The 71,750-nt window shown below is 39.5% G+C and overlaps 4 protein-coding genes and 1 long non-coding RNA gene across 6 annotated transcripts; 4 read left to right on the top strand and 1 right to left on the bottom strand.

Annotated features, from left to right (window-relative positions):
* The first annotated feature begins 3,451 nt into the window (after positions 1-3,451).
* LOC104418478 (WD40 repeat-containing protein HOS15) lies at positions 3,452-13,758 on the top strand. Its single transcript, XM_010029848.3, has 14 exons — positions 3,452-3,630; positions 5,793-5,938; positions 6,041-6,566; positions 6,938-7,032; positions 7,167-7,213; positions 8,370-8,520; positions 8,774-8,837; positions 9,759-9,917; positions 9,995-10,116; positions 11,633-11,707; positions 11,926-11,979; positions 12,058-12,131; positions 12,856-12,930; positions 13,213-13,758. Exons 1-14 carry the CDS (start codon positions 3,570-3,572, stop codon positions 13,430-13,432), a joined length of 1,869 nt encoding a protein of 622 aa, XP_010028150.2. The 5' UTR covers positions 3,452-3,569; the 3' UTR covers positions 13,433-13,758.
* Positions 10,123-11,605, top strand: LOC120288140. The gene is made up of 2 exons (XR_005546430.1): positions 10,123-10,389; positions 10,685-11,605. It is a non-coding gene; the product is annotated as an uncharacterized LOC120288140 (long non-coding RNA).
* Positions 13,759-14,557: 799 nt separating the features above from the next.
* On the bottom strand, positions 14,558-16,768 carry LOC104418477 (pentatricopeptide repeat-containing protein ELI1, chloroplastic). Of its 2 annotated transcripts, XM_039301583.1 has the most exons (2): positions 14,821-16,768; positions 14,558-14,734 (listed from the first exon to the last, which is right to left on the bottom strand). In XM_039301583.1, the coding sequence occupies exons 1-2, from the start codon at positions 16,689-16,691 to the stop codon at positions 14,731-14,733; spliced, it is 1,875 nt and encodes a 624-aa protein (XP_039157517.1). In that variant the 5' UTR covers positions 16,692-16,768; the 3' UTR covers positions 14,558-14,730. The 2 variants fall into 2 exon arrangements, with proteins under 2 accessions (XP_039157517.1, XP_039157516.1); XM_039301582.1 differs by having other exon boundaries at positions 14,558-16,768.
* A 5,409-nt stretch (positions 16,769-22,177) lies between these two features.
* On the top strand, positions 22,178-25,412 carry LOC104418476 (probable indole-3-acetic acid-amido synthetase GH3.1). The gene is made up of 3 exons (XM_010029846.2): positions 22,178-22,503; positions 23,317-23,418; positions 24,035-25,412. The coding sequence occupies exons 1-3, from the start codon at positions 22,178-22,180 to the stop codon at positions 25,410-25,412; spliced, it is 1,806 nt and encodes a 601-aa protein (XP_010028148.1).
* A 29,269-nt stretch (positions 25,413-54,681) lies between these two features.
* Positions 54,682-57,152, top strand: LOC104418475 (E3 ubiquitin-protein ligase APD2). Its single transcript, XM_010029843.3, has 5 exons — positions 54,682-55,025; positions 55,294-55,381; positions 55,580-55,652; positions 55,823-56,114; positions 56,764-57,152. Exons 2-5 carry the CDS (start codon positions 55,370-55,372, stop codon positions 56,840-56,842), a joined length of 456 nt encoding a protein of 151 aa, XP_010028145.1. The 5' UTR covers positions 54,682-55,025; positions 55,294-55,369; the 3' UTR covers positions 56,843-57,152.
* Positions 57,153-71,750: the final 14,598 nt, after the last annotated feature.

The following is a 71,750-nucleotide window of genomic DNA, read 5'->3' as shown; positions in this document are numbered from 1 at the left end:
GTTGTTTACCAAACGTGTTTATGTTCTTTTTCTATTCTAGGAACAGAAATTGACAGCAGATTACCAAACGTGTTTCGTTCTTTTTTATTTCAAGAACGGTTTTTTTTTACACTTACCAAACGCATTCTTTTGTTCAAAAACTATTCCCCAGAACAGAAACACTTTTTTTTATTTCTGTTCCCTGGAATAATTTTTTAACAGAAACGTTACCAAACGCGCCCTTAAAGATAATCAAGTTTCGAGGAAACATATTTTCTAAAGATAGAGAGATCTAAGGACAAAGGTGCATCTATCATAATAGGTTGTTGATCGGTCATGATGATGAGAAATTCTTCCCATTAGTTATGGTACTTCATCAAAAAATAATGATGTTAACACGGTATCAATATGTCATCCAATTTAGTAATTTGAAAATAAAAATTAATAGAAAGTAACAGCTAGTGAAATTATCACAAGTATATTAATTTAGAGTTTTGATGGTCAAAAGTTAGTTTTAAGTAAACTTTTCACATACGTACAAGTTTGGAGGTTTTTAGTAATATTAACCCTTTAATGAATAACTTATTTGGGTAATTAAGTTTTACATATTATAATAAAGCAACCAATTATGTGAAAAATATTATGAGTTTTAGCTTAGAAAAGGGAGGTGGGGAGCTCGATTTCCCAAGTTCTCAAGAGAATAGGGGTGGGGACGTTTAGGACGCCGTTTGATAACGATTCTATTCCCATGAACAATTTTTTATCAGAAATTATTCTTATTTATTTTATTCCCAAAAATAATTTCTAAGCATTTTAAGCCGTTTGGTAACTATCAGAAATTTCTGATTTTATAATAGAATTATGTTTGGTACCGTACTCAAAATTTCTACTCCAAATCATTTTATTTTAATTTTTAAATAATTTTTTACTTTTTACTTTTTTTCTTTTCTTTTTTCCTTTCTCTCTCCTATTCTTCTTCTTCAAGTAGTCGGTTGCCGGTCCGACGACCTCATCAAAGTGTTGCTAGCCTCGGCGAGGACAGCCCTCGTCGGTCGAGCCCTATGTAGCACCGACACGGACACGTGACACACGACACGACACGACACGTCGACACGTCATTTCTTAAAAATAGAGAATTTCGACACGTTTCAACACGTTATATATTAGATATATTTTTATATATAATACATAAATAAATAATAATAATAATAATAATAGCCTCGAATTAATTTACACAAAAAATATTAAATAATATCATTCATTATTTTAATTTGTTACAATAATACACAAAACTTAGAGGAAAAAAACATTGTTTAAAGAAAAATGCTGAAATGATATTTTTAAATTTATTTATTTATCATATATAGCATTTTTATTACTTCTTTCAGAGTAAAAGACTTTTTAAAAAAATAAAACTGAAAAAAAAATAAAACTGAAAAAAACAAATTGACCCCGTGTGTGTATATTTATAGCAATTTTATTACTTCTTTTATTACTTCTTTTGTGTATATTTATATTTTGACCCCTCAAGTATTATAAATTTTTAAAATTGACCTCGTGCGTGTCGGAATCACGTGTCGGAATTCTGGACTCGCGTGTCAGAGTGTGTCGGAAAGAGTTGACCACGTGTCGGATTTTTCGACACTCGTTGACCGCGTGTCGGAGCGTGTCGGGACGTGTCGGACACGTGTCGAAATGTCGGACACGACACGAAGGTTTCCGGAGAGTGTCCGTGCTACATAGGTCGAGCCTCATCGGCAGCTAGGCGAGGCTTGCCCAATTGCGCCGATGGCCGGGCAGGCCTCGCGGGGCTGGGCAAGGCCCACTTGGCCACTGGCGAGGCTGTGTGAGACCCGCCTGGCCACCGGCAAGGCTCAACCTTGCCAGATCGCAAGGCTCACCTAGCCCCAGCGAGGTGGGACTTGTCTCCAACGAGCTCGTCGAACCAATTGCTGGTGACCAATAGTGGTGGGCAACAAACGGCAACCGCGGCGGTATCAATAGATGAAGAAGAAGAAAAGGGAAAAAGAAGAGAAAATATGAGCTTGATTCTTAGATTTATTCTCAAGAACAAAAATCAACTTTTTTTTTTATTATTGATTTTGTTTCAAATCTACTTTCAGGAACTAAAAAGTAAAAATTTGTTTCGAGGAACAAAATTTTACTAAACACGATTCTATTCCAAAACTACTCTGGAAACAAAAAAAATAAAATCTAACACTGTTTGAATAGTTACCAAATAGGCTCTTAGTTTCAAGTGTGGAGTTTGATTTCCCAGACTTTGCAAAAAAATATGACAAAAATCTAAGAGCGAATTTAGGGCTAATTTAAGATAGACCCAAAAAAAAAAAAATTCTACTCAATATACTTTTCAATAATAATTTTGTACTTACAAACATTTTTAATTATAATAAAGAATGGCCATATTTTATTTATTATTAGAAAGAAAATATTACTGATATTTTAAAATTTATCTTGAATTTTCAATATAAGAATTTAATGATGATGATGTCATCCTAACTTATATTTCCATGCCATTCTATTAAAACAAATAAGAAATTACTTATAATGCGGCTAGTCAATTCTGTACACTAACCGACCAAAAAAAAAATATTCTTTAAACTAAACTGAAAAAAAACTAACCCGCTTCCATTCCTTCCCTAACAATTCTCATGAAATATTCATTCTAGTCTTATTCCATTCCAATCAAAACTAAGTCCCTAAAAATCTCCAATTTTCCAATCCAATCACAATCTTGCCTTGAATTTTTTTGTCTAGAAAAACTCCAATTTTAGGTCAAACCCCAAATTTTTCTAAACTTTTTTTGTGTAAAAAAATCACCAATTTTAGTTTTAATCTCATATCTATCGCCTTCATCCGTCCAAAAATCGCCATTAATTGTCCTTACTTTCCATAATTTCCATATTAAAGAGCAAGCTTTCTTTTCTTTTTTTTTAAAGATAATTTTTCACATTAGCTTGCTAATGTGGACTTGTTACCGGCGTGAAAATGCTATGTCAAACAACTAATCGCAATTATTGGATGGAGGATTACCGGGGTATATTTAATCTTAAATTGAAAGTTGCTAATTTATTTTAGATGAAAAAAATTCGAGGCAGATTTAAAATTGGATTTAAAATCGAAGGTTTTTTTAGTCAAAAATAAGTTCGGATCGAAATTGGGATTAGATCTAAAGTTGAGGTTCTTTTCGAATAAGAGAAAATTCCGGACAAAATTGAGACTCGACCTAAGTTTGGATTTTTTTTTTCTTTTTTTTAATGAAATTAGGTAAATAAAAGCTGACGGCAGTCAAAAGAACAGCTGAGGGTCTAGCGGTCCGGTTTGCGTTAGGCAAAGCGTCCGGTTTGATCCCGTTGGCCTCTCTCATCAACGGGCGGTTCGCTGAGAGTGAGATCTCCTCTTTTTTCCCGTTCGAAACAAGAACGCAGTCGCACCACCTCTTTCTGGTGGAAAACGCACTGTGATGATGATTCTCTCTCTTCCCCTCTCTCTCTGAAACTCATGCAGACGCATCTGTAGCAGCAGCAGCTCGCCGCGGCCATTGAATCCCCCCCTGCGCTCGCGCGAGCATGGCCTCCATCACCTCCGTCCAGTTGAATTACCTCGTCTTCCGCTACCTTCAAGAATCGGGTACCTCATTTCCTCTCCTTCTCCTCCTCCTCCTGGTTCGTTTCTGCAAGACGAGGGACCGGCGGCGGCCGATTTGGTGTCGCTTTAGGGTTGTCGTTGGCTCTAGGGTTTCTGGCGGTCCCGGCTCGTGCGGGCGTTACGGCGCCTCGAGGCTGGGGGTTTGTTCCTGCTTGTTCGTTTGCTAAAATTGCTGTGACGGCTGAATTGATTTTCCGCTTAGGCCGAAAGGCGTCTGAATGGGTGTTCGTCAGAGGCCATGGCGAGAGATCTCTTGGTTTGAGCTGGAATCCCGGTTGTTTTACTCATCGAAATGTTAGATTTTGGCTTGGAGAGCTGTTCTAGGGTTTTGCGAGAATTGCGTATCTGGCTGCGAAGAGGCTGGGGGACTTATGCGGAGGAGCCCAATCATAGATTTTGTTGTTTGGCTGAAGGGGGGAAGGGTTTCTTGTGCATAAATTTGGGGTTTCCTTTGGCTACCATCTGAGCGATGCAAGAAGCTTTTTACTTATGAGGGTAGCTCGTGCTTAGTTTCGTAGGTGTGACCTTTGCAGGAATGCAAAGCGAAATCCCTAACTGCTCTGGCCTCTCGTTTGCAAAGTAGGGCACCTGTTCTCCATTGTCTTGTGGACTTTCTAGGGTCTGCAGAAGTTCTTTCCTACTCATTTTCCAATTAGAAAGACGGCTCTGTGTGCCTCCATATTCTAAAACAATCTTTCCCAGGGAAAGAGGCTTATAGTCAGCTCTCCCCTAAGTCTGGATTTGCTAGAAAAATTGCCTTCTCTTCTGGATATTTATTATGTACAATTCATTTTGCAGCAACCATTATTGTGATATTGTTAACCTTGTTATTCAGTTATTGCGAATTTCCAGTTCCCAGTCTTCTCAATCCTGCAAAATAATACATCAAGAAATTATGATCTTGCTTTTGGCATTTCCAGTGACAAGAGTGTCCTTTCTCCTCATTGACTGAAAACAGTCTGGTGACCCTTATCTTGTTGATCACACCAGATTTGTTTTGCAAAGGTCATGAATATCCAGTGCAACCTGATGCTTATAACTTTAATGTCTTTCCATCCTGTCTCCATGGGCTAATGCTGAGGCTGTCACTTTATTGTCTGTTAACCACCCATGTCGAATAGTGCCATGTTTATTTCAGCCCTTGTCCTCTCTGTGTTTTCATGAATGTTCACACTCAAAAGGCTGCATATCATGTTTTAACTCACTCGATCATATGTAAAAGCTTCTCCCAGCTGTGGCACGGGGGGTCACGTCTTGAATATTCTGTAATATCTTTGCTGTATGCAATCCTGGCTGGGTTAATAGAGACATCAAATGATGCAGCTTCAAGAGACAATCCTGGTTCCCTCATTCTGATGAAACTCTTGGATCCCATATCTTGCAGTGATGTAACTTCCTAGAGTTTTTCATCCTCCAAGTTGCATTAGGAAAGAAGTTCAAAGAATGCCCTAGTACAAATTGGAGACCAAAAGGTGTCGAATAACGAACTTCATAATGTTCTGGGTATATTTTGTAGGTGAATAGGTTACTTGAAGGAAAATAACATCGAGGATTAGTCCAGTGGATGATGTGGAGAAACACCTTTGCTACTTGTGCGAGCAGAAAATATTAATTTAATTTTAGAGCGTAATCTAAGGAGAACAATGATGGAATATTGCATGGGAAGCTGGGCATGGAAAACACTGTTGCAATTTCACTTGAATAAAATGGGAGAAACATGTGTAAAAATGTTTGGACTTGTGGAAATGCAAACTTTAGAAGAATGAGAAGGTGTGACATCATGGTGGAAATGCAAGGCAGAAGGGGCTACGGAAGTTGGGGGCAGAGATGAGTGGGAACTTCAGAAAAGATCTCGAGTACTTCAATATTACCAAGGACATGGTAGAAGTGAGAGTGCAATTGCTTGATCCATGTAGTAGACCCGCTTTGTCATCATAGGAGTACTAAGTAATTGTATTACCTAGGATGTGGTAGAAGTGAGAGTGCGATTGCTTGCTCCATGTATTAGTATATTATCTCTTTATTATTTTCTTTCGCAAAGTTTTAATCTTGGTATGAGAACTTTTCGCAAAACTGCAAGTTTTTAGTATTGAATATGATCTGGGACTGATGTTTCTGATACATGCTTGAAAATATGTATGCAGGTTTTACACATTCCGCATTTGCCTTGGGATATGAGGCAGGCATTAACAAATGCACAATTGATGGGAATATGGTTCCCCCTAGTGCTCTTATTATGTTGGTGCAGAAAGGACTTCAGTATCTGGAGATGGAAGCAAACTTGAATAGCGTGAGCATGCCCAACCTATTATGAACTTGCATTCGTCATCTTTTAATTTAATTACTCTATTCTGGAAATTATGTTGATCGGTGTTCATTGTAAGCTTGTCAGAGTGACACAGATGTGGATGAGGACTTCTCCTTCTTGGAACCATTGGATCTTATTACAAAGGATGTCTATGAACTCAGGAAAATTATAAGAGAGAAAAAGAAAAATTTGCAAAAAGATAGAGATAAAGATAGAGAATTAGATAAGGACCATGAAGCTGAGCGTGGGCGGGCAAGGGAGAAAGATAGACATGAAAAGGAGAAGGAACTTGAAAAGGATAGGGAACGGAAAGAGAAAGAGAAAGAGAAAGAGAAAGAGAAAGAGAAAGAGAAAGAGAAAGAGAAAGAGAAAGAGAAGGAGAAAGAAAAAGAGAAAGAGAAGGAGAAAGAAAAAGAGAAAGAGAAGGAGAAAGAGAAGGAGAAAGAGAAGGAGAAAGAGAAAGAGAAAGAGAAAGAGAAAGAGAAAGAGAAGGAGAAGGAGAAGGAGAAGGAGCAACCAAAACATCGGGAAGATCACTCTGAAAAGGAAATAATTGTGAATCAAGAGGTGGACAGGAACCATACAAAGCATGAAGAAAATGGACCTTCTGGTGAATGTGCTTTCTTGCAAATTTCTTTTGTCACTTCAAACATGAACTTGTCTATCACTGCAGTATCAATTTAGAGTTTCTAGTGTCACTATTGCTCTTCGGTAAACACAAGAAAGAAACAAAAAATGACCTGAAGACGTTGTGATCTTTCACGTGGCTGTTTTCAACTGAATTGAATTATACGTGTTTTTTCCTGTATGACTTGTTATGAAGGACATGGAAATGAGTATGAGGCAATAGGAAATCAATTTGACATCCATTAGGGTGTGATTGACTTTGGCTTATGACTCTCCTTCTATTTGAAGATTCTATCTCTCTCTACATATCTTTTTCAAATAAAGGTTGTAACTTTTTTTTGTGTATTCTTTTAGGACCTGAACCAATGGAAATTTCTACTGCGTCAACTTCTCAGCCATGTGAGATTCCTAGTACAGATGTGACAATATTAGAAGGACATACTTCTGAGGTTCGGATCTTTGCATAGCATATCTTCGGGATACTTTCCCTTGTTCATTTCAAACTACTATAGATACTACTCTTGTACCTGAAATCTATCATTCATATTTTGACAATGGACCTCTTTTCAATTCTTCATTATAGGTTTGCGCCTGTGCATGGAGTCCTGCAGGTTCACTTCTTGCTTCAGGGTCGGTACTTTATCTGGTGGATAATTCTGACAACGTCATTATATTTTGGCTGAACAACGTCGTTATATTTTCTGCTATTTGCATTGGGTTCTTACATTAACTAGATTCTTAGCAGTAACTTTCTAATCATTTACTCTTCACCCTTTGAAGTGTAGCTCTATAGGAAGTGGATTTTAGTCCATGAAATCTGGACTTTTAAAGATGATTATTTGAGCTGAGATAATGACAATTTCTTTATTTTGCTTTTCGATGTGTATTTCTAATTGCTAAATGAGTTAAATTTTCTGAAGAAAGCTATGGTGGAAATAGAATTGGATTTTGTTATTTGCTTATTCCTGTAAATCACAGTAATGCAAGGTGGTTGTATTGTGGACCTTCGTGAGCTATAGAATTATACATGAAAGATTCAGTTGTTACATTGCATGGTCATGGGTTATTTGATTCTCTATGACGTTTTGTATTCAAGATTCCTTCATATTTTGGCTGAACAACGTCATTGTTCAGTTAACTAGTCATTTATAAATCTACACTAGCAGGAGGTTCGGTTTGTGTGGTTTAAAGCAAACTTCCTTGCAAAGATTTGGGGCTTTTGTTTAAGGAGAATGGAAAGCCGTCGGAGGACTTGTTTGGAAGAATATGATTATTTGAAAACAAGCATTTCTCAAATGAAAATATTCAATCTTTTTTGTTTGCAGCTTTTCTCAAATTAGTCCATTTGGATTTGATTTTCATTTGTAAAATGATCAATTTACTTTCTTTTGTGCAGTAGCACTTTTCCGAACGATAACTTTGTTAAGAGATTATTTTGTGTTTGGCTTTCAGTTTATTGATAGGATATAAAACCAAAGTTGCCACTTGGGGTAAGTATAGTAATTCTCTAGAAACTATATGACTAGACTGGTTAGCTTGACGAATTGCAGAATCGTTGATATCATAGTCCATGCGATTGTCCCTAATATATGTAACTTGCTTGCATCAGGTTTTTCATTATTACAATTGACGTCTATGTTCTGAATTGGTGTACTGTTTCTGTTTCCTTCATTCTGGAATTCATAGATTGTTCTAGACAATGAAATCCTTCTCACCTATGTCACAGTTGAAAGATTTATGTCAAGAATTTATGTTTTCCAATTCACTGCAATGACCTGTTTCTCAGATCTGGAGATTCTACTGCTCGCATATGGACCATACCTGATGGGACCGCTAAATCTAGTCTACAAAATGGTCTCCCAGACGTTCTGATATTGAAGCATGTAAAGGGTAGGACAAATGAAAAGAGCAAAGACGTCACTACTCTTGATTGGAATGTAAGTCTAATGATGACTTGTGAGAGAAAATATAACTCATTCTGTTCAAATCTTTTCCTTAGTCATTTTGCCTTCTTTCTGTTTTTTTTTTTTTTTCCTTTTTCTTAATAACTGGAATGGCTTGTTTCTTAATCTCTTGAAGCGAGGAACTGCTTCTCTCAAATATATTTTAGGTGCCTTAAAACTTCCATGATTAAGCAGGTTCCATTTGCTTCTTTTTTTAAACCACAATTACCTGCGTGTCTCTCTGCAGGGGGACGGAACACTTCTTGCAACAGGTTCATATGATGGGCAAGCAAGAATTTGGACCACAAATGGTATGTTTTGAGATCATGCTGCTTTCTGATTTAACTGTAAAAATGTCTTAACTCCAAACAAACATCTGTATTATTTGTACATATTTATAATCATTACTGGTATATGGCAGTTCCTGTTTGAACTATGCAACCCAATCTTTCAACACTCAAATGGTTCCTTAGCACAATCCTGATTCACAATCCTTGATTGAATTGTTCATCTTTTGTAGATTCTCACTATTTCAGAACCCAAATACCTGAGAGTGTGGGTCACGCACTTCTAGTTTCCAATGATTAATGAGATCCAAAACTTTCTATCCTCTATGGCATAGACAACAAAATAAGAAGATGCCGAACTTCATTTTCCTTTTCTGGGTTTATCAGGTGGTGCCTTTAAAAACACTCTGGTTTAGGCATCATCTGGACACATAACCGATGTAAATAAAATGGGAGAACTTGTTGGTGCACTTTCAGGATAAAACTGTTACTAAATTTTGAGTGGAGCCTGATGTCCCCATTCGCCCCAAACGATAGTTAAGTTCCCATCATTGATAAGTCAAAATGTGTGCCATTTTGGGTCCCCAACCTGTGTGTTTTACACATGAGATGCTGTAGTGTTCTTTTAATCTATTTCCTGTCAGATATGTAGAGACTATATATCATAGAGAGGAAGTTACACTATCCATGTAATTGTGGAGTATACCAAAGATACTGTAATATGGAAGAAAAGACTGGAAAAGCAGATGAGGGAGGAACCTAAACAGAATGAAATAAGTTCCCAACTTTTGCATACTTTAGTAGACAGCATCTTTCAACTTTTGTTTGTGCCTGTTTGGCATGCTTTTATTGTTTCTTTTGGACTCACCTGTGTTATGAGAGTTCTCTCTGTCAATGTCTGGCCATTTACTCTATTTTGGAATTTTTGCTTCTTATCGTGATTAGGTGAACTGAAGACCACTTTGAGTAGACATAAAGGGCCCATATTCTCTCTAAAATGGAACAAGAAAGGAGACTATCTGCTCACAGGAAGCTGTGACAAAACTGCTATTGTGTGGGATGTAAAGGCAGAGGAAGGGAAACAGCAATTTGAATTTCACTCAGGTTTGGGACATAAATTTGGTTTTAGGTTGAAATTATAGGTTGGGCTACTGATTTTTTACTTTTTTGTGGTTTTCTAGGTCCAACACTTGATGTTGACTGGCGCAACAATGTTTCATTTGCAACAAGCTCCACAGACAACATGATATTTGTCTGCAAGATTGGAGAAAATCGCCCAATCAAAACTTTTGCGGGGCATCTGGTATAGTTTTGGTTTCTATATGCTTTGAAAGCCACTAAAATTGAAATCTCTCTGTGCGCACGCACACGTAATGTAATATATTTATTTTCCTCCATCCATTCTGGGAAAAAATGATTTTAGGTATAGGATTGCAGATTCGTCATTGGTGGATTAGTTTTGTCAACACAGAATTTTATTGAAAAGATGTTACGTTGGGATTAATAGTAAGATCCAAAGAAGATGGGTGGCATGTAAGCCAAGGCAAGATCCATATGGGTATTGTAGAGCTTTTAGGTTTGAGACATGGGTTGAGCCTAATAAAATTTCAAAATGGCATCCAGCCCCTAGATCAATCAATAACAATATGTAGAGCATAGGTTAAGAAAAGCCTTAGATGAGGCACTAGGGAACACGAGGAGCTGATCGAAAGCTTAAAAGCATTGTTACAACTACAACCACCACAAAGTCCTCATCCCACAGTGGTGTCCTCAAAAGCCTCTGGTTAGTGAAAATGAAAAATGAATATGAGAGAATGAGAACAAACATAGACAACAGAAAGGGGAAACAATGGGTATTGTAGAGCTTTTAGGTTTGAGACATGGGTTGAGCCTAATAAAATTTCAAAATGGCATCCAGCCCCTAGATCAATCAATAACAATATGTAGAGCATAGGTTAAGAAAAGCCTTAGATGAGGCACTAGGGAACATGAGGAGCTGATCGAAAGCTTAAAAGCATTGTTACAACTACAACCACCACAAAGTCCTCATCCCACAGTGGTGTCCTCAAAAGCCTCTGGTTAGTGAAAATGAAAAATGAATATGAGAGAATGAGAACAAACATAGACAACAGAAAGGGGAAACAATGGAGAAAAGGTGGCAATTGTGTGGCCACCTGACAGTCAAAAAATGTAAAAACAGGGAAAAGTCGGAAGCAACTTACGGTGAGGGGTTTCCAGGTCCTTTCGCAGTATTATCTTAACAAGGTTATTTAACTTGAAGATAACCTCATGACATTCTATTGGATTTTTCCGCTGCTCAGAAAATTCTAAATCAAAGTGTCCCAACTTCACATCAAGATTTAAAGATTTTTTTATTCATAACATGTAAGGGCAATAAGTACCAGCAAGCAAACATGTATTCTACGTGTAGTCATGTGAGAAATAATGTATTAGTTTGAAATCTAGGCGCTGTGATTTATTTGAGAATTCATAAACCAAATGTGTTTTACCTGCTATGGCATTACTTTTTACCAATGTTGGTGGTATAAACTACATTGCTTGCTTATAGCGGTAGATTGTACCCTTCTAATGTAGTTCATTTTTGTGTGATTTGGTTGGTTGATATTGGGAGTTTCATCTTTGCTTATCTTATTGTGTACCAGCAGTGATTGTCAACTTTCATTGTAACAGCTTGTGGCTCTAAATGATTTATTTTTTGGTGGATGTACGTCATTTAAATGCTTATTATATTGTAGGTTCTTGAACCCTAATTGAGCTTGCATTTTTTTTTTTTTAAATTCTTTTGGTGGTTCTTTCAGGGTGAGGTGAATTGTGTCAAATGGGATCCAACTGGCACATTGTTAGCCTCTTGCTCTGATGACATTACTGCAAAGGTTATAAAAATGAAACTCTTGTTTATCTTATTCACTGATACTCTTTCTCTGTCAGTAATTGCTTTCCGGATATAGCCTTTTCTGTTCTTAGGCTTTGGATGGAAAGTAAATCAATACATGTCTTGCATTTATCCCATCTTGAGTCATTTCTATCTTTGATCTGTCTGTTCTCTTAGTAATTCCATCACTTTGGCCTCCTAACTTGTTAAGTGCTACAGATATGGAGCATGAAGCAGGACAAGTATGTTCATGACTTAAGGGAGCATTTAAAGGTATTCTATGCTTTAGCAATTTTTTTTTTTAATTATTTATTTGTCCTGGATGTTTTTGTACTGATTACTGTATTGCAGGAAATATATACCCTCAGGTGGAGCCCCACTGGATCTGGCACAAACAATCCTAACCAGCAGTTAGTGCTCGCAAGGTGAATTACTGAAACTTTTGGCCAAATTTATTGTTGCATCCAGGCTTGTGTGGTTTCAATTTTCTTAATATGGGTGGTGGGACTTGTCATATCATCTTTTAAAAAAGTTAACAGTTATGGCTATACTAAAAATTTCAGAGACAAGTATGCTATTGTCAAAACTATGCCTTTAAGAGTCAGTACTATTATCTGGATCAATTTACCCAATTCTTGCAACATCTTTGAAATGTTTGGGCGTTGGAGGATATCTTTAAAGCTGCTGCATGTACTTGAGAGGATAATTGTTTCAGAATTCAGAAAAATTTAAGACCTCTGAGCACAGTTAGTAGATTTTTTATTTTTTTGGTCAAAGGCACGTGTCACATTCTTTTGCAGTCTAGTAGGATGATGATTCTGGTAATGCAAGTACTCCAGGTCATTTTGTGAAGGTCTTCGTATCTATAAATCCTTTGCATCTTAACCTGTGTGTGAAGTTACATATTTTCTTTGGTTAGAGTGTCATGTGTCCAAAATCCATTTGAAGGAGTTCTTATTTATTTGACTTTTTTAACTTCTCGTTATTGTTTAGACTTTGGACCTGTTCTTTTGGATAGTCCGTCTCTTCTAGATTGTGAAGCATTCCCATCCTGAGCTTTCTTTTAATTTCACTGTTGCTTTAACTGGAGAATTTCTGCAGGCTGTTCTTTGTTAGTTGTTATAATATTGTTGTTGTCTTGTCATGCAGTGCATCATTCGATTCGACAGTGAAATTGTGGGATGTTGAACTGGGGAAACTTATTTACAGCTTGAATGGTCACAGGTATATTCTGTTGTGTACATCTCCACTTTGGATTGATAGAAAGATGCAACCCCTAGATCATCACTAATGATTGCCAAGCAACTTCTGTGACAGTAAAAGGCTATTTATGTGGAATGTTGAGAAGATTATTCTTGTGCTGTTGAACTTGTATAATGGGAAGCATGTTATGCTTTGTCCTTCTTGTGACTTCACGAATAACTGGTTTGACTGATTTGTGGACATGTTGATGCTTGATTGTTTGGTCTCTGATTTTTCGTTTTTGTTCTCTTTCTTTTGGAAAAGGGAACCTGTATATTCTGTAGCATTTAGCCCCAATGGAGAATATTTGGCCAGTGGATCTCTTGATAAATCCGTTCACATCTGGTCACTGAAGGAGGGTAAGATCGTGAAGACATACACTGGTAATGGAGGAATCTTTGAAGTCTGTTGGAATAAGGAAGGTGACAAAATCGCCGCATGTTTTGCAAACAATACAGTTTGTGTCTTGGATTTTAGAATGTGAAGTCTAGAGGGCTTTTCAAGTGTTAGAACTCAGGCAATCACCAAGAAGACATGGGCTTTGCCTACTTTGGTTGCCGTGGCTGTGCTCTGCAGGTGTGTAGGTCATGCATGTTTAACCCTAGGCAGTAGGCTTTCTCTCACTGATTCTGACCTCTCTTATCGTATCTTCTCTTGGCAATTTGTCAGTTTTCACTTTCCAGCCAGATTGTTTGTAGGAACCATGTACATATGTAATTTGCTAATTGTAGCCTTCACATGGACAAATTTGAATTGCAAATGCTTTTTAGATGTGTATGTTCCCAGAGTGCAGCTCCATCACGGTTCTGATGTATTTCAACTTTTCGTCCCTTTCTTTTTTTTTCATTTTTTTAAAGGAGTCTTGTTGGAGGCATTTACAGCGGAAGGAATTGTCCTGAACGATTGCAATCATAATTCTTAGCTTCTTTCAAGTTCCTTGCATCCTCCAACCATTGTCAATGGGTTGACTGCTTGTTGCCTTGTCTCCTTTGAGTGGCAAGGGTAAGCTCTCGTTTGACTATTGTCCTCAGGAAATCGTGTTGAATTGTTACAACCGTTTAAGCTTCAAAGCATGCTATGTCATCTGAGTGCGCTCGTTTCTTTTTATTTATGGAGCTAGTAAGACACGTTTCACTCAGAGAGAGGACCAACTATCAATCATAGATAATTCCCTCGCTTTTGCACCAAAATGTACACATGGGCTGAAAAAAGAAAGTTGTACGACTTCGAAATTAATGCAACGAAAAGGGAGATAAGTTCCCGAAAATCTCCCTCTGCACAAGACCCTTCAATATTTCAGGTTTTGCAATCTTGTCCAAATTTGAGAAGTCCCGTCCTTCAGAAAACGCTGCAGTCAAGCTCTTACACCAAAAATTGACGGTGTGGTAATTGAAAAAGTTTCGCAAATCGGAGACGTTATGGTCAGACCAACTCGATTGTTCAAGATGCATAGGCGATTTCTGGCGTACTTTTTCCATCAGCAGATGGAATACAGAAAAACAGTTTTTGAATATCAATACGGATTGATGTAGTTCCTATCCTCATAATCGCAGAAGCCCATGTTCTTAGGGCCGAAGTTCACTTTGTCAAACGTGTTTCCGTTTTCAAAGACCAATAAAATTATGTGTGTGGATTATGATATGTTAATGACTTGCTTAAGATGCATTAAGCAATCAGAGGTAGAAGTAGCTTGTATCGAGAGCCTTATTTCTACCTTGAAGTATTCTGATACGTTATTCTAACTAGTATCTGACAGGCAACTGGATCTCTTCAGCTTCAGCTTCATCTGACAAGCCAACATCACAAGATTAACAAATAGGAGGCTACCAGTAATCGCCACAAGAACAAGAACCATTTACAAAGTGGTGGAACCTGTTCCGATCTCTCATGACTATTTTCCGCCCCATCATCAGCGAAACAAGCTTAGTAACTTCATGGCAATCGGAGCATACTCGAAGATTCTTTACTATTCTGATTGTGCTTCCGGCTTCAGTACTGATGAGCCCGAAAGCGATGGCCAACCTCTCGCTGTGAACTTCCAGGGATTGCTCCTTTTGGGCTTCTCCCAAATCGTGCAGCACCATCTCCGTCTGTGCTCTGTAATTATAAGCCTTAAGCCAACCGTTGATCTCATCCAACATTGAATAAATCTCTCTGCTCTTTGGATGTCTCTTATCTCCAGCAAGGAATTCGTGGACCCTGTTATTTACTTCTATTGAACTACAGCCTTTCTCCTTTACCACACCGCTGGACTTCATCAATGTCCTCACCTTTGCAACCCCCTCCCAATCACCGGAAGCAGCATAAATGTTGGAGAGAAGAGTATAGGTTCCACAGTTCGCTAAGTCTTTCCCAACAAGAAATTCCGCAATTTTCTCTGCCAGCGCCGTCTTAGCATGGAGCCTACAGGCCCCAAGTAAGGTTCCCCAGATGACAGCATCCGGTTCTATCTCCATTTCCTTGACAAGTTGATATGCTTCTTCTAAATTCCCGGCCCGGCTTAGGAGGTTTACCATACACCCATAGTGCTCTATCTTTGGCTGAATCCCGTATTTATCCTTCATTGAGTTGAAGAAATCCCAACCCTCTTTAATCAACCCTGTGTGGCTGCACGCGGTCAAGATGGCAATGAAGGTGATATCGTTAGGGTTCACACCCGATCTACACATTGTATTGAACGTCCCCAAAGCACACTGGCTAGACCCATGGATTGCATACCCCAAGATCATCGAATTCCAAGCAACCACGTCCTTGTGATTCATACTTTCGAAGACCAAGAGCGCATCTTCCAAACTGCCACACTTGCTATACATGTCGACCAATGCAGTGCCAACATGAGCATTCATCTGAATTCCATTATTCTGGATATGAGAATGGATCCACCTACCCACCTCCAGTGCTCCAAGTTGTCCACAAGCAGAGAGCACAGACAGCACAGTCACTTCATTAGGCCTCACACCAGCACTCAACATTTGCCTGAACAAGACCAAAGCCTCGTCGGGCTTCCCGTGTTGCGCGTACCCATCAATCATCACATTCCAACAGACCACATCCCTCTCCAAAATTTCATCAAACACCACCCGCGCCTCCTTGAGCTCCCCGTGCTTCGCATAGCACGTGATCATTGCCGTCAAAGAAACCAAACTTTTCTCGGGCATAGAATCGAACAACCGGCGCGCGGACACGATCTCTCCCCCTCTCGCGTAGACATCGACGAGGCCCGTCCTCACGTACGGATCGGAGCAAAACCCGAGCTTGACCGCGAGGCAGTGGAGGGCCTTGCCACTCTCGAGCGGGCAAGATTTAAGGACGGAAGAGAAAGTGAAGGCATTGGGCTCGATCCCGTCGCCCATCATCTGGACGAAGTAGAGAAGTGCCTGCTGGTGGAGACCCAGATGAGCATGGTCTTGGATGAGGGCGGTCCACTGGTAGACGGTGGGCTCGGAGCTGCAGTTGAAGAGGGCGACGGAGCTGCGGAGGCGGCCGCGGGAGGAGTAGGAGCGCTGGAGCTTGAAGCTGAGGATGGGGTGGTGGTGGAGGCCGCGGCGGAGGAGGGCGGCGTGGATTTGGAGGAGGTGGTCGAGGGACGTGGAGCTGTCGATGAGGGACGCGAGCCTCCGTGGCTGAGCGGCGCTGGCGGTGGTCGGGGCTGGTGGGACGACGGAGGGGCTCTTGGCGGTGGCGGGTGGTGGTGGTGGTGGTGGTGGTGGTGTGGCTGAGACGATGGACATGGACATGGACATGGATATGGCTAAGATACTACTGGGGTTTTTCACTGTTCTGGCACCATTAGTTAATTTTGTGGAGGTTTCTCATTGTTGGCAATTTCAATTGCCGTCCCCACATTAGAAGCATTCACCATTTTTCGCATCTTCTATTTTCGGAATCCCCATTTTGCATCCGATAGTCTGTATTCAAAGCGTCCCAATTCCATCCAAAAAAGGATAAACAATATAAATAGTGTCTGAATTTTAATTTAATATGCCATGTAATCTTGAATTTTAATGTTGTTTCTTAATAATAAACAATAGCTCCTATACTTAACCTACTCATAAACAGCTCAATTAGTTAGGGCTTAATCGACCTGGGATCTTGGCTTCGATTCTCCAACTAGTTAATTGTGATTTAAGTAGGGGGCTATGGGTGGTAGGGTCCTGTAATAATTTCCCTCGAGCTATAGTCACTTGTCTTTGCTAAATGGTGTCCGGTGGAGGCTGTGAGCACCCGTAAAATGTGCCAAGTGGATCCTCGGTATTAAAAAAAAGAAAAAAACTATGCGCAGGAATACGGCAGTGGTAGGGTCGTTGGGCACAGAAGGATGGTGGAGAGAGAGAGATTTTTTCTGATTCATCGCATGCCACCGGTGCATTTTCAAGTGGAGACTTACCTAAAGGGAAGAAAATCCTCTGCTTCCGTAGCTGTTACGACTGCGAGATATGTCCGCAACATGTTCCCAGAAAAGACAGTAGGCATGCCGATTTGCTTGTGGAATTAAGTGTTCGGCTTGTATTGTGGGATTTAGCGCGTTTTGTCTCCCAAAAGAAAAGAGTCGCCTCAGTTTTTCATAATTTGTCAAAACTTGACAAAATACATAATATTATATAATTTATTTTGGCCGGGCAAAACTCTATTCTTTTGTATAAAAGATATGAAAATTTTATTGTTCAGGTAAATTTCAACAGTTGTTGTGTCAAAAACTATAGGTAAATAACTTTTTTTCTAGTTAACTTGCTAATACCTTTTTGAAATTATAAATTTAACACATAGATAAGGCAAATAACGGCAAAATTAAACAAATAAACCAAAATAAATACTAGCAGGCAACTCAAATAAGACTTGATGAAATGAGACTTGATAAATCAAAAGTAATTAACAACTTAATGAGAGAAAAATTGGTACACACGACTAAAATATGATCTTCCAGTACTATCAACTTCCGTGTAATTAAAGTTAATAAGAGACTTGTGCAAATTTTCACTTAATTGTAATTCTTTGAAATCTCATTAAATTAGGTGAAATTATATATGCGGTTGGTAATTGAACCCTCATTGTATCCTCACAGCAAAAGAAGAGGTCACCTATGATGAGCATAATTTGCAACATGTCCTTAGTTGTAGTGATTACTATAGCTTTGTCCTACTACAATGTGATTGTTGCAGCATAAGCATCTTCTAATAAGTCAGGGCCAAATGCGCTTCTCCACAACAGGTGGTGGCCTTGCTCTGCAACCGGCTACACTCCCTTACCTCACTATCCGTGGCCCAGGGTACTCTGCAATGTTGCGATGTCTTTGGAAGTGTCAATGGAATTCACTAGACAACTGAAATACCACATTAGAGGAAATACCAGCAACATTAATTCTCTCTTTCCGAGCCTCACCTTTCTCCTACTCTTTTACAATGGACTGGCTGACGAAATCCCCCTACAAAAATTTACTATCACACCCCAACTTTACGAGTATAAAGGAAATAACATTGTTTTTCTTCTACCCGAAGGACGCATCTTATGTGTACACATAACCAATGTTAACAATATCATAATATATATCCATGTATATATCTAATGAAACAACCTAAAACCCATCAAAAATAAAATATACATCTCCAATGACTTGCTAACTAAACCCAAAATGTATCATTTCAAACATATATGCAACTATCAAGCATCTGCCGATACTACTCTCATCCTCATCATTGATATCTATAGAAGCTGGAAAACTATTGAAAACTATTGAGATGAATGGTATAAGCAAGCCACTATTCAACGATTGATACAAATCTCTTCTAAGTAAATTGAGCATACTATGCACATTTATAAATAGTACCAAAAACACATTAAACAAATCAAAGTAGACATCATTGGTACAATTCATAGAATATTACTTAATATGGTATAATGACACCGTAAGTACCATCATTTTCATATAGCACTCACTTAAGTGCCATAAAAAAAATTTCATTACTTGAGTGTCATAACTTCTAAAAATTGTTAATTTGAATGCCATGACTTCTAAAAGGTATTTACTTGAATGCGATAATTTTCAACTAACCACTTTAGTATTACAACTTTCAAAAAACGTACACTACTAGTATCATGTCACGTCAAATTTTTGGCACTTGTCTAGGCCCACTCATATGTGCCTTGGCAAGGCCTTCAAAGGTTTTGGCTCAAGTGACCCAACCCGCCCAATGATTAACTCTAGTCTCAGCCGAAGTAATTTTGGTGGAACTGCTCTAAGCCTCGTGATTTGGTAGTCACCCGGTTGCACTTAGATTCATAAGCAATATTCATGATTTTCTTTCATAAGTGACAAATGTGGCGGTAGATTCTCATAATCCCAAGATGGAGGTTTGCCATGTGTGATTCATGACGTATGTGAAACCACTAATTTAAGGTGGAGGACACAATAGATGGTGGTTACGTGTCTAGCGCAGGAAAGAAAACAAAAGGCAAAAATTGGAAGAAAAATAAGAAAAAATCAGAAATTAAACAAAAAAAAAAATGTATAAATTGTCCACGTCAACACCAGTTGTCCTACAACCACCACATTAGCTATTTCCAGCCAAAATTGACTGGAATAACTATATTGGTAAATAATCAAAAAGTTTAGGACAAATTAACTAAATTGAAAAATTTATGATTGAATTGTATTTCATACAATAGGTTTGGAAATTTTTTAATAATTATCATTGAAGGTACAAACGAGGGCAAAGGCCTAATACCCTAAAAAAATCCCAACATAAAAATTTTGTCCCATAAAAAATTATAAACTGTTACTTGAGTCTCATATCTATCATTGTTAATTTGCCATAAAAATTTCTCTTAACATCTAAGAGAGAAACTCCTAAGCACAAATTATTTGAGTATTAGGGAAGACACTCGAACACAAGAGATTGAATATTGAGCATAAAATTGAAGATCCTCAAATGGAATGGAAGGAAGACTCTCTTAAAATAACAAGAATTGCATAAAATCAAACTTAATTCCTCTAGTTTTAGGTCCAAGAAGACATTGTTTGGGATGACATGAAAATTCATCTTCAAAGACTTCTTCTTGGATCTGAAATTTAGGGAAAAATCAGAACAATGACAAGGAAATGCCACATCACTAAGGGCAAAATTGGATAGTGTTAAGACTGTACCAAAAGTTGAGGATTTTATATGAGAAAAAAAGTTTTTCTTAGAATTGAGATTGGAGTTAACTTTAGAGTTTTTTAGAATATCAAGCCCCCGGGGTAGATGGAAACCTGTTAATATAAAGGGAAAGACAATACTTTCCTCACAAGCCTCGTCCTAAATCGCATCACAAGTCTCTACAACATCACGCTAAAGAAGGAAATAGCATTATGGCATTCTACCTCCTATCCTAAGGCAAATCTGTAAATGCCATATCAATCTCTATTTAGATCGTCATTTCAAAATTGCTTTAGTTGAAAATGGTAGAGTAACATGGTGCATCCAGTACAAATCCTTCAGGTTATCATGTTTTCCGAGATTGCATTGACCCACATGAAAACTATAAAAGTTTAAGGGGAAGAACTAATTTTTCTAGCGAGTCTCGTTCCACCTTTGATTGATGGGCAGGAGATGCTATCACATTGAACTTAGAAAATCCACGACCCGTTGTATATATCTAAAGGATTTAAAAAGTAATGTTAGAGCTCACCACGTCTTGGATTGTTGTATCGATATGTTGTTTTATAAGAGTAGAAAACGAAAGACAGGTAGGCTTCTCAAACTCTAAACGGCAACGCTATGTCCATTTCACCTATACATATCTAAAGACTCCTGCTGCACCAATGTCTACAATTAGCTAGATATATATAAAAACAAAAAGTATCAAAAAAGTTCTAAACCTATTTCATTAGTATTAATCAGTATTCAACTTTTCAATTGAACTAATTTAGTTTCAAATATTTTTCATATTAGTACCAATTTAATCTATCCGATCAATTTAGGCCAAAAATTATTAATGTGGACAATAGCCATCTTACATGGCACGAGTAGCGCTGACATTAATAAAAAAAAAAAAAAAAAAAAAAATCTTTTCTTTCTTTCAACCTTTCTTTTACTCTTTGAACTAGGACCAACAACTCGCTGGTCATGGGCAAGGGTGTCAAGCCCTCACCCAAATCCAATCGAGGGCCAACACACTCATCTATTGGCTAATGAGGACCGCAATGCCTTCACCTCTTCTTGGCAAGGGTGTTGCAGCCTTTGCCATGAGTGCAGACCTTTGTGACCTTGCCAACTCATAGTTGGGGGAAAAAAGGACAGAAAAAAATGATAAGAAAAGGAAAGAGTAATAAAAAAAAAAATCAGAAAATTTTAAAAAAAATTATATAAATTTTCACGTTAGTGCTACTCATGTCATATAGGACACCTGGCATTTATTTCAATATTTTTCAGCCTAAATTAATTGGATTGACTGAATTGGTATAAAGTGAAAATATTTATGACTAAATTCATCCAATTAAAATATTTAAAACTAAATTATATCGATACAATATATTTATGACTTTTTAATACTTTTTCCTAGATACGTGGCCATTCAAAAAGCCGAAACAGTGGCATTTTAACTTGTGATCCATCTCAATCAAGGGAAAATCTTCATAAAATTCCGCCGATAACCGATGGGAATAGCACCAGGGCATTACTCTTATCACCTATTCTCAAGTCAAAAATACATATCTATACTAGATGAATACTTCACTTGCATGATCTCTTCACATGCTTTTATACTATCAGCAGACGAAACTTTCGCTTCCAGATAAATAATATTCGTTTCAACTTCACTCGTTTTTGCCGGCAGCCAAGAGCATACCTAACCACCCCCACCACGGCGGCTGATGTTTAGCTGACGTGGCAAGCAGGTAGGCCCCACATGTCTCACCCTTTTACAGCCACTCATTCCTGTCATGGACCCCACCTGTCTCCTCTTCTCCCTCCAACTTCTAATGAAAAGAGATGCATAGAGAAAGCAAAGGAGAACCACTGTCGTAACACGACTTGCGAAGGCTCAGTCAGCTTCCTCCCCCGAAGCCATCGTTGTTTCCAAAAGCCTGCCTCCACGTGTACACCAAAACGCGTCACGCACGTGACGTCACACTTCTGGCCTTCGCTATATATATATATCGAATGCAGAAGCATGGTTAGGGCATAGTCTCATCACCAGTGAGCTGCATAACTTTGAGCTTTTTACCATCTCTTGAGTACAACATTCACAAATCATGACGGTCGAACCGGTCCTTTCATCTCCACGGGGCCATCGTCGTCCTGCACGCGAGAAGGACGCGAAGGCTCTTGAGTTTATCGAAGAGATGACCCGGAACTGTGACTCCGTTCAAGAGAGGGTTCTGGGCGAGATACTGAGTGGGAACTCGGACACCGAATATCTCCAGCGATTCCAACTCAGTGGCAAAACAGATAGAGATGCGTTCAAAGCCAAAGTGCCCGTCGTCACGTACGAGGATTTGGAGCCTGAGATTCGACGTATCGCCAATGGCGACCGCTCCAAAATCTTGTCCTCTCGCCCCATCTCTGAGTTCCTCACCAGGCAAGAAAAATTTTTGTTGACGTTCGGAATTTCTAAGTGGTCATTTTGTCAGAATTTAGGTTCTGTTGGTTGATAAATCCATTGGAAGATTAATGCTTGGGTATGCAATGGGACATGAGACATGTTATTCCAATAAAAATAACTACTTGCCTTAGAATGAGATCTTTTTTCTTTTTCTTTTTCTTTTTTTTTCTTTTTCTTTTTAAAATTTGGGCAGTTGGCTCACCAAAAGGAAAATATTGCCAATGGTGCAATCTATGTTTTACATGTGAATTTGTGTCTCATAATGATCAGCTCGCTATATTGCTAATCGCCGTTACAGGTTTCGACAACCCGTGCAACACCCCCATGCAGAATCAAAGTATCTTTATTAACTCCATCATTATTAGGGAGCAGTTTTCTTTTTATTCATGCCATGTCAATGCGCGCTACTGAAGGTTATTAGAGTTCATAGACACACATGCAGATTTTCGTGCTTCCAGTCAAGTTCAAGAACCGCGATCTTGCAAAATCATTGATCTTTATCTGTCTTTTTGACTGGATTAATTTACTAATTTAAATCCTAACTCTTCGTCTGGATTTTACTAACCTCTAACATTATTCGACTTGATCCAGCCACCAGAACAAGATTAAAGGAATGAAGTATTGGACCATGCTAGGATTCAACTCAAAGCATGCTTTCGACCCAAAAAAAAAAAAAAAACTCAAACCATGCTGGTTTCCCAACATTGATAATGAGAAATATTAAAGAACAATCGCTGGTGTTTGAATATTAATTAATGAACTAACGTGATTCGTGCATTTCCTTTTCAGCTCTGGAACTTCAGCCGGAGAGAGAAAGCTCATGCCTACCATTGAAGAAGAGTGGAATCGCCGCCAGCTACTCTACAGCCTCCTCATGCCCGTAATGAACCTGTTAGTCTCTCTCTCTCTCTCTCTCTCTCTCTCTCTCTCTCTTCCCCTTCCTCCCTCCCTCCTTAAACACATTTAGAGATTCAACCAACGCTAATTCTAACATGACCATGTTAATCACTAATTAGACATTCACATAGACGTATTATCAAAAAGGAATGACTAACACATGATAGCTTCGTTGTAGATTGATATATATAAAGATTGTTACGGAATGACAAATATTGTTATGGAATCAACCTGTCAGGTGAAGAAAAATAAAATCAACAAAAGAATTACTCGCCAAACATTGTAGTAGCAATGGCAAACAGACAATTGTTCACTCAATATCTAGTCATGGCAGACTAATCATTAGTCACTATCCAATCATCATGTACTACCACTCACATATGGTCTATAAATAGATATATAGGAGATATCATAAAATCCCCATACTAATTAACATATATGGGCTAGTTTCTTCCTGGGAATTAAATTAAATTAAATGATCCTTCAATTACAAAATCCTTATGTTTCAAGGATCTAATGGAATCAATACTGCTGTGTTAATCTAACCTTAATATCTGGCTCAATTCTTCGACAAAAATTTACTTTAAACTTCTATTCCCTCTCGGAACAGTTATGTCCCAGGCTTGGACAAAGGTAAGGCACTCTACTTCCTCTTCGTGAAAGCAGAGACGAAAACCCCAGGAGGCCTCTTGGCGCGCCCCGTGCTCACGAGCTACTACAAAAGCGACCACTTCAGGACGAGGCCGCACGACCCCTTCAACGTCTACACTAGCCCAAACGAGGCGATCCTCTGTCCGGACACCTTCCAGAGCATGTACGCCCAAATGCTGTGCGGCCTGATCATGCACCATGAGGTCCTCCGTGTCGGCGCCGTGTTCGCATCTGGCCTGATCCGGGCCATCCGATTCCTCCAGCTCAATTGGAAGCTCTTGGCTCACGACATTGAGACCGGGGCCCTAAACCCTCGGATCACCAACCCTGCAATCCGCTGGTGCTTGGAGGAGAGACTGAGACCAGATCGAGGGCTCGCCGAGTTTATCCAGACGCAGTGCGAGGGACAAGCTTGGGAGGGAATCATCACCAGGATTTGGCCAAATACCAAGTACTTAGATGTGATTGTGACCGGCGCTATGGCTCAATACATTCCCACGTTGGACTACTATAGTCGAGGGTTGCCTCTAGCATGCACAATGTATGCTTCTTCAGAGTGCTACTTTGGGCTCAACCTGAACCCAATTTGCAAGCCATCCGAGGTCTCTTATACGATCATGCCCAACATGGGCTACTTCGAGTTCGCGCCCCACGACCTGCAGGCCCCGGCATATCCCTCTCAAGACTCGCCGCCATGGCTGGTGGACTTGACTAACGTGGAAGTCGGGAAAGAGTACGAGCTCGTTGTCACAACCTATTCGGGACTTTGCCGTTACAGGGTAGGGGATATCCTCAGGGTCACTGGGTTCCACAACTCGGCCCCGCAGTTCCGCTTTGTAAAGAGGAGGAACGTGCTGCTCAGCATCGACTCGGACAAGACCGACGAGGCAGAGCTGCAGGGCGCCGTCGAGAGTGCGTCAAGGTTGCTGTGTGAGTCCAACACGAGTGTGGTTGAGTACACAAGCTATGCGGATACCGCGACGATGCCAGGGCACTACGTGATCTATTGGGAATTGCTGGGGAAACACGAAGAAAATGGGCCAAACCATGAAGTACTGGATCAATGTTGCCTCGCAATGGAAGAGACACTCAACTCGGTGTATCGACAGTGCCGGGTCACAGACAACTCGATCGGACCGCTAGAGATTCGTGTAGTCAAGACCGGCTCATTCGAGGAACTCATGGACTATGCCATCTCCAGGGGTGCATCCATTAATCAGTATAAGGTTCCAAGGTGCGTGAGCTTCGCGCCGATTGTTAAGCTTCTTGATTCTAGGGTGGTTTCAGCGCATTTTAGCCCGAGGGCACCGAGCTGGACCCCGGAAAGACGCCATTGATTTGATGCTAGGCCAGTTAAGAAAATTGAAGTTCTATTGCAGTCGCTTACTTCCATGCATTGAGGTATTTGGATTGTCTATGTAACTTCTCTTTGTTGACGTAAAAGTATGTCATTCGAATTTGTTCCCCTCATAAATCTCAATATCTGCGATGCTAACGATCAAACATGCTACCGTCTTTGATTTACCAATTTATTGCTAGGATTTTGTCTTCTTTTTTACTCTTCCATGTGTGAGGGGTCCCTAGCCTCGCGCGTGCCCAAATCTAGCTAGGGTTACCTGAGGTGGCTGTAGCTTTTTTGGGGTGAGGACCACCACGATCAAGCTCCTCGCTTCACTTTGTGTGGATAAAAGTATTGGAAAAGTTTTATACTTATTGCATTGGTACAAATTCAGTTCTAAAACTTTTGATTGAATCAATCTAGTTTTAATATAATCACATTGGTGCCAATTGAGTATATCCAGCCAATTTAGGCCGAAAATGCCTAACATGGACGTCAGTCATCCTACATGACACAATTGGTGTTAACATGGTCATTTTTTATAATAAATTCTTCGAAATTTTTTATCAATATTTCCCTTTTATTCTTTTTTGTCCCTTTTTTCCCCTTCTCTTTGCTCTAGCCTATGGCCAGTACTTAAGCATGGCCGACGATGGGCCACAAGCAAAGGCCAATGAGGGCCACATGTGAGGGTCACCCTTGTCAAATCTAGTGAGGGCTCGACCCTCACGGCCTAGGTGAGGACCCCGATGCCCTCGCCTATGGCTGGTAACTAGTCATGATTGAGTACCAACCATAGGCAAAGAAGGAAAAGGGACAAAAAGAAATGAAAAGAAAGAAGAATAATAAAAAATTGAAAAGAAAAAATTTAACAAAAAATTAAAAAGTATTAAAATATTTATATTTTCCTCACCAACACTAGTCATGTTATATAAAATGATCGACATCCACGTCAACAATTTCTAACCTAAAATGGCTAAATTGACTTAATTACTATCAATATGAAATGATTTAAGATTAAAATGATCCAATTAAAAAATTTTATGAGTGAATTAGTATCAACGCAATATATTTATGATTTTTTAGTACTTTTGTCCTTTGTGTGTGTGCACGTGCTAAAGGCGCTGTGTGATGGCAGCCGGAAGGTGCAAGGGTGGGATTGGCAAGGCAACCATGTCTGACGCAGAAGAGGTGAGTGAGAGGGAGAAACTTTTATGCTTTTCTCTTTGCTTTTATATATGGAGTAGATTTCACTAAAATTCACGGTCTATTAGAATAATGTCAATATTAGGTCCAATCTGCCTACGATGGGGAAAAGTACCAAAAAAGTTCTAAATCTATTGTTTTAGTACCAATTCAGTCCTAAACTTTTTAATTGAACCAATTCAGTCCTAAACCTTTTAATATTGGTACCAATTCAGTTTATCTGGCCAATTTTAGCTGGCCGGCACTGACATGGACGTTAACCAGTGACCAACACTGACATGGCAATTTTTATGATTTTTTTCTTTTTTTTCTTTTTCCTTTTCTTTTCTGCTTCTTCCTAGCGATGGTCGGCAAGCCTTCGGTGAGGCTCGCCAACCACTAGACGAGGGCCGCGAAGCCCTCACCTACTACCGGTGAGGGTCGCGACCCTTGCCCGGCCTCTCCCAAGGCCGTCGGCGAGGCCAGCCTCACCCGCAGCTAGCGAGGCCATGGCAGCCCTCTGCGAAGCCCTCACCATAGCTAGGGCAGAGGCAAGGGCCGCGAAGCCCTCGCCATCCGCCAGTGAGGGTCGCAGCCCTCACTCGGCCTCGCCCAGCACCGCCTCTCCTGCGGCTTAGCCCAGCTCCCGACCTCAATTTCCTCCACTTCATCGCCGTCGGCTTTTGCTCTTCTTCTCCTTCCATGAGCAAAAAGCCGCGAGCAATCCCACCAACTGCTCCGATGGTGAAGGCTGGCCTCGCCCAAATCTAGGCTAAGCCACGGGCAAGGCGGCCCTGGGCAAGGCCGAGCGGGCTGCGACCCTCGCGGCCCTCGCCTCCGCCCTGGCGATGGCCGCCATGGCCTCAGCGGCGGCCCTAGTAGAGGCTGGGTGAGGGCCGTGACCCTCGCCGACGGTAAGGGAGGGCTTCGTGAACCTCGCCCGGTAGCCAACGAGCCTCACCGAAGGCTCGCCGGCCACCGCCGGGAAGAAGAAGAAAAGAAAAAAATAAAAATAAATTAATTAATAATAATAATAATAAATTCGAAAAGAAAAATCATAAAAGTTGCTACATCAACGTCCAGTCACCGGCCGACATCCACGTCAGCGCCGGCTGGTTAAAATTGGCCAGTTGGACTTAATTGGTACCAATATTAAAAGGTTTAGGACTGAATTGGTCCAATTGAAAAGTTTATGACTGAATTGGTACCAATGCAATAGATTTATGACTTTTTTGGTACTTTTCCCGCCTACGATGAGTCGACCCAAAACCTGATCCATGTTCTCTGGGTTTGGGTTTCCTTCAGGAGGGAATGGGTAATTTGGATAAGCACTCCTCTCCTAGAAACAAGTCATCATGAGTTTAAATTGCAGGCGGTTGGATATTAGGGATAACAATCTCTTATTTGCACATTAATCTTAAGAACAAAACAGGAGAAGATTACTTTTTTGTTTCTCAAAGAACAATATACCATATCTCCATCAAAGCATTACCAAATGTAAACTTGAATTGTGCGAATCGAGTGGCACAATTGGCAATGGAAACTTGGGCATTTTCCAATTTGAGATTGCACCTTCGACCACTAGTAATACGCGCATTAGTGAAACGATCATTGGTCGTGGATGTAAAAGGTATGATCTCACTAACCCCAAAACCCAACATTCATAAAAGAGCAAACAGTAATTTTTTCCCTTGCACTTATTTGATAATTTGCATGGAATAGTATTTTTTAGCGAAATACTAAGTTTTGGACCTAACGAGTGCACATATGGCGCTTTCCAATATGTATGTTGTAGCCAATATGTCAATGTGGAAAGTTTGGTTGTTTTCGGATCCGTTGTTTAAGAGAAAACTAGGCCTACCTTTTGAAGGTTGAAATTTGCAAGGTTATATCTTTTAGCATAAATAGTTTCCTGGAAAAAAAAAATGATACCTCTAGAAAGTATCCGAAACAAGCTTTCCATCAACGTATTCATTTACAACTTTTGGGGGATTATGGAATATTTTTTGCAATTTTTTAATCTTTGGGCAAATTCTATAAATGAAGCAGAGGATAATGACATAACATCAGCACAACGTCAGTAACCCAATTAACACCAAGTGGTGACAAGTGTTGAGAAAATATTGGGTGGTCTTGGATTGCCAAGTCAACATCTCATTTGGCCATTCATGAAGTGCCACATGGAAGCGTGGGTCCCCTAGACATTTTCTGCACAAAAGTAGGTTTTTCCCTCTCTCTCTCTCTCTCTCTCTCTCTCTCTCTCTCTCCTCTCTCTAGCCTTCTTCCCCCTCTCTCCTAGCCTACACCCTTCTGTCACGGGCCGAGAGTTTCCTTGGCCTCGGAACGACCCGCGGGCACCCAACGAGCGGAATTCGCTGGGCCAGCCCTTTCTTTAGTTGTTCCACGAACGATACAGTGAATGATTCTTCGTGCGAGACCTTACCACGCCCAGCTTCGCTCGGGCGTCTAGTCCATCGAGTAAGGCAGCAGTTCTCTTTAGGCACAACAACTGGTTTCGGCCTGCCATGGCCTCGTTACGAGAGCGGCATCAGCTCTCGACCAGTTTGTGCACGGGAGGCCTACCCCGTCTTCAAAGCTTCTAAGTGTTGTAATCCTTCTATCCCATAACTCCTAGCACCAACCGTCCTGACGTCACTCCCACGAACCAGTTGTGTTCTACCCTTTTGCCTCTCACTCTTCACCAGATAACCCTAAGCGCCACTCACAAGTGTCACGAGTACGGGAGGATTCATGGACCGTGACACTTCCCTCTCTCTCTCTCCTAGCCTAAACACTATCCCTGCCTCCTCTCTCTCCTCTACAATGCATTTAGTCTTTCCTTCTCAGGTGAAGGAAAGAGAAGCAAACCCTTTCCGTTTCCTCTCTAGATGACTCAAACGATTTCTTTCTCCTCGATGAAGGCTTTCAAATTTTGAATCCCAAATTCTCTCTCTCTTTCTCTTTACTCATTGTTGCCCCAACGTTCGTCAAGCAGCCGTTCCCCCACCGTCTCCAATGAAGCACATTATGGCTACCCCTACTCCAACGCTTGCTCACTTCTCTCTCCATGCTCGTTGCTACTCCAGCTGAGGAGAAGGAGATCCAGAAGATCGAGAAGCTCAACTGGGCAATGGAGGAGCAATTGAAGTCGTTTTGCGTGGAGAACTAGATTTGGAAGGACATCACCCAAGACAACAAGGCCATCGCCAACACCCTCCACACCAACTTCAAGCAAGTTGTGGCACATGTTAGTAAGGATGACCGCCCTCGTGGCGGGTCCTCCTTGGAGGACGAGGTGGACAACGTTGTGTCATGCTATGGGAGCAATTACAAAGGTGGGAAGGAGGAGAGCGAGGTGGGTAGGAAGGGAGGTGTATGAGGATAAAAGGAGAGGGAGGGCAATGACAACTTGACGCTGGAAGTGCAGGAAGAAGGAGGCAAGCGTGCTGTTGTTGCCATGAAAGCACTCGTGTTTGTGCGCAGTGTGTGGGTCTTGCCTCCATACTTGTCCTCTTTGTAACTCTCCTAAATCCGGTAGTGTCCATGTTAACCTATCCTAGACTAGTTTTTCTTTTTTCTTTTTTATAACTTTTCTCTCTTAGGAGAACTAAGGGGAAATATTTCCTAGATAGAAATATTTCCTAGATAGACTCATCTTCTTCTTTTTTCGGTCTCATGAGTTGACTAATTCTTTGCCAAACATTTCTTGTCTCTTTCGATTCTCTAACTGGGTGGTTGTTAGTGAATATTTCCAATATTCATATCAATGAAATTGTCGTCAATGAAGCGGCGGATGGAAAAAATTAATGAATGGTTCCTAACACAATTTAGACATATTTCCACCTCAAACATTCTCCTCAAATTAGCTCATGCATGAGTAGTACCTAATATGGAGAACGAACAAGCTTTGAATTTCCAACATACTTTATTACCACAACCTCTCAAACCACTTCTCTATGAAGAAATAAAAATATTGAACATACAGCAAGCAATAACAAATGTTGAGCATTTCACATCAATCAAATGACTAATAATTATGACCCTAAAGAGAGGACCAAAGTTAATGCAAGAAAAAAAAAAGCTATTAAAGATTAACATATTACAAAATAACAAATGTGCTTCGTCAGAGATGGTGGGGGGAACAGCTGCTTGACAAACATCGGAGCAGCAATGAGCACGGAGAGAAGCAAGTGAGCACTGGAGTAAGGGCGGCTTTAATGTGCTTCATCAGCAACCATGGGGAATGGCTGCTTGACGAGCGCCAGGGTAATAACAAGCGCGGAGAGAGAAGCGAGCAAGCGCTGGAGCAAGGACAGCCGTGATGTGCTTCATCTGCAATGGCGAGGGCGGTCATCCTTGTTGACCTACACTAGGACCTGCTCGAGGTTGGGGCGGAGGGCGTTGGCGGTGGCCTCATTGGCCTAGGCAAGGTCCCTCCAAATATGGTTCTCCGTACACGGCGACTTCACCCACTCCTCCAGCGCCCAGTTAACCTTCCTGATTTTCTGGATCTCCTCCTCCTTGGCCAGAGCAACAACGAGCGCAGAGAGAGAAGCGAGCAAGCGCCGAAGCAAGGATGGCAGTAATGTGCTTCGTTCAAGATGATGGGGGAACAGCCGCTTGACGAATGCCGAAGCAACAACAAGTGTGGAGAGAGAGAATTTGGGATTCAAAATTTGAAAGCTTTAGTCAAGGATAAACAAATCTTTCGAGTTATGTGGAGAGGAAAGAGAAAGGTTTTGCTTCTCTTTCTTTCATCTGAGAAGGAAAAAGTAAATGCATTGCAAAGGAGAAAGAGAATGTAGGGGTAGGTTGCAGGCTAGGGGAGAGAGGGAAGAAACTAGGGAGAGGAGAGAGAGGGAAGATGCCTACTCTTGTGTAGAAGATGTCTAGGGGACTCATGCCTCCACGTGGCGCTTCATGAATGGTTGGAGGACACGTTGACTTGGCGGTCCAGGACCACCTAATATTTTCTCGACACGTGTTGCTCCATTAGATGCTGACATGGCAAGCTAGAGAAAATATTGCATGCACAAGATTTGGAGAAAATATTAGGTGGGTCAACCACTCCACATCACCGTGTGTCAGCCTAATCAGGAAGCAACATGTGACTCCACGTGTCAACTGGATCACACCTTTTGTTAGAGTGAAACTTTTATCTCTCCTCTCTTTCTTCATGGATTGCCACGTCCTTCTCCCACCATTCAGAGGAAGAAGCCCCCCCCCATTTTCTCTCTCTTCATTGATTACTACATCCTCTTCATGAAGCCCTCTCTCTCTCTCCCTCCCCCCCCCAAAAAAATCTCTCCCTCCCAAGAACCCGCCGATCACGTTTGAAACTTTGATCAGGAAGCAACATGTGGCTCCACAAGTATGGGTTACTTGTCTATCCAAGATCAAGTTTTATTTTTTTCACATTTGCTTTCATAAATGCCAAATTTCTTCTCCTTTCTTTTTCTCATCCTCATTGTTGTCTAAGTTTTCAGATTTTTGAGTTGTCTTTGGTTTAAAATGTTGTTTGATTTGCAATGTAGATTAAGATGGACTCGAAATTAGTTGATGGCATATTATGAAGGTCGAGCAATTCCATTCCATGCTTTGCAATTGACATTTTGGTTAAGTGCTTGCATTTTCCTGTATTTTCTTGTGCCATAATGATTCCTAAACTAGTTTGCTTCATTTGGTGTTCTTTATTCTCCTCATTGTTGGTGGTTCCATGTTTTATCATTTGGTGTATCTTGTGGATTGTTAGGTTATTCAAGAAGTCAAAATTGGGCTTGTTGCGCACCTCTTTGGCACTCAGAATGTGTTGTGAAGCTTTAGTTTAATTTTGTGGAATTGGAAATGTCTATAGCGACGTGAAGAGCATTCTATTGTCTATGATTACGTTTACAAGAAAGAATCAATTTCTCCTTGTTGACACCTAAATTTTGGACAACCCATTTAGTCATTTATTGCATAAAAATTGGGGATTAATTTTTAACCCCATTCAATCGCATAGCATATAATTTTTAGGTGCATTTATTTTAATTTACATGTTTTGCATTTTATTTTCATTTTTAGGACCGGTGGTGGATGAGCTCAAATTTTATGTTTTGAGCTCTAGTTCGGTAGGCCGGGCTAGACCCATGAAATGATAAAATTAACCCAAGCCCGTCGTTATTTTTAATTGATTATCTTGCGAAAAATTAAGATTTGATGCGATATTATGGTTTTTTTGAAAAATTAAAAAAAATCGTATTGTAATCTTATTTTTTATCAATAAATGATGAAATCGGGGAAGAATATTTTTGAGATAAGGATTTTTGTGATTAGGAGGTTATAGACAATCTTTTCGTCGGATGAAATATTCACAAAAGGATTGCATTTTGTCTTGGCCTATAAAAGAGAGCAAACCGTAGAGGGGGGTTTCACGGCTTCTCTTGGGTCGAAAAAAAGAAAACAAAAAAAGGTCAGCAGGAGAATGAGAGAGAGAGAAAAGAGAGAGAGAGGGGAAAAGGTAAAAGGAAAAAGGTGATTTGACTCCTACTGTTCATCGTCTTCCCAACTTGCTGCCCACGTTGCTGTTCCAACGTACCCCGACGCCGGAGCTCCGACGAAGCCCGCCGCTCCTGACCTTGCCGATCGCTACCTGTCACCGCGCCCAAGCAGCCCTGTTCCGCCTCACGCCCGAGCGACCCACCTGCAGATCCCGAGTCTCCGGTCGCTACCGCCGCACCAGCATCGCTGTGCCCCGCCTGTGAGCCCCTGCGACGCTGCTGCTACCGCCGGATCTGCCTCGCCTGCAACTAGAAGCCCAAGCACCGCCTTGCTGTCGCCGCCTTGCTATCGCCGCCCAGCAGCCAGTAGCCCATGACCCAGCGCTGTCGCCGCGTCTGCTAGCCTCCATTCGAAACCCCTCTCCGGTGACCTCAGCTACGACGTCCGCAGCTCCGCCGCCGCGCCTCAGCCCGTGCCCCGTCGCCGTTGCTGCTCTGCTTGCTGACCCACGACGCCGGAACTGAACGCCGAGCCGCTACACACCCGTGGGACAACACCGCTGCGACCCGCAACCCCGCTGTTCGCCGGCCACCGACGCCGCGCCTCCCTGTTGCTGCTGCCGCCCAGTCCGCGCCAATACTCCGACGCCGGCTGCCCACGTTGCTGCTCCAACGTACCCCGACGCCGGCTGTCTCCTTCGCCCGTGCCGCCCCTGTCTCGCCTGACCCGTGACCAGCTGTGCCTGCTGCCGCCCTTGCCGGAGCTCTGAACGCCGAAGACCCAACCTCCGGTGACCCACCGAAGCCGCTCGACCGTAGGTGAAGAAAGCAGGAAAAGGAAAAAAAAAACAAAAGGAAGAAAAATGAAAAGAAATTAGGTAGTTTTATTTCTATTTTTCTATTTGTTTTATTTATTTGTTTTATGTTTTGGGGTGATCTTTATTTTATGGATTTTGTAGGCATTATCCATAGGATATTCCCTAGAATTATTGTAATTACTAATTTGATCCGTAAGATCTCGGATCAATTTTTTTATTATAATAATTTCTGGGATTTGTCGATAGTATTTTAAGTGTTGAATCAATATAACTATTAATTTGATTCGTAAAGTCGGATCGATTTTTAGTTATTTTGAACTCTTTGTTGTGATAATTATGGTTAGAATAATCGTTAATTTGACCTGTGAGACAACAGGTTATTTTTTCGATTATTTTGATCCTTTATTTGATTGCATATCTTGATTATTTAGATTTTTGCTTAGTTGATAATGACTTGTTTTAGAGAATCACTAAAAAAATCTAAAAAAAATATATTTGAATTAGGATTCAGTTTGTTTTAGATTGTTATCTTGCATAGCTAGGATAGGGATCTTAGTTCGAAAAATATAAAAAAAAAAAAAAAATGCATTAATTTAGGACTTTAGTTGCATGTTTAATTACGTTGCAATTTTAAATTTTGAATTTTAAATAAAAAATAAAAGATAAAAACTCTCATACATATGTCATGTAGAATTAGGGCTTGCTCCGCACGTCATTGCATATTAGATCAATTACATGTTAGATTAAGATAATATCTTAGTTTAAATTAGGATTTAATGTGACTTAATCCTTAGTTTAAATTAGATTGAATTTTAATCTAGCTAGATTATTTTCGCATTTTTAAATAGAAATATCAAATGCACGTCATTTAGTTTTTATTAGGTTCATTTAATTAGAACTTCCTCATCATTAGACTAAATCATTTAATAAATGTCGCATGACATATAACTCGCGTGCTAAATTATATGCGGCATGACATCTTAGTTCAAATAATTTTGCATGTCATTGCATCGCATTGCATGTCATTAGAATTAGGTCATTTATATTGCATTTAATTATTGCATTTCTTCATGTCATATAGTTTAGGTCATGCTGCCATGTCATATTAGATTATTAACATGCATTGCATAAGTCATGATTTTCATTAAATAAAGTGAAAACAAAAATTGAAATTGCGTGTTAATTAGAAATCATATCTAGGAAAGCTGATGTGAATTCCGATTTAACAATGCGGAATCTTTCGTTGCTCCTAGGTATGTTTTGCAATATTTAATTGCTTTCTTGAGTGTTAAATTGGTGGTATGCGCACATGTATGATCACCTCACATGTTATGAAGTTAAATTAAAATCAATTCAATTGCCAAACATTTTTTTTAAAAATGAAATAAAAGGTACCGAAAGGGCACTAGGATAGTCTAGTGTAACCAAGTCCCCGAATTCATAAATCTCTGGTTCGTAGGAGTAAAGTAAATCTCCGTTACTTTACTTGGGTTTCTAATCGACCCACCAAAAATATATTAGTGGCGACTCGATAAAATCAATTTGCATGTTCGAAATTCAAACCTAAGTCGCGAATTGGTATGGGCTTGGGAGAGTCCGAGCTAGGCTTAAAGACTTAGTAATCCATTAACCTAGTTTTAGGTGGTGAACCCGCGAAAAAATTAGGTCGCGACAGCTTGGCGACTCCGCTGGGGACTTGTGTTAAAACACTTAGTGGACTTAGGCCAATTATTCTTTTTAAAAAAATATTTTTGTTTGGCAGCAAGGATCTCAGGTATGTCCCTAACATTTCTAAGGTGTTAAATGTTTTTGCAGATGGGAGGTATAAGGGGAGTAGTCTTTGCTAACCCCTGTCTTGCAGGTTGGAGTTAGGGATGAATGTTTGAATTAAAACTATAGAAGTGTTGTTTGCATTTAAACTGTTGTGCATGCTTTATTGCTTTAGCACCACACTATTTGCACACACAACTGCGGTCGGACTGGGCTGCGATAGAACTTCTAGGATGGTATTGAGAATGATACTTCCTCTAAAGCGAGATTGCTATGTAGAGGTTGACCTTCTCTTCCCCGAAATTTCTTTCATGGTATCGAATGTGTTTGTCCATATCCGCGAGCTGCGTGATTATTGGGCATTCCATTCGGCGAGCCGGAGTTAGGGGACGACACGTTAATACGAGACTGCAACGGTCAGACCATCCTCTTAGCTCCACTTTGTTAAGCCTGTCTAGAGTAGAAATCGAGCCTCACATCTCATGTGCATGTCTATGTGATTACCATCGATTTTCCTTGGTGAAGTAAGTCTTCTATTCCCATATTAATGCAATTTACTTACTTTGTCATACTCTTGATCGGTCCATGACAATCTAGGTCAATCATTGATTTAATTCCTTTGTCAATTAGAAATCAAATGAATTGCCATACAATGAATCATTTGGAAAATAACAATTGGAAATTTGTTTTCAATTTATGTCTTGGTTTTTCCTAGTTCATGTTTAGGAAATTTCGTCCCTCTTTGGGGCGTCCCATGTCTTTATTTTCCTAGTCCAATTTTAAGAAATCCTTTTCATTATGGACTTTTCTTAACTAAAAATAGATTGTTGTCATGGATCGGTTTTCTCGGTATACCTCGTTCTTACATATCTCCATTTACCTTAGGTGATCAAGAACTAGAATGGTGACCAAACCGAAATGCGTGATCGTATCTCCGCTATGGAAGACCAACTCCGACAGTTGCTCGCCTCTATGCAATTCATGACAGCTCAAATCCAATCACTCCGAACGGATTTGACTCCTACATCTGCTCTCCTTGAGACAGTAGTCCTGAAACATTTTCCCAAAGCTTGTAGCAAATTAAACCTATTTTGTTTGTCTGACTCATTTGCTTCTTGTCTCAGTGCATAATTCTATAACTTGTTATGACAAGGGACATCTGAAAATAGCGTATCAAGTTTCAACAATCATAAACTTGACTTGTGATCAACGGGCTTAGAGCGCACTTGCAGTAAAAAAAAAAGATTTGGGGCATGTAAAAGAGGACCATCATTCCCTGGTGGAAGAGTTGACAAATTGAGGGCATGATAGGTTTTGGTAGTGACCAGACTGGGATAAAGTCTCAACCTGAGCCAAAATGGATGTGCAATTTGAATTTACTTTGATGTTGCATAATATCATACTGATGCACGTTCTCTTGTGCAGAGGCAAAATTGGATTTTCAATCTTGAATGATAGGGACAATCCAAATACATCAACTACTGAGGCAATTCCCATTGTAGAGGAATCCTTGAATGAATGCTTAAAACCATTTTGCAGTATAGAAAACTGTTTGAAGTTGACATGCTTAAAGCTGTTGAGTTCCTTTTAAAAAGGGTTTTGCATGATGACTCTTACATATTTTATCCACCAATTCCATTAAAGAACATTAAGATGGACTAATTTAATGAATGATGTGGAATTGATTGAGCATACTAAATAAGACGAGTCGGGATGATGAAAGGCAAACCCTATCCTATACACAGTCCCATATTCATACACTTGTGAGATGAGTGTAGGAAGGTTCATATCCATAAGGTAAAGAGTTCTCTTGCAAAAAGTACGGCAACCGAAATAATGAGAGGCAATTCATTTCTCTATCCCAAACACTACAGGTGATCCATTGCTTAACCCTTTTGAGCCCATACACTTATGGATATTCTTTTCAAATCACCCCTGTCAAGAATCACCCCACATCGGGGCAACTAAGAGATAAAATTGCATCATGAGGTGAGTAAAATGAATTGAAATTTTCTTGCTCTCACTTGTATCAATCTTCTTGTCTTGCTATTACATTGAATTCATGTGTTAATTTAAGTGCCTTAGGATGATGAAGAGCATTTCTTTCTCTATCATATATACTTATATCCTTTGCATAGCCCCTTTGAGCCTATGAATTCATTTCACTTTAAACCCAGTTGATGATCATCCCCCATACCGGGGCAAGGCAAAAGACAGATGAAGACTCTTGAAAAGTTCGAGTGTCATTCAAAGTGTAATTGCTTGACGCATGCATGGTGCGCAAGAATAATTCAAAATAGAATTAAGCGGCATGAAAAAACAGTGTGCCTGGTAAAAGTAAGGCCAATGTCCATGAAAAAAAAGTGAAGAAAAAATGCATGAGAGCTATGGGCATAAAAAGTGGTGTGCCTGGTAAAAGCAAAGTCAATGCCCATAGATGAAAAAGAAAGTCAAGATAGGTGACTGTCAATTGCAAGAATTGAGTTTCAATAGAGCAATACTCAAAGAGCTCAAAAGTTGAGTTTTCATAATCAATGGGGCATTTCATGAAGACGATCCCCAATGGTGAAAAAGAAAACTGGTGGCAATGTCAAGATGATCATCAATTCACACATTTTACACACATTTTGAGCCTAATGATCCTTTCATTTCTCAACCCATGAACCAAACTTACGTTACGTCCCTTACAAACTCTCTTCAGATTAGGGCACTTGAATTAACGTAGGATTTCATATGTTTATAAGCATCGCTCGAAGAAGTGCGAGCAAGATTATTTCTTTTTCATTTTGCAGGGTTCTTGACTTGTAAACCCGGAGATGATTACAAGACAGTTCATTCAATAGCTTTGACTCAAAGAGTTACTTTGTTAAGCCGTTGACCAAGCCACATTATGATCCTTGTTAAAGACCTCTCAGATTGGTAAGATCGTACCGCTTGCGAGAATACTCGGACCCATGTCGATATGATAAAATTGAGTGATTCTCATAAAATAGCCATTCTAAATGAGAGTGAGTGAAAGTCCTTTCTAACCGAAAGTCTCTCATTTAGTATTCTTAAAAATCCATGTCATGAGTGAAGATTGTCTTAAATGATAATTCTCTCAAGTGGAAATTTGGGTAATGCAAAGGTCATTATGCATAAACCCTGATTGAATTGATGAAAACCTCACTGAATTTTGAAATGTGCATTCTAGAGTAGCTTAGATTGTCTATCTCTTTGATGAATGCATATCAGTTTTTACTCTAAGTCATGTTTGATAGGTAATTCAAGTTTCTTTCAGAATGTTTCATGATATTAGAAGATGAGAAACCTCCATCAGGAGGTGAAAGACCTCTACAGGATATCTAAATTCCAAATGACATATCCCCAAGGATTAGAGATATCACCAGGTAAGTATATCTCTACCATATTCTAAAATACTTGTCATTGTGCAGGTATTCTCTCTTAAGTGCATCGACACTTGACTTGGTCAAGCTGTCCAGTTTTATCGACCTGGCATGCTTTTGTAGCCCAGAGTCCCTTTTAAATCGACACTCGACTGAGTTGTCCCCCAAAGTTTTTCCTCTAGACTCAATCTGATTAAGGCGACCGAATAACGGTTCGGGTCCTGGTCAGTTGATCTCTGTTGCAAGGTGGGCGACCAGAAGAATGGTTCGGGTCCTAGCCAAGCAAAATCTCGTTTAGGCGACCGTAGAATGGTACGGGTCCTAGAAAAGCAATTTCCTCATTCGGCGGACCAGTAGAATGGTACGGGTCCTGAAAAATCAATTTTCCGTCAAGGCGACCGTAGAATGGTACGGGTCCTAGAAAGTGAATCCCCGTTTAGGCGGCCCGTAGAATGGTACGGGTCTTGGAAGGTAAATCCCGTTTAGGCGACCGTAGAATGGTACGAGTCCTAGACAAAACCTATTTCCCTATTCAGGCGACCGTAGAATGGTACGGGTCTTGGAAGGTAAATCCCCGTTTAAGCGACCTAGAATGGTACGAGTCCTAGACACAACCAAACACCTTTGTCATCTTGGGCGGCCAGTAGAATGGTACAAGTCTGGGAAAGCGGAGTCACTTTACAAAGCCATGTTACTATGCAGGCGGAAGTAAAATGGTACAGTCCTAGACATGTAACACCAACTATCTTGAATCACTCTACCCTCTTTGAAGGTAAGTTATTCCAAGTAAGTTCCTTTACCATTTGCATACAAATTGCATTCCAAAATTTCGACATCTCAGTCTGGATTTGGATGTCTCAATTTTCTTCGTTGAATGTTTCACTCTGGATGTGAATGTTTTTCGACCTTTCTCGTTATACTTAGTCTGGATCTAGCTATTTCGAGCTTCTAAAATCGTGACATCTCTGTCTGGACCTGGATGTCTTGATTATTTTCATTCAAACATTTCACTCTGGATGTGAATGTTTGTCAATCCTTCTCATTATACCTTAGTCTGGATTTAGGTATTTTGAGATTTTAAAAAACCTTGACATCTCAATCTAGATCTAGATGTCTCAATTTTTTCCGTTGAACATTTCACTTTCGGTGTGAAAGTTCTTACCTATTACGCTTTTCAAGGAACCTGAGTGAGAGTTGGGTACTTGTGGAATAAATAGGGATTTATCATGTACCTCAAAATGCTTTACCGCACTAATTGGTAAATAATTGTAGGTACGTTCTTTCCTTTTACATCATGCATTTGCATTAGCATTTCCATGCATCATATAAATTGCATTAAAAAATGGAATTCATTTTCCAACAAAAAATCATTAGGTGCATTTGCATGGTCAAAATTTAGATCTCAATTTGTCTTTAAAGGCAACCTCTTCGAGCTCACCTTCAAAGAGGGGCAGCTGTTGACACCTAAATTTTGGACAACCCATTTAGTCATTTATTGTATAAAAATTGGGGATTAATTTTTAACCCCATTCAATCGCATAGCATATAATTTTTTAGGTGCATTTATTTTAATTTACATGTTTTGCATTTTATTTTCATTTTTAGGACCGGTGGTAGATGAGCTCAAATTTTATGTTTTGAGCTCTAGTTCGGTAGGCCGGGCTAGACCCATGAAATGATAAAATTAACCCAAGCCCGTCGTTATTTTTAATTGATTAGCTTGCGAAAAATTAAGATTTGATGCGATATTATGATTTTTAAAAATTAAAAAAATCGCATTGTAATCTTATTTTTTATCAATAAATGATGAAATCGGGAAGAATATTTTTGAGATAAGGATTTTTGTGATTAGGAGGTTATAGACAATCTTTTCGTCGGATGAAATATTCACAAAAGGATTGCATTTTGTCTTGGCCTATAAAAGAGAGCAAACCGTAGAGGAGAGGGCGGGGGGGGGGTTCACGGCTTCTCTTGGGTCGAAAAAAAGAAAACAAAAAAAGTCAGCAGGAGAGTGAGAGAGAGAGAGAAAGAGAGAGAGAGGGGAAAAGGTAAAAGTAAAAAGGTGATTTGACTCCTACTGTTCATCGTCTTCCCAACTTGCTGCCCACGTTGCTGTCCAACGTACCCCGACGCCGGAGCTCCGACGAAGCCCGCCGCTCCTGACCTTGCCGATCGCTACCTGTCACCGCGCCCAAGCAGCCCTGTTCCGCCTCACGCCCGAGCGACCCACCTGCAGATCCCGAGTCTCCGGTCGCTACCGCCGCACCAGCATCGCTGTGCCCCGCCTGTGAGCCCCTGCGACGCTGCTACTACCGCCGGATCTGCCTCGCCTGCAACTAGAAGCCCAAGCACCGCCTTGCTGTCGCCGCCCAGCAGCCAGTACCCCGACGCCGGAGCTCCGACGAAGCCCGCCGCTCCTGACCTTGCCGATCGCTACCTGTCACCGCGCCCAAGCAGCCCTGTTCCGCCTCACGCCCGAGCGACCCACCTGCAGATCCCGAGTCTCCGGTCGCTACCGCCGCACCAGCATCGCTGTGCCCCGCCTGTGAGCCCCTGCGACGCTGCTACTACCGCCGGATCTGCCTCGCCTGCAACTAGAAGCCCAAGCACCGCCTTGCTGTCGCCGCCCAGCAGCCAGTAGCCCGTGACCCAGCGCTGTCGCCGCGTCTGCTAGCCTCCATTCGAAACCCCTCTCCGGTGACCTCAGCTACGACGTCCGCAGCTCCGCCGCCGCGCCTCAGCCCGTGCCCCGTCGCCGTTGCTGCTCTGCTTGCTGACCCACGACGCCGGAACTGAACGCCGAGCCGCTACACACCCGTGGGACAACACCCGTGGGACACACCCGTTCACGGCTTCTCTTGGGTCGAAAAAAAAGAAAACAAAAAAAGGTCAGCAGGAGAGTGAGAGAGAGAGAAAGAGAGAGAGAGGGGAAAAGGTAAAAGTAAAAAGGTGATTTGACTCCTACTGTTCATCGTCTTCCCAACTTGCTGCCCACGTTGCTGTCCAACGTACCCCGACGCCGGAGCTCCGACGAAGCCCGCCGCTCCTGACCTTGCCGATCGCTACCTGTCACCGCGCCCAAGCAGCCCTGTTCCGCCTCACGCCCGAGCGACCCACCTGCAGATCCCGAGTCTCCGGTCGCTACCGCCGCACCAGCATCGCTGTGCCCCGCCTGTGAGCCCCTGCGACGCTGCTGCTACCGCCGGATCTGCCTCGCCTGCAACTAGAAGCCCAAGCACCGCCTTGCTGTCGCCGCCCAGCAACCAGTAGCCCGTGACCCAGCGCTGTCGCCGCGTCTGCTAGCCTCCATTCGAAACCCCTCTCCGGTGACCTCAGCTACGACGTCCGCAGCTCCGCCGCCGCGCCTCAGCCCGTGCCCCGTCGCCGTTGCTGCTCTGCTTGCTGACCCACGACGCCGGAACTGAACGCCGAGCCGCTACACACCCGTGGGACAACACCGCTGCGACCCGCAACCCCGCTGTTCGCCGGCCACCGACGCCGCGCCTCCCTGTTGCTGCTGCCGCCCAGTCCGCGCCAATACTCCGACGCCGGCTGCCCACGTTGCTGCTCCAACGTACCCCGACGCCGGCTGTCTCCTTCGCCCGTGCTCCGACGAAGCCCGCCGCTCCTGACCTTGCCGATCGCTACCTGTCACCGCGCCCAAGCAGCCCTGTTCCGCCTCACGCCCGAGCGACCCACCTGCAGATCCCGAGTCTCCGGTCGCTACCACCGCACCAGCATCGCTGTGCCCCGCCTGTGAGCCCCTGCGACGCTGCTGCTACCGCCGGATCTGCCTCGCCTGCAACTAGAAGCCCAAGCACCGCCTTGCTGTCGCCGCCCAGCAGCCAGTAGCCCGTGACCCAGCGCTGTCGCCGCGTCTGCTAGCCTCCATTCGAAACCCCTCTCCGGTGACCTCAGCTACGACGTCCGCAGCTCCGCCGCCGCGCCTCAGCCCGTGCCCCGTCGCCGTTGCTGCTCTGCTTGCTGACCCACGACGCCGGAACTGAACGCCGAGCCGCTACACACCCGTGGGACAACACCGCTGCGACCCGCAACCCCGCTGTTCGCCGGCTGCCCACGTTGCTGCTCCAACGTACCCCGACGCCGGCTGTCTCCTTCGCCCGTGCCGCCCCTGTCTCGCCTGACCCGTGACCAGCTGTGCCTGCTGCCGCCCTTGCCGGAGCTCTGAACGCCGAAGACCCAACCTCCGGTGACCCACCGAAGCCGCTCGACCGTAGGTGAAGAAAGCAGGAAAAGGAAAAAAAAACAAAAGGAAGAAAAAGGAAAAGAAATTAGGTAGTTTTATTTCTATTTTTCTATTTGTTTTATTTATTTCTTTTATGTTTTGGGGTGATCTTTATTTTATGGATTTTGTAGGCATTATCCACAGGATATTCCTAGAATTATTGTAATTACTAATTTGATCCGTAAGATCTCGGATCAATTTTTTTATTATAATAATTTCTAGGATTTGTCGATAGTATTTTAAGTGTTGAATCAATATAACTATTAATTTGATCCGTAAGAATTCGGATCAGATTTTTAGTTATTTTGAACTCTTTGTTGTGATAATTAGGGTTAGGATAATCGTTAATTTGACCTGTGAGACAACAGGTTATTTTTTCGATTATTTTGATTCTTTATTTGATTGCATATCTTGATTATTTAGATTTACTGCTTAGTTAATAATGACTTGTTTTAGAGAATCACTAAAAAAAAATCTAAAAAAATATATTTGAATTAGGATTCAGTTTGTTTTAGATTGTTATCTTGCATAGCTAGGATAGGGATCTTAGTTCGAAAAATATAAAAAAAAATGCATTAATTTAGGACTTTAGTTGCATGTTTAATTACGTGGCAATTTTAAATTTTGAATTTTAAATAAAAAATAAAAGATAAAAACTCTCATGCATATGTCATGTAGAATTAGGGCTTGCTCCGCACGTCATTGCATATTAGATCAATTACATGTTAGATTAAGATAATATCTTAGTTTAAATTAGGATTTAATGTGACTTAATCCTTAGTTTAAATTAGATTGAATTTTAATCTAGCTAGATTATTTTCGCATTTTTAAATAGAAATATCAAATGCACGTCATTTAGTTTTTATTAGGTTCATTTAATTAGAACTTCCTCATCATTAGACTAAATCATTTAATAAATGTCGCATGACATATAACTCGCGTGCTAAATTATATGCGGCATGACATCTTAGTTCAAATAATTTTGCATGTCATTGCATCGCATTGCATGTCATTAGAATTAGGTCATTTATATTGCATTTAATTATTGCATTTCTTCATGTCATATAGTTTAGGTTATGCTGCCATGTTATATTAGATTATTAACATGCGTTGCATAAGTCATGATTTTCATTAAATAAAGTGAAAACAAAAATTGAAATTGCGTGTTAATTAGAAATCATATCTAGGGCTGGCGATGTGAATTTCGATTTAACAATGCGGATGCTTTCGTTGCTCCTAGATATGTTTTGCAATATTTAATTGCTTTCTTGAGTGTTAAATTGGTGGTATGCGCACATGTATGATCACCTCACATGTTAGGAAGTTAAATTAAAATCAATTCAATTGCCAAACATTTTTTTTAAAAATGAAATAAAAGGTACCAAAAGGGCACTAGGATAGTCTAGTGTAACCAAGTCCCCGAATTCATAAATCTCTGTTCGTAGGAGTAAAGTAAATCTCCCGTTACTTTACTTGGGTTTTAATCGACCCACCAAAAATAAATTAGTGGCGACTCCGATAAAATCAATTTGCATGTTCGAAATTCAAACCTAAGTCGTGAATTGGTATGCGCTTGGGAGAGTCCGAGCTAGGCTTAAAGACTTAGTAATCCATTAACCTAGTTTTAGGTGGTGAACCCGCGAAAAAATTAGGTCGCGACACTCCTAAATTAAGCGAGTGGACTGCTATAATGTTATCTTTGAATATGAAATTTTTAGTTAAGCTTAGTAAGGGTGATGACACAAGGGAGGATTTGATTAATTACAGGGGGAGGTTTTCTAATTTGTCCAAATTATAGACTATTTAGAATGTCCGTTGGGTTCACATTTATAAATGGTTCCACAATTAAATTCTTTGTTGTTCTGTTGTTATGATATCTTGAGTTGATTCTTTCATGTTTATAGTTTTGGCATATGTCTTCTTTTAAATTCTTTGTTGTCCTTTTTTTTATGATATCTTCATTTGGAGTCGCCTTCTCAAAACTTTGTTGTTCATCATGTTTTTCCTATTCAAATGCATATGATGGACCATGAAGCTGTGAATGAAGATCTTAAAAAAGCTTCCCATTTTTGTACTTTTTTTCTTTTTCTTTTTCTTTAGTTTATGATTTTTTTCGTTGGAGTTTCAAGAAATTCAAATCAAACTCAAAATGTCTTTTGTCCTAGCAACATTGCTAGTCCTATAGAATGTAACGAAATGCTTCCATGGGATCTATTGTATTACTCCCACATCTATAAACAATAAACCACTAACATAAATATTAGAATATCCAACAAATTTTGGCCAAAAATTAGAATAATAACCCAAAATTCTAAATACCTTATTAGCGAATGGAGGAAATCCATTCATAATCTCTGTTGGCATGATAAATGGTAGTTGCAACTATATAAAAAAAAATGAACCAATTAGTAAAATGTAAATACAAATTTTGAAATCCGAGGAACACACCTGATTATGGAAACTTTAATATAATTTAGGACCCCCAATGTTGCTTGGACAAAAGGCCTTTGAGTCTATAACCCCTAATGGCATGATGTATGATGGTTGCATCTATATAAAAAAAAAATGAATCAATTAGTATAATGTAAACACAAGCGTTGAACTCCAAGAAAACACACCTAGTTATGGAAATTTGGATATACTATAGGAAATCCACCACAGCCCCAATGTTGCTTGGACAAAGGACTCTTGATTATTCATAAAACCTAGTGGCATAATGTATTGTAGTATATCCAAATAAAAAAGAAAATATTGAACAAATTAGTAGAATAAATATACAAATATTGAATTCCGAGGAACACGCTTGATTATGGAAATTTGGATATATTATAGGACCCCTAATGTTGCTAAGACAAAAAGGCATTTCGAGTCTAATTTGAATTTCTTAAAATTCCAACGAAAATAGCACAAATAGCAAAAAAAGAAGAACCAAAAAGAACAAAAATCAGGGAACCTTTTAAGATCTTTGTTCATAACTTAATAGCCCATTAAATGCATCCAATGGGGAAAAACATGGTGACCAAAGTTTGGAGAAGGTGACTCCAAATAAAGATATCATAACAAAAGAACAACAATGAATTTAAAAGAAGATATATGTCAAAACTATAAATATGAAACAACTCAAGATATCATGACAAAAGAATGATAAAGAATTTAATTGTGGAACCATAAATACATGTGAACCCAACAGACATTCTAGTAGCCTATGATTTGGACAAATTAGAGAGCCTCCCCCGTAATTAATCAAATCTTCCCATGCATCATCATCATAGCTACTAAGCTCAACCAAAAATTTCATATCCAATTTTTTTTTTTTTTTGCAATCTACCCTTTTTTTACGAGAGAAGTTGATTCTCTATCATAAATATTATCACAGACAATAGAATACTCTTTACTGACACTTCTAATTTCATAAGATTAAACTAAAGTTTCATGACGCATTCAAAGTAATCAATCAGTGCCAGAGAGGATGCAACAAGCCCAATTTCAACTTCCTAGATACCCAATAGTTTACAAGATGCACCAAATGACACAACATGGAACTGTCAACAATATTATTCAAGAAAAAAGGTACACCAAATGATGCAAACTAGTTCGGGAATCATCGTGGCATAAGAAAACACAAGAAAACGCGAGCACTAACCAAAATATCAATCACAGAGTATGGAATGGAATTGCTCGACTTCCACAATATATCCCCGCACCTAATTATGAATCCATCTTAATTTACATTGCAAACAAAACAACATTGAAAACCATAAAACAACTCAAGAATCTGGAAACTGAAACAACAAAGAAGATGAGAAATAAGACGAGAAGAAATTTGGTGTTTCTAAAGTCAGCAAGTGTGAAAAAAAATCGAACTTAACCGCGGATTTTGAACACAGATAGTAATACTCGAGAGGCTGAAAATAGAAAAATATAGGACTCAAAGTAAGAGCATTAAAAGATATACTCCGGATGAGGCGATAGCCGAGGTGGGGGCAGAGGTGGTTAGAACTCATGACTCAAGAAGTTGCGACCAACGAGGCTCTTACGAGCAAAAGAGAGAGAGAGAGAGAGAGGCTCCTAGAGGCGACGATGGAGGTGGAGGCAACTTGCCGGAGCTAGTGGATCTAAGCTCGAAATGCGATGGGTAGACTTTTGGAAGAGAGAGGGGGAGTTTCTTTGTGCGAATGGCGAGAGAAGGACATAAAGAATGCGTTTGTTTGTGTTTATTCAAAAATATTTCGGGGAACAATTTTTAACAGGAAAACGCGTCTTGTTCCAAGAATAAAAAATGAATAGAAACACGTTTGGTAAATTTATATTCTTTTTTTTTTTTTTTTTTAATTTTTTAATATTTTTTAATATTTTTTTTTTCCTTTTTTTTTCTTTTTCTTTTTCTTTTTTTTTTTTTTTTCTTCTTTTGCGGTCGCGGCCATGCCTCGCCTAGATCCGGCGACGCTCCAGCGAGGTCGTCGGCCCTCGACTGCCGGTCGCCGGCCATGGCCGAGGCCGACAACCGGCCAAAGAAAAAAAGAATAAGAAATGAAGAAGAAAAAAAGAGAAGAAAAGAAAGGAGAGAGAAAATTTATTCTTCAAAAGTGTTTATGGAACAAAAAAAATAACTTTTTTGTGTTTCTTATTTCCGTTACAATTTCGTTCCGAAAAAAAAAAAAAATAGATTTTGAACAAAAACGCAGATAAACTCCCTTTTTTTTTTTTTTTTGTTCCTGAAAAAGAAAATTGTTTATAAATAAGAAAAAGAACATAAATATGCACGCCCAAAGAAGGATGGAGCAATTAATAAAAGAGAGGGGAGGCAAAAGTTTGACTCAAAAGAGAGATGGGACCCGACTGGCACATGGAGCCACATGTGACTTCGGAATTAGGCCAGTACACGGTGACGTGAAGGGCCGGCCCATCTAATATGTTCTCCAAGATTTGCCACCTCAGCTGTAAAACACTCCACTTAGCAATTTTTTAAAGCTCATCTCTTTTCTCTCTCTGTGATTTCTCCGTCCTTTCCTCCATTACTAACGTCCCACTCTCTCTGGCCCCTACGATCTGCTCTGCTCTGCTCTATGCTCTGCTCTATGGACTACTGACCCTAACCTGTCTCTCCTCTCCCTCCTCTCCACTTTGAGTTTCCTAAAAAAATTCAGAGAAATAATGGGCTCCCTCTTTTCCCTCTCGTTGCTTCTCTCTATTTGTCCGACGAACCGCACCTCCAATGACGCCTCTACCATCGCCTCCCCAAACCTCATTGGTGGATACAATCCATTTTCTACGTCCAACAAACTCAAGTTAGGTTTTCCCCCTCTTTCACGATTTTATTCCAACGAGCTCGAAGTAGTTCTTGGTTGTCTGGTTGACCTCTCCTCGATTTGATTAGGTAAGAATTGTTCTTTGCTCCTATCGCTTTCCTCTGATTTCTGTTTTCAGTATTCATCGATGCCTTGGAACCCAAAGAGGAGAGAACTACTTCCGACTGACATAGCAGAAGAAATCCTATAGAGAAAAAAGATTGGAGCTTAAAATTCCTAACAGGTGGGCCCCTTGACATGTGTCTCTCTCTAAGTGAAGTGTGTGCAATATTTTCTCGACAAGACATGGGATTGAATAACCAGATCAACGCAGGACAAACCCCATGACAACAGGTGGCGCGAAGGTTGCGTCTGTGGCTGATCGACTTAGGTGCGAGGGAGTCACATTCAACATGGAGCCCCAGTCGCATTGTCAGGCACAAAGAGCGCGTGGCACCTGGTCCGGACGTCATTTTGGTCTCGAAAAATTCCTGTGAACTGGTCTTGATTTATGCAAATTTGGGGGCTACTTTATTTTCATACCTGTTTGTTTATTAAAATTGCACAAACCAATGTGTTATAAAATTGGACGGCAACATTGATAAGTACAAATTGAAGTACATGTGCATTTAATTTTTTTCTATACATTATATGATACAATTGATAATAGTGACTTTATTATAGTTGTGTACTCCCTTCCATGCTTAGGATTGTTAAATGGTATGAGATAACATGTTTTCTTCCATTTGCTAGTGGAGAGATCACCTGTTATTTTGCATTTGCAGAGATCATCTGTCATTTTGCACATTTAAGTTTAACATGTTTTGATAGACATTTGATAATTATATCTTCAATCCCAGGAAGAATGGAGCTGACATATTTTTGAAAGATGGGAAAGATATGAAGGAAACATAGAAAAGCCCGTTGAGATTTTGTCTCATCTCAAAGGCTATAAAATGAACCCCGGACACTCGACTTATTTGGGTCATTGATTTGCAGTACCTATCAACTCAATATATTTAAGCTCCGCTTATTTCATGAATATATATTATTTGAAAAAAAAAAAATTAAATGAGCATTTGTATTGATTGAAATAATCAATCAATGAAAAAAATTAATTATCAATAAAAATTTACGTTTAATTATATTTGTGCACAATGAAAATTATTTTTATTTATTCACTCTTTGAGAGATATTTGAAAAATTGTAATTTTAAAATTATTTATTTCACAAAACAAACCAATTTCAGCTATCCATTATATCATAATGCTCTTTGAGTGGGTTGAAAAAGAGCGAAAGAAGCATGGGCCTCGCATTCTTTATGAGTATGCACTCCTTTATTGTTGACTCATACAAGTCACAGAGGTCCAGATCGATCGAAAGAGGCTCGTACCCTCGAAGATGACTGATCGCGTCCATCAATCTCTCTTGGAGAGAAATTAAGTTACTGGATTTTTTATTAATTTGAGAATGAATGCATACTTCTTTTTCTTCTCCGTGGTGATGTTAGAAGGAATGTTTCGAATGTGTATTTTCATTTGTCATACAGGACATATATTGTGACATCTGAAATTCTCTACCTTAATTGATAAATTTAGGATATTAAGATAATAAATAATTCACCTAAAATTTGGATGACATTTGCAAAATTTCAATTGGTTCAATGAATTTGTGACGTTAGGAAAATTCGAAAATACTTTCCATGTCCGCTGTCTTTTGGAGTGATTTTGCCAAGGGTGATGAAGTTTATAATGAGTTAAAATTCAAGGAAATGAGTTGTTTATAATTTCAGTATGCTTAAATTAATGGATCTTTAAATATAAGTTGATTACAAAGAGTGACGGTGAAAAACATATCACTATAGAATTTGGCTGCTGGGACCAATATACCCTAAATAATGTATCGGATAGTTAGCAAAGTTAAAATTTACGAGATAAGATTTCCCCAGCATTTTATAGCTATTGCTAATAATTTAATGATTTCAAAATATATTTCTTACTTATTGGTGTTTAGAATGGAAATCGAATTCCCCACTTAGTTATCAAATTGTAAAATACCATCCAAGAAACTATCAAATATCTTCATCCTTCACCTTAAATAGGCCAATTCTCACTCAATCATTTCCCTACGTCTTCTTACTTTTTTAATTTAACTACTACATAACATCATCCATAAATTGTTCTTAAAAGCGAAAATGAAAATAAAATAAAATCGAATCACCTTCATTTGCTGCATTCGGCACAGCCAACTCAATCTTCAAATCTTTAACTTCAATTTTTTTCATCTTCCAATCTTTTGCAACGACAGAAAAGTTCTTACTCAAATTACAAGAAGCTTCAAGTCTCTCCATTATGAGTTGTTTATTTAATCTCATCCATCAAGTGTTATAGAAAGTAAAAAATTCATAGTCTTCATTTTCCTTTGTTTATCAAACTTGGTTTTTTCTTTTTTAAAGATAGATAATTGTTAATTTTTATTACCATTCACTGTGCTTTCAAGGTGATTAAGACTTGAATTAGTTCATGCCTTCCCTTAAGGTAAGTGAAAACTCTTGGAACCGAGTTAAATCTATCTACTTGGTAATCTTAAACTTTATTGTTTGATGTTTGTTCATTTAGTCCAAATTTGGACACCGAGTTTATTTGGCCTTTAAAAATGGCATGATGTGTTTATGTTTAGCGAAAAGGTTTAGTTAAATCTTGTATGGGAAAAATGCGAAAATGGTAAAATTAGTCCCAAAAGTTGCATTTTGATAATTTTGACATTTCTAGGTGATATTTGGTAAATTTGCTTGAATGAGATGGCTCTTTTAATACTGTTATCTTATGGTTTTGACTATTAATTAGTAGGTTATTAGGTTAGATAATTTAAGGAAATCAAACCGCTTTTTTTTTTTTTTTGGTTGGTAAACCGCTTAAAAATAACAAGTTTAGAAACTTTAGGGACAAATTTGTAATTTCACACAGCTAGAGGACTAATTTGGTAAAATTGGAAATTTGAGGTCTGATTATAGAATCAAAAACCTTATGATGATAAGTAATTAAGTTATTTTTAGAATTAATTGCTTAATCTAAGCAATTTATCTAATTGTCCAAAATTTGGACTTAACTACATAATTAATGGAAAATTACCTATTACAATTGTGCCAATTCAGTCTTAAACTTTTTATATTTTTACCAATTTAATCCATCCAGTCAATTTTAGTCAGTCAACGTTGACACGGATGCTAGCCATCCTACGTAGTGCCACCACATTAACAATTTTCAATAAGATTTTTCCAAATTTTTTTCTTTTTTTTTTTCTTTCTCTTTCTATTTTTATTGTCACTTCCTTCATCCTCTAGTTGGTCCCCACCGAGTCCCTTGCCGGCTTCAAGCAAGCCTGGCCATGGCGGGGAAAGGGTTTGACCCTCGCTAAAGGCCACGACATGTGCAGCCTTCAGCAAGGTCATGCCTCACCCGGCCATGGCCAGGCTTCTCTAAGGCTGACAAGGTCCCTTGTCGGCGATCGGTTGGAGGAAGAAGGAAGTGAAGGAAAAAAAGAAAAATAAAAAAGCAAAAAATATTAAAATATTATTAAAAATTATCTGCGTTAACGCTAATAACGCCACATAGGATGATTAACACCTATGTTAACACTGTAGGCCGCTAACTGGCCAAAATCAACCGAATGGACTAAATTGGCACAAAAACAAATGGTTTAAGACTTAATTGGCAAAAAAAAATGTTTATGACTGAATTAGTAGAATTGTAATAGATTGATGACTTTTTTGGTAATTTTATCCATAACTAATTCAAAAAGAGGTTGTTTTAATAATTTTCTAAAGCTTGTGACATGCCTATAGTGTAAATAAAATATTTATATGTCTTATATAGAAAATGAATGGCCTAGGGTATATAATTTAATTAGTATGGCTTGATTCAGGAAAGATTGGAAGTTAAAAGTGGAAAAAAAATGTGAACTAATAAACTTTATTGGGGCAATTATGAAATTCTAAAAATTTGGAACTAGAGGCAATTAGTTTAATTTTGATGATTGAGGTGAATTTAAGCATGACACGGTCTTTGTAGTGAATTTATATGAGTTAACTACAGTTAAGGATTAATAATAACTTAGTAACGTGGTAGTCATTTAAACGAAGGAAGTAAAACTTTTAGAACACGAGTGCATGAAGTATACAAGTTTTAGGACTTGCGTTGAATTGTCCCGCTTTTTCAATAACTAAGTAACTTTTTTTTTCCTTGATTATGAACTCTTCAAATTTCTCGGCCGTCATAGAAAATGCCCACCTAATAAAAATGACTTACCAATTTTTATCTTTTGAAATTAGCGAGTGCATTTGAAAGGACCAACTGGTAGATCAAAAACTGTCTAAGATGCACCAAAAAAAAAAAAAAAAACAAACAAAAAACAAATTCCAGCAACTACTTTTTAAATTTATCAACTCTTATTTGAATTAATTGCAAACTCATATTGGTGTATTTAAAGCTTTTCCCACAATGAGTAAGATTGAATAATGGTCGTAGCTTATAAGCAGAGGACCTCAACCCCTTCCCTAAAAATATGTTAATAACCCTTTTCAGGACAAAATTATGAGGTCCGCAAGTCAAAGTGGACAACATTTCATAACGAAACACAGACAAAATTATAAGATCGAGAGAAATTTTTTATCTTCCATAAGAAAATAACGTGCATGTGAAAATTATCAAATTCATCTCATTTGATGGCTTTCGTGGTCGGTCGACAACCAAATTGACAACTTTCCGTGGACCTAAACATATCATCCACAGAGAGAGGAAAAGGCTATTACCGGAGAACACGGAATCGCCCACCTTTGCAAGGCAAACAGTAGAGAACCGAACTCCTGGTCTGAATGTGAATAGGAAAGCAAGTATCATCTGTTATTTTAAGTACACCTAACTCGCACTTTGACACTATCATCACTTATCATTCTGGCTATACAGATTAACTCACGAGCAATATTTAATTGACTAAGCACTTTGGATAAAAGCAGTCTGAAATGGAGCCAGAGACTACAACATTCACTGATATTCTCTTGACAAATGTGAGGCTCGTGTTTTTGGCCGATATTTGCCTGAAGCCGAATTCACTGGACCAAGCGCATGATAAGCGTCGATCTCGTGGGATCCGTAATATCGATGGTTATGATCGTCTCAATCAACTGAATCTAGCTCCAGATTAGAAATTCCTGCGCTTTATCCTACGCATACACATTTTTGCTGTGGCTGATTATGATTCAGCACCGAAATGACGACCAATTTGGCTGCAGCACGATCCCAGGATGGAAATTTAAATGAACTGGTCGGTCTTGTTTGGTGTCAGCCTAAGTTGCTAGAATACCAAGTGGTCGGTTTGGGCAGGCAAAGACTAATTATTGTGATGCTGACATGATCAATTTTGTATAAAATGGACTAGCCAGCAAATCTGATTCTGTTTCTTAACTAAAAGAACTGGGACTTGTGGGGATGAACCCACCATACGCAGCAGCATTTCTTTTATGGCCAACGTGAGAGAGGGACCCATTTGCAAGAACAGTTGAAGATGTCCTTGAACGGGGGTGACTCAAAAATAGCTGTAACATCCCAATTATTGGACGAGGCACAATCGCGGACATACCCATGGACAGACCCATCTAAGTACATGTTCTCGGGACCATTTGAATATTTGTTACCCAGTCCAGCTTATGTGCTATGCAAATTCATTTGAATTGTCGAATTTGACCCATCACAAATTGTAAGGCCGATAAATCTTACCAAATTTTGAATGGTTCATATGCAAAAGAGTATAGATAATCGATGCATGTGATTATGATATATAGTCTCGAATGAATATTATAATGCTACCTCAATAACTTCGGTCCCCATCCCTGTACTAAACCTACCATTCAAGAACCAGAAACACAGAGACAACCTTAAATTCCGTTGCCCGCCGAACTCTCAAAGGCTGTCTGGTAGTTGAGCACCAGAACTCAAATGAAGGAGCCATCACCTACCTTTCCATGCTCGATGAAAGAAGTCAACCCTTTTCCTTTCCTTTTTCTGGGTGCACCCGCCAATCAGAAAGCATTTCCTCACTATTCTTCCTCTTCTTCTTCGTCTTCTCGTCATTCCCGAAGACGCACTTTTCGTTTCCAAGTTCTCTCGCTCTCGCGCTCTGTTCTTTCACAGAGTCGCAGACATTGGTCGAATCGTGGGCTCATTTGGGCACGCTAGAAGCAAGCTTTGGCTTATTTTTCCCCGCTTACCGAGCCAATTCCAACTTATCAGAAGCAACACCAGGTCTGCAATCGCGAATATTCTGAATCAGCATTCTTTGTATGAGGCGCTCGAGATGGTGCACATTGTCGCCGTGAGCGGGCTCTCTGAGAAAGATTTAGTAAGCTCGATGGCTTTATTGGAGGCGGCCTGAAGCAATGCAGGTAGCCTTTTTGCTTTGGCTCAGTTGTGTTTCTTCTCTGGATCCGCTTTGAAAACTACCAAACACAAAACGGACGGCACAAACTAGGGCCCTAGATGAAGGAAACTAACATTGTTTGATTAATGCTCTTGCGCTCACATAAATGTAAAATGCTAGATCAGCAGATTTGCTACATTCCACTTTTCCAAATTCTCTGCTCAATACACAGAATTCTGTCTAGCACTAAAGGAAACTATCTAATTATATGATGTTTGCTTCCATTTTGGAAGTTTGTTTTTCAGGTCCGGATTTGAACCTCGAGAAAAACAGAGAATCGGTAGCAGCAAAGGCTAGAGGAGCGATAGAATGTGTTCCACGGTAGGTGGATCGAGCTAATCTAAACTTTAGAGTTCAGTTTAACTTCGAAAAGCCTTCAAATTTAACTGCCCAAGGAGGAGTAATTGCTTCTCTCTCTCTCTCTCTCCTCGTTTGGGAGTTCTGAGCCGATATTCACTAATTCTTTACAGTGTTTACGTCAGACATTTTGATTTCTGATTTGTTCCTTTCCGATCTCAGGATGATGAGCTGGCTGAATTGTGCTTTGCATTTACGTTCTTGGCTCGGTTATTCGCCTACATCACGGTATTGGGTGAGTTTTCTGACAAAATTGTTACTCTCTAGATGTGTTTGATTCGAGTCTCATTAAAGAAAAGAGAGTAACATCAAAAGAGGGTAACTGGAGAGTTCATATTTCCACTCACTCAAATTCTTCATTAATTTTATAATTTCTGTGCGGTAACACATCTCGAAATCTCACAGCATTGCTTGTGTCGGTCTTCTTCGCGATCATGAGATACCTGGACAGCTGGGAGGATGAAAGTCCTGCCGAACGAGAGCCGGTAGTGACGGAGACGACCCCAATACAAGTATTCAAGCCACCACAGTCAACGTATGGGACGTGTGAGGAGGACATAGAAACCGGCAGCTGCTGCAGCAGCTCCTCGGAGGAGTTGTATGATGGGAAGATTTGTGTGATTTGCTACGACGAGGAAAGGAATTGCTTCTTCGTTCCTTGCGGCCATTGTGCTACCTGCTATGACTGTGCTCAGAGGTAAACATTGATTTATCATCGATGATTTCTTTTTCTTTAACTTTCCTTCTCATGTTTAAGGATTCACTTAATGATTAAAGAATGAACATGTGCTTACCTGGAAAAAGGATGAATGGATGTATGTGCATAGATTAGGCGCACAGAACAGATTTGATTCCCCAGTCCCCACCCTAGGAAAGAACAATGCTTGTGTATATAATCAGCTGTCCGCTACCAGGTCGGTTCCCACACTAACAAGTTTAAAACATTTCCATATTTAATGTTCACGAGATCAGCGGGTTTTTTACGAATTGGGCAACATGAATTTTCTCTTCTAAATGACAGAAAAAAAGACATTGATTTGGCATCATTATCTGTACTTTAGAACTTGAAACGTGCAGGTCACTCCAGCTCTGTTTTATAATGCTTATCCAAGTACAAAACTTCTAACTGGATTGGATAATATACAATCAAAAAAAAGTCAGTGAAAGTCACTTTCTGTTATAATTAATACCTGTCCCAAACAAAACTCTTGCATGTCAGGTGAGAAAATTAACGTTTGTTCTAAAATTTTGGAGAATCTCCTGATTAACATTAGGTTTTGAGGACTGAGTCAATTCCACTTGCTGGTTTCTACTTCTGTTTCTTATGACAACTTGGGCTTCTGCAGGATCTTTGATGGAGAAGGCAAGGCCTGCCCTGTTTGCAGGAGACCCATCAGGAAAGTGAGGAAGTGGTTCTCCTCATGAGATAAACATTGTTTTATTACGCTTTAGAGACTTTTGTGTTTTATAGGAACGATTTCGGTGGAAAATTTTTGGTTCTTGGCTTGAGTTATTGGGATTAAAATTGATGATTGCGCACACCATTTTGTGTTCGTGGTCATGAGAGTTCTGTCGGTCACTACGAGAGGTCAACCGCTCGTGGGAACTTCAAGTGTACAGATGGGCCCTAAGGCCCAAAACAAATGTTGTAGAAGCCCACAAGTCAGCAGGTGACAGAATAATATGACTGACGAAGTATGAGCCTCAGCTCAATCGAGATATACCTTTTCACTTCTTTCGGCTGTCTATTGCATTCGACTTTTCTGGGGTAAATAAGAATGCATTCTCTTCAAATTTATGGATTTAAAAAGGGAAATGTTGACATTTGAATCTTGGCTCACCATTTAGAAATAATTACATAGAAAATTAGGGATTAATATTTAACCTCTAAAAGCATTGCACGGGCAGCGGCAAATGGTCCCAGATTAGCCGCGAGGACGGGGCCCACATTAATGTTGGAAACTCGGCCAAAGCATAGGAGATAGGGGCCGAAAAATTCAAGCCTTAAATTAGAAAATTAGAGCTTTAATTGTGCTCGGTTTAGCCCATTAAAGTTAAAGACTTTGTGTTTAATCATAATAGGCCCTAAAGGAAAGCTTGTCACCAATTAAGCCCACAGAGGGCCAGAATTCGGCCACTATGGGAAAGCAAGCCTTGGCTGGAAATTACATAGGGCATATGGACCAAATTGAGCTCAATTCAATCTAATTTCAACCCCTACCTAAGAGTTAATCGATAAAGAGTCTTAAGTCAATTCAATCCATTACCCTAAATAAGGCCTAAAATAAGCCCATGAAATTGAGGTTAGACATAAGGTGAACGTTATAAATGCAAAGTTATGCCTCATAATTCGAGGTCAACAATTAGAATTTCAGAACACATAATGAGAGACACACATGAGAATCAAAGAGAGGGAAGAGAGTTGGCAGCCGAGAACCCCATCACGGCTGCACTTCTTCACATCGTCGAACCCAGACCCGGCAATCCTCTGGCCACGATGATTTGTTTCCTTCTAGCCATCGCGTTTGAGCTTCTGTTCAGACAACCTAAATTGCGTCACCTAGGCCAAGCCACCTACTTCTTCCCGATCCAGCCTTGCTAGTCTATGGTTGACCATGATGAGTCCAGCAGCAAAGGCTCACTGCTACTTCCCTACCCTTAATCGACCTGAATCACTAGCAAGGTGAGCGTGACTAATGCTAATCGCACCTCCAACCCTATTAAGGGAGCTGCCCTGTGTGATATTTGGAATTTTCTATGTTGAGTAATAGTATTTAGGATATAAAGATAAGTGTTATTTAGTGTGGAGCCATGAAAGTTGTTAATTTTATGATGTATGGAAGGTGCGAAAGATAATTTTTTGTTACCGTAATCATCACAATTTGATGCGTTAAGCTTAGTGATAAATATTAACAATATTCAAGTTTCAAATTTATTAATTGAGATTTTTCTAGCATCCATTATTTTTCACCAATATTTTTAGTGAGTTTAAAATATTTTTCTAATTTATTAGTACTTGGAAAAAATGATGATTTCCTTGTTTACATATTGATTTACTAGAATCGGTACCTTAACAAATATTTACTTTGGAAGTTATGTGAGTAAGCCATTTGTCCCTCTTTAATTTATACCATCTCTCTTCATTTTTCCACCAAGTATCTTAAGTCACATGTCCTTAGTTTGTGACATTGAACTTAGTTCAGTAATGAGTTCAAGCATTACATTATCTATTTCAATGTTAGCCAATTAATGTCTTGATGATTTATTCATTTTACTTGGCTAAGAAGCCTTCTCTCAAAATACCTCTCATTTGGACTCATATTAGGCCACTTATACTCTTTGGATTGAAGCACCATTCTCATCATTCCACCTAAGGCTCTTAATCCAATGTCATAATTATTTTAACCTTGGTTATTTGATCAAGCTAAGCAAAGGTGGCCATGTGCAATATTTTAATCACATCTTCTCTGATTCATGCCATGTGTTTTTTAACTCAAGTTTGATCTTCTAAATTCATCCCCCTTGCCCGTATCATTCAATGGAGCCATACAATTATGGCACCAGTAACTTCTTACTTGAACACCTCTTTAACTCAAAATGCTCTTGATGACTCCCAAAGGAAATGAGTCCCCCCAATATATATTTTCTCTTAGCTTATGAGAATGTGCCACATACCCAAGCTATTCCGCTAAGGGCCATATGAGGAAATTCTATTAGAACACTTATTCCCTCTACTCTTAGATTTAATTATTTCACCCTATGAGCATTAAATTCTTTGGCCATGATTAACTCATCTCCTCTTTCATTATTTGTTATGGCCATGCATAAAATCGTAGAGAGAGAATTCTCAAGACAGGTCCTCACTCCAATACTTCACCAATTGCTATCTACTTTTCTTTCAACTTTCATTCAATTCCAAGAGTAAAAGTAAAAGGTCCAATGTTCGTATTTTATTAAAGCCACGAGTTTCTTTTTAGGTTTGGACGAGTAAACTCATTAATTTCCTCTACTCTTCATAAATGGGTTTGTCAATTTCAAGACAAAAATTATTCATTTCGGATTTATTTACTTTGAAGGAAAACTAAGGCTTTGATTTTATGTAAACCATTAGCAAGGTAAGAGAAAACTCAAGATGCTAAGCTAGATTGTTATAATGAGTGGTTGACTTGGTTATTTGATTGGCGTTTACTTTAAGTGAGTTTTATTATCATGTATGAATAAGTTTGATAACAGCATGTTGGATTCCTACTTTTGTGAATTCTAATGATGGTATTTTGAGCTGTGTATTGATTATTTTAATGGTTATGTTAAGAAGTATCAGTAAATTCTTTGATGATTGGTGGTATTTTGATGAAAAGTGTGTTAAATGGGCAAGAAATGAGAAAGTTGCTGACTTTAGAGGGAAAATTCGATTTTGGCATGTAGTTACCAAATCTTAGGGAAATTTGCCAAATTGGGAAAGTCATCAAATTTAGAGAGTTACCGGTTTCAGGTTTTACTAATCTGGGAGTGATCAAATTTAGGAGATACCAAATTTCAAAAAAAAATAAAATCTTTGCATGCTTTTTGTTCTCTGGATATCTTAGTCCTTCATGTATTAAGTATCATTATTTAATAAATACATATCTGTTGTATTTGAGAAAAGTATGTATAGAAGGTTGATGTTGAATATGTTCATTCGATGATGGTCATGTGAAATGATGCTTGATGTTGAACATGTTCAATCGGTGATAGTTAAGTAAAATAACATGATGCATTAACATGATGCATTAAATGTTGATGTCGAACATGTTCATGTGCATTAATGGAGCATATAAACATCAAATATTGAAAAAAAAAAATCATCATCCATGTGGAAGTGGCAACGTTACTCTATATGTCCGAATGCCCAAGAGAGTATTTCAATATGTCTCGGGAGCCAAGATGCCTCGCATTTAAGATTATATATGAGTATGACGAGATGCCCCATGGGCGAATGTTGTGGGATGGCTCAGAGTTGGGATGCCCCATGTATCAGGATGCCCCCTATGTCCAAATGCTCTGAGATTATTTGGGAGGAAAAGTGAAAAAGATTATGCATGTTCATGAATATACATGTTAAGAGAAGAAAATATTTAGGAATATTTCTTATTGTGTTACCTTTTGTATCTTATCTCTTAGACTCAGTAAATATTTAGGGAATATTTATTATTCTGTTACCTTTTATATCTTAGCTCTTAGAGTTTTATATCTTATCTCTTTAAGTTCTTTATATATATATATATATATTGTTTTTGTACCATAATTATGTACAAAAAAAGGAATAAACTTTTTTAATTTGGTATCAGGGTTTCTTTGGCGAAAGCCTCACCGATCCATGTTTAAAGAAATATCATCTACTTCATCTACACTGACGCCACCATTAATGCCGTCATAAACCGTCTCAAGCCCACTCTCATGTCACCACCAAGTATTGAGGAGAAGCTAATCAAGACGAACTGTCCAATCTATAAAGCACAGATCTTGCCATATTTACAAGCTGCCCACTTGCTGTCCATTCTGGAAGACACCAAACCTCAATCGAAAGAGTCTGTCGAGGAGATTGCACTGAGAAAAGCTGTTACACAAATAAACAATTTAACATTTGAAAACTAGAACTTTTGAGAATCCATTGCCTTGGCTTGGATCGTCAATTCGTTGACCGCTTCAATAGTCGCCCAATTGTCGAGTCACACATCTGTGGTAAGTATTTGGAAGTATCTTGCGAACTTGTATGCCACTCAATCAATTGCTCACTCATGCACTTTATAGCTTCAACTTCAATCACTCTCAAAAGATCACTAATCTGTCATAAAATATTAAATTATATTCCGAGTTTGAGCATTTGTAAAATGCAATTCACTTGGATATTTTTGGTCAACATAAAAGCTTCGTTTAGACTCTTAAAGATATACAAAAGAGGAAATAAATAAAATAAAAGAAGCAAAAGTTTCCTCCTGAGGAGACGAACCTCTCTGCAAATTTTCTTGATGGGGCCCAAAGTCAAATATTTGACTTTGGGCATACAAAATTCCAAGGCTACGTTACTACTTCTTTTACGTGGCCAATGGAGATAAAAGAAAGGAAGTCCTCACCACCGCGCTGAGTGGCATTACTGGCTTCAGGCTTTCTCCCCTTCACGAAAGGGAGAAGTTTGAATCCCAGCACGTCGCAGGTGGACTTACCCGCTTTATAGGGGTGGTGGGTTCTTCCGTGGGTCCCAGGATTTGCTCGCCAGCTGTCAGCTTACGATTTTCCCTAAGTTATCAAAAAAAAGAAGTCCTCCCACGTGGAGCCAAAAGGTGATGGGCTCAGGTCAAACTTTGACTTTTGGGGACACATATAAAATAGATTAGGCACGTCTTCTTTCCTTTGGTGAGCGCCGATGAAACCCTACGAGGAGCCAATGACGCACAATGTCAAGCCGAAGAGGAGCCACCCACGTGATCAAGAAAATGAGTTCTTCTTTTTTGGTGTTTTTTGAGCTTGAACGTGAGGTGATTTTTGTGCAGTGAGTTTATGTCCAAGTGAGTTATTTATTCATAAACACCTATGGTTTTGGGTTAAATCTAGGTGTAGGAAACACGTGTGGGCGATTGTAAACTATGATTCTCCGATTATAGTGGATTATTTACTACTAACTCTCCATGTGGATGTTGGTACCGATACTCGGACCGAATCACGTAAATTTCTGGTATCCCTATTATTTTTTCGTTTATTTCTCTAGCGATTTCGCATTGACATAAATTGCAAGATTCTATCGTATCGTTTCCACGTATTATATTCCATCACAAAATTCCTACAAGAAACCACCAGCCTCACGGACTTGGTGAGCCTTTATCTATTAATGAATATCACACTCAAGTGTTTTGTGGTTTGAGTGTTGAATTTCAGAGTCTCAACACCACAATTTCCGTTTTAACTCAAATTGGGTCTTTGACAAAGGACCAACTTCATGCCTAAATTCTTAATCACGAGGGAAGGGTATAGCAAGCATTAGTAACAAATAATCAGCCTCCACCTGCAGCTTTTCAGACCAGCCAAGGACTGCCTCCTTCTCGGCAGACCCGTCACGGGTCCAACAACTTCCATGTAGATTTTAATCAATTTGGGAATTTTTCTGGAATATCCCATAGCCGTGGCTCACATTATGGAACTAGAAATCGCGGAGGGCGCCGCGACGAATGAGGCCCACTTTGTCAACTTTGTGGCAAGCAAGGCTATAGGGCCAATACATGCTACCGCTTTGTTAGATCAATTTAACCCGCACAAGCCCACTTGACGGGTCCGGACTCACTGCCACAGTATTTGCCATCATCAAGTCCACCCTCTACTTTCACATCTTCGGCGTGGTTTGTTGATTCATCATTCAGGTGCCACACATCACGTTATGGACAATTCTGCAAGACTTACAAATGTTACTTCATATTCAGGTCTTCTTTTACTTGAGCGGAACCACTCAGCTTCATGCATTTTCTGACACCAATTGGGCGGGCAATCGAACTAACCGTCACTCCGTTGGGTGGTTATTTGTCTATCACGGACCAAATCTCATCTCTTGGTCATCTCATAAGCAACAAACCATGGCTCATTCCAGCACCGAAGCAGAATACAAATGTCTTGCAAATACAACGGCGGAGTTAATGTGGCTTGAATATCTTTTTCAGGATCTTCATGGGCAACCACTTGAGCCGCCCACTCTTTGGTGCGATAAGTTATCCGCCATCTACTTATCCACAAATCCTATATTTCATGCTCAAACCAAACATGTGGAAATTGATCACCATTTCATGCGGGAATGCGTTACTCAGAAATAATTGGTAGTTCGCTACATTCTACTGAAGAACAAACTATAGATGTCTTCACTAAAGGCTTGCCTACCTACTAGTTCCTTCAATTGTGGTCCAAGCTAATAGTTCACCCTCACCATTTGCTTGTGCTAAAATATTAAGGGAAGAAAATATTCAGCAAATATTTAAAGAATATTTATTATTCATTTACATTTTGTATCTTATCTCTTAGAGTTAGCAAATGTTTAGGGAATATTTGTTATTCTGTTACCTTTTGTATCTTATCTCCTAGAGTTTTGTATCTTACTTCTTAGAGTATATATATTGTATTTGCAACACAATTATGTACAGAAAAAAAAAAACTTTTTTAGTTATACATATTTACATGTTGATAAGGCATCAAATAATACTGATGCATCAAGAAATTATATGTTATATAAGTATATTGAGTAGATAATACCATGCATTCGTGTAAGGCACTTGCAAAAAAGGTAAAGTGTGTGCTCATACATTGATTATGTTGCTCCGAATGTTTGTGATTGTTTTGCCAAGGCGGGTGCAAAGGTGAACTTCTACTTTAAACTTAGAGATTTTACTTATTAGGCTTCGGTTCACCCTTTGATTTTTAGATTTGTAGGATGTTCCCTTGGATATGGTGTGGAAGGGATGAGTTGATATCAAAAACCATTAATCCTTTTGTTAGTTGGTGGTTTGGTTAGTATAAGTATAGTGGTATTAATTGACCCTAACCTTTCTAAGGACTGTGTAATTTGTTGTGATAATTACTATCGTTGTTTGTAAAAAAGAACAGCATGTATATCACTGAACTCATGTGATTCTCTCGTTAGGTATGTTGTGAAATTTTATTGTGCTTCCACATGCATAATTATAATTATGAGATATAATTAGAAAGGAAACGTGTCACGTGTGACATTGTGACGCCTCTGACCTTGCCATGGCCAATGACAATCCTAGCTACTACTTTGTTTCCAAGCCCGAGATGAAGAGGATGTGCTACTGCCGAGACGCCTCTAGTTGCGATGCAATCCTCTGCTCTGCCCTAACGTGACGACCTATGCTGCTTTTGGTGTCGATCTCCAACCGCAACACAACCCTGCTGCCATTGCCACTTCCTCATCCTACCATAATCCAACCTCGCGAGCTCCTAGCCAAGCATCGAGCTTCTGCTCAACCGTGACGTCGCTCTTTCACGCCCGGTGCTGCTACGCCAACGTCAATCCTGCTGCTGAACCCAACAACCCTGGGACGTGACCAACGCCTTTTCTCAAGACACCAATTGTCATTACTCTTAGGCGATGGGGAACTCACCGCTCGTCAACATCTTTGTTTCTATTCGATTTATCTAGTTTCCGTTCGGTTTATCTTTCCTCCATTGTCGTCACATCTTTGCACCGCCATAGCCGTCATCTCTGTTTTGCAGATTCGTCCACCAACATCCCCGCATCGCGAGCAACCACCACAAGTCTTGTCAAATCACCATCGCCAACTGAGCCCATCGCCATCGTGTCACCACCACCAGCCTGCACTGTGACCCAACCATCGGCCGGCCACCCTGAGCATTGTGGTCACCACCATGATCTACCACCACAATTGCCATGATCCCGCTGTCCGATTCGTGATATTTTTAATTAAGTGAAGAATCTTATCCAATTTGATTTTGTGACGTTTATTGCCTAAATTGAATTTATTGTGATTTCAATTAGATGTTGCATTGATATTGTCATATCCAAAAATCTTTTGAACCTCTGTGAATTAGGATATTTTCCTAATTTCACAGCATGCATAGGATCAACAGAAATTTCACAGCATACATAGGGTCAACAGTCCAATTTTAGGTTAAAATACAACTTTTGATCGTGTGGAAGATTGGTCAATCCTATATGAATGCATTTTATTCTATTTCTTATCTTATATAAAAGGTCAAAAAAAAAAAGATGTGGATAGAACTAGAATAGATAGCAGATAGATTTTGATAGACAACATTGCATGTTTAAGTGAGATTGCATATTCATTAGATAATATTCTTAGAAATCAATTAGAATAAATTATGGATGGCTTTTTCTAGATAGATGGGATTCTAGGTTATGGTGTATCTAGTCAAGATGAGATTCCAAATTAAATTAGGATTTGGCTTAATAAAAATCCTAGTTTGAGCTGGATAATATCTTAAGCTAAAGAGTCAATTTATACTATTTTCTGATTTCGAATTTTATATTAAAAAAATACCAACAACATCATCTTATAATAAATTAGACATTTTTCTAGGATAGACCACCTATCTAAATTATGGTATTCAATTAATTTCCAATTTAATGAAAAATACAAAAAATGTCATGCGTAGGCTTATAGATTTAGGTTCATAAAATGCATGTCTTCTAGCAATCGCGTGCTTGGTTCATTTAATTAAATCACATATCATATAGAGTAATTTGATTAAAATTGCATGTCACGTCACAATAGTTGTATACTAGTTTCGCTTATCATTAGAAATCGTTTGTTAGGTCAAAGAAATGAACAGAAGCATCCCTATCCCCACTTTGAAAAGTCTAATTATTCTCTACTCGTAATTATTGCTTATGACTATTCCTCTATAACTTCAAAGCAAAAGTACTAGCTTAAATTTCAAAGGATAAGTATGTGGAGCCAACTATCGAATTGAAAAGGCGAGTGAGGACTTGAAACGATGCCAATCTTAAATCACACTCAATCTCCTCACAGTAGTATCCGGTTCTGGTGCACGCTTATCAAATGAACTGGCGCTTGGAGGGGAAGGAAAGCGAAACGAAAGAAGACCGCGCGCATCAAAGTGCAAGAGAACATATTTTTTGGTCATTTGCTCTCTCATCAATGCGACCCCACGGCAAAGTGGGGATGGGGATCTTTGTTCATTCCCGGGACCGCAACACGGGTCTTTTCAACTGGATTTGGATGGTTTGTGCCTTGGATTTCTTTTTTTGTCTTTTTCTTTTCGGCCTTTTTCTTTTTCTTTCCTCTTTCTACACGATTCTTTCAAATGGGTGATGATGTGTGTAGACTGCAAATCGAGTGGTGGTGGATTATGGAGAGGGAGAACCAGATGTGGGGAATAAAAAGAGAGGGCACCGGATGCGCTCACGGAGGGAACGCAACCCAAAAGCTTGTTTAAGGCTCGAGGCACTTTAATGAAATTAAAAGAGAAAGTAAAATACAGTGCTTTGGGTATGGGGGTTGGGGGGATGGAAAGTAGATTTGCTCAGAAGGATTGGGAATTTTTATATTTAGGCGTAAGTGTAGATGGTATAGATTTCCCCTAAATTGACCCAAAACGCCCTCACTCGGTGAAGAATTTACTTCAAGAAAATGTCCAAGAACCAAAAAGAAAAAAGAAAAAGAAAATCCCATCCCTCTCCCCATTCTATCTCCCCATCCACCTTCAATCATTGGTAGCCTCCGCTACCTCATCCTCGTGCCATCATCAACATGATAGAGGCTTCTGGCGAGTCAAGTCGGAAAGGCGACGACGATGATAGGGCTAGGAGTGATGGACAAAGCAGCTATGGCAGTGTGGTAGAGTTAGATCGTGGGCGAGCACAAGATAGGATTTTAGTGTTCTTAGATAGAGAGAGAGGGGGCAAAAGTGGGAATTGAAAAAAGGAAATATGAGAAAAAAAAAAATCTAAGCCGTTCATTAAGTTTAGTCATGAAGTGTCGATTTTCTAGAGTAAATTAACATATGTAATTAACCCCTCAAATAAAGAGGGTCTCAATCTTGTTTAGAAAGTGAGGGAAATTGAGAGGAAAGAAAATGCTTATTCACCAACTTTCTTGCAAATTTCGATTAAGATAATCAATAACTAGCAAAAACTACACACACTCATGCCTTGGCACAATTAAAAATAAAATTACAAAAGGAAGAAAAGGTGAGATTTTTTTAATTATTTTAGGAAACTTAAAATCTTTAAAATGAAAAATATTAGTTTTACATGATCGTGTTGTTGAACAACTTACACTACCATTTTACCCACTTTTTTGGCTATATGCGTTTATTTTTTTTACCTTTTTCGCCACTATGAAGATCTCTCAAATGCTTCCAAAAGGGCCACTTCACTTCTCTTTTCCTCCCTCGCTGCAAGGGAGAGGGAAGACGGCAGCGAGAAAGATTCCGTCCGCACCAACCGCGAAGTTTCCGCACATCGACGAAAGCACTCAAGCACAAGATGTCTGCTTGGGAATACATGGGGCTCGAACATCGATGTGCGCCAACGTTACCCAAAAATCCGAAAGGGAAAAGAGAAAAAAGAGGAGCAAAGAACTCACATGATAACCATAGAAAGTAGCAACCAGAGCTGCTGCTTTTGACCCTGTCAGCAATATCATTTTAGATCAGTCGCAGAAGCAAACAATGTCTCTGTTGAAAAGCGCCATTGCCCATGCTCGGACGAGATTTGTTTTTAGGACAACAAAGTTCGATGTTCACGGAACTTTGGATCTCACACGTGTTATGTAGATAGGTTGAGCTTGTATTAGATATTCAAGTATTTTCTTTGTTGGGGTGCAAAAGTTAGTATAGTTGTAAAATAAAATGAAATTATGGTTTTTTCCCAAGCCTTCTTGAGGATTCTTGGGGAGCACGGTGAGATCATAGATTATAGAATACATAAGGAGTGAGATTTGCTTCACCTACTCTCCTTTTAAGCATAGATTGTTTTGAGAAAGATGAGTAATTGAGAAAACATGTTTCTAAAAATGTTACTTGTATTGCTTATAATAATTAACTAATGAAAAATATGGTTATTAGTGATAATAATTTAGATTGTTTTGAGAAGGATGAGTAATTAAGAAAACATGTTTCTAAAAAAATTACTTGTATCACTTATAATAATTAACTAATGAAAAATATTGTTATTATTGATAATAATTTATGTCTAAATATTTTTATTGACAATAAAAGAATTTCATTTGTTCATTTCGTAAACGATATAATTTAAGTATAAATATTTTTATGGACGACAAAAGAATTTTCATTTTTAGGAAAATGTTTTCGAAGTCATTTATTTTTAACGAAAATGCCTCATATCCTTCGATTTTTGTATTTCCTTGCTTTCTTTTTTTGTTTTGCCCCGTTTAAAATTAAAGATACATGAGCCAAAACATTTAGTGAAATATTTGTTAGCTATGAGCTACATGATTTGATATGTGGCCAAAGAAATTTATGTTTATAGTTTATGAAAACCAAGATTTAATATTTGATTGTATCAATTAAGTTATGTCACGTTATTGTTTTACGATATTGAAAAATGAGAGCCATGACTACCGAGAAATTCTTATAATCAACATGAATACGCTACTTATACTCATATGTCGTTTCAAGCATTTAAAGGAAATACCAAACATTTTCTTTAAATTCGATCTTGTTAGGTCCTAAATTAAACGGTTTCGGAACCATTCACTTCAACGCGGCTCCACTCGGCAAAATCGAACAGCGGGCGCGTGTGACCTACGCTCCAGCGAGGGCGCGCGGGGATCGCATCCGCCCGAGCAGGCAAATCGGAATCTGGGCTGCAATTTTCTAGGGAAAAGAATTCGTCGTACTGGAGGCACGGACGCGCCCGTGCAACCACAAGCCGGGCACGGTCAGGGCGCACGCGCGCTCGTTGCGCCCACACACGTGGCCCCCTCCGACTCGGCCTTGCTCGCGCTTTCCTTCGGGTGGCCGGTCACCCGAAGGAACACGCAACTTTACCGTCATGGTCAAAGTCAAAGTCAAATTCTCTGAAAAAGAGCAAAACGGCACGTCGTTTTGCCACCGAGCATCTTTAACCGTACCGATATTTCTATTTTGCGTAAGCCGTCGTTCTCCTGCGTCGCCGTCGCTTTATATCTCAAGTCCAGAAAATGGGAGCCATCGCGGGGCCCACGACTAAGATGCGAGTGATGTCGTGCAATGTATAATGACTAATAAAATCAGAAAAGAATAAAGTGGGTTAATCACGGAAAAGTAATTAATTTTTTTGAGCTTTTCAGTTTTGAAATTATGAAGCAATTATGGGCTAGATTCAAGCTTGTGCCGTGGCGATGTGTAGAACTCAACAGTCACTTTCGACACGACTTTCAACGCAATCATTTTTACTCCATCGGTAGTGCCTATGCGGCTTTATCAATAATTTCTATCAAATTAATTAAATTAACTATTTACAATTCATCAGAAAATTTATTTTCAAAATAGCTAAACTAAAAAGTTTAGATTGAATTGATTGAGATTCTTTGGATAATTTTTCCTAGTATTTCGAATTCTTCTACTTCAAATTGAGAAGAAAAGATACTTTCAAACCCACTTTATAAATATCTCCATAAATAAAAAAGAAAAAGAAAAAGAAACACCTCTTACTCCCAATAAGATGCATAAAATTTTACAAAGCTAGGCCAGTTTTCGATATGGACTGTATGCCAACATCATTGACATAAAGTCACCTAGCCAAAAGAAAATTCAAAAGTACTTGGTGAACTTAATCCTATATTAGCCCACTTCTGATCACTAGACAACGTCCCTCCATAACAATCTCATATTCTGTTAATTCAGCATAAATCATCCTTGTCTTATTATATGTTTTCGACACATGGGTATCGGCAACTGTAAGAGAATATTAACAATATTGTATAGTGGAGGATGAGTGGGCATCCATTAACCATTAGAAAAATAAATCGATTTCGAACATTTGCATTGACCACTAGAAAAAAAGAATATTCAGCAATTTAGTTTTACTTTTCTTTTTGTGATTTGAATACCAACCGTTCACTTTTTTTGCCGACGGCACCATTGAATTGAGATAATCTGTTTATATTATAAATTGAAATCGTTCACATGGAAAATATTCTCTAGGGGTGTGCAACGGAAACCGTCCGAACTGGAACCGGACCGAACCGGACCGGACTGGCCGGTTTTGGGCGGTTCCCATGGTCGGCGGTCCGGTTCCGGTTCTAATCTTGGAACAACCCGGTTGGTCAGGTTCCGGCCAAGGTGGGAACGGACCGACCGGACCGACCGAAATTTTTTATATATAATTTATATTCATATAATATATAAACACATATAATTTATTAATATTATATATGAAACTTATTGCAATCGAAATTGCAATTTAGGTAACAACCAAGAGACCACCAAAACTCTTGTTGTTACTTTTTATTTATAGAAAAACTCTCCTCATGCTCACACTCTCTCTTGCTCCCCTCACTTGCAAACGACAAGGCACTTCAAGCCTTAAAAAGTCTCATATCGACTAAACATTCAAAGTATAGAAAGAGATTGTCTATAAAACCTAAGCCAAGCACAACCTTTAATCACATTGTTCATGGGTTTTATGCTTAAAATTAAGCATGAAACACATAAACTATTATTGATATTCACACAAGTGAAGTTTGAATATTTTGCACGTGGAAACATTTGTGAGTAGTTTTATTAGATTGCTCGAAAACCGAATTTGATTAATCGGTCCGGAGCATGATTATTCTTTAGTGAATGGTCATTCTTTAGTGAAAAAATAAAGTGCCAATTCTTTTGGACCGGACCGGACCGGACCGGAACCGATGGTCCGGTCCAGTTCTCGGTCCTAAAACCAACGGTCCGGTTCACGGTTCCCAAAATTGGGAACCGATTCTCCCGGTCCGGTTCCCGGTTCCACCTTGGAACCGGACCGAACCGGGAACCGGTCACCCCTAATATTCTCCACTTTGGTTTGAAGGCAAAAAAAAAGGAGAGAGAGAATCTCAATTGTAGGCGAGTATAGTATTAATAAAATCAACGGAGATTCAAGAATTCCCAAGACAAGTTTGTTGAGCATACAAAGGACTATAGGAGGGCATGAAGTAAAGAAGAATTGTGCATTGGAGGGTTGGATTTAAATTTTGAAAATGAGTAGTTGAAGATACCTTGTTGCCCTATACCTTATAGCTCGATGACTTGTATTTTTAGTAAGAGTGAATTTGAGAAAAAATTTCAATGAGTCTAAGCTTATAGATCTCTTTTACCTTATTTTGAAGGTATTGAGCTTCTATTGCATTTCTCTAGATTATCTGTATTTATTTTCATCAAATTCTACTTTAAAATGACTCCATCAAATTGGGAAATTATCGGTTAGAAGTTGCTCTGTTTTCCTACTTGTTGATAAGGAAGTGTTCTCCTTAGGCAGCCTTACCAAAAAAAGTGTTCTCCTTAGGCAGCGTATTGAAAACAATTAAAAAAAAAAAGATATCGAGACATTCAATAAGTGCACCAAGAGCATGTGAGTAATAATTCTTCTTAATTAAGGAGAAAGGCACAAGAGATCCTTAAATTTCTCCAAAATTGTTCAATTAGGTTTCTAAATTGTTTTCTCCATGATGGAAACTATGTGCATTTTCATTTAACTTGCTTCTATTGTCGAAATGATGGATGAGGATGCTGAGGTGATAGTCTACATGACATTTCAAAATAATAATTAATGAATAAAGGATTTAAAAGGATATATAAAACTAAGAAAAATGAT

This window comes from Eucalyptus grandis, chromosome 9, assembly GCF_016545825.1.
Source record: "Eucalyptus grandis isolate ANBG69807.140 chromosome 9, ASM1654582v1, whole genome shotgun sequence".
Lineage (NCBI taxonomy): Eukaryota > Viridiplantae > Streptophyta > Magnoliopsida > Myrtales > Myrtaceae > Eucalyptus > Eucalyptus grandis.
The sequence above is the reverse complement of the archived record's forward strand: the minus strand, read 5'-3'. Positions and strand labels throughout refer to the sequence as shown.

Bases quoted from the DNA above. Each gene is read 5' to 3' on its own strand.
- LOC104418476 (XM_010029846.2), top strand. From the start codon at position 22,178: ATGACGGTCGAACCGGTCCTTTCATCTCCACGGGGCCATCGTCGTCCT. The intron at 22,504-23,316 runs GCAAGAAAAATT...TTTCCTTTTCAG, and splicing joins ATCTCTGAGTTCCTCACCAG to CTCTGGAACTTCAGCCGGAG. The intron at 23,419-24,034 runs GTTAGTCTCTCT...CTCTCGGAACAG, and splicing joins CTCATGCCCGTAATGAACCT to TTATGTCCCAGGCTTGGACA.
- LOC104418475 (XM_010029843.3), top strand. The intron at 55,653-55,822 runs GTGAGTTTTCTG...GAAATCTCACAG, and splicing joins CGCCTACATCACGGTATTGG to CATTGCTTGTGTCGGTCTTC. The intron at 56,115-56,763 runs GTAAACATTGAT...GGGCTTCTGCAG, and splicing joins TGCTATGACTGTGCTCAGAG to GATCTTTGATGGAGAAGGCA.
- LOC104418478 (XM_010029848.3), top strand. From the start codon at position 3,570: ATGGCCTCCATCACCTCCGTCCAGTTGAATTACCTCGTCTTCCGCTAC. The intron at 3,631-5,792 runs GTACCTCATTTC...ATATGTATGCAG, and splicing joins CCGCTACCTTCAAGAATCGG to GTTTTACACATTCCGCATTT. The intron at 10,117-11,632 runs GTATAGTTTTGG...TGGTTCTTTCAG, and splicing joins AAACTTTTGCGGGGCATCTG to GGTGAGGTGAATTGTGTCAA.
- LOC104418477 (XM_039301582.1), bottom strand. From the start codon at position 16,691: ATGTCCATGTCCATGTCCATCGTCTCAGCCACACCACCACCACCACCA.